At 38.1% G+C, this 72,089-nt stretch overlaps 1 protein-coding gene across 1 annotated transcript; it reads right to left on the minus strand.

Annotated features, from left to right (window-relative positions):
* Positions 1–28,803: 28,803 nt before the first annotated feature.
* Positions 28,804–51,657, minus strand: LOC139132576 (neuromedin-B receptor-like). Its single transcript, XM_070698871.1, has 4 exons — positions 49,963–51,657; positions 32,041–32,186; positions 30,654–30,754; positions 28,804–30,180 (listed from the first exon to the last, which is right to left on the minus strand). The coding sequence occupies exons 1-4, from the start codon at positions 50,057–50,059 to the stop codon at positions 29,442–29,444; spliced, it is 1,083 nt and encodes a 360-aa protein (XP_070554972.1). The 5' UTR covers positions 50,060–51,657; the 3' UTR covers positions 28,804–29,441.
* Positions 51,658–72,089: the final 20,432 nt, after the last annotated feature.

A 72,089-nucleotide genomic window follows, 5' to 3' on the forward strand; every position in this document is an offset into this window, starting at 1 on the left:
TCGTTGTCATACTTTTTGAATTTGCTCTTATGGTAGGTGTATGCTGAAGTCGAACACGTGATCACAATAGGGAAGCCAGAGAAAAAGAAACTAACTGTCATTTTATCAGTTGTTATGGAACCTAGCTGTCTTAGTATCAAATTGAATGGAAATTATATTATGTGAAATAAATGGCATTCACATACTGTCTAGATTTTATTCATTCGATTAAATGCGAAAGGATATCTTCTGGGAGTCATTTAAAATTGCTGACATGATAATTGCATGAAAAATGCTTCCGAATTATTTCTCTTCTCTACTTTCGTTCCTATTCCTGCTGAAGCAACTTTTCAAAATTCACCATTTGTCTCTCGCAGCTACCGCAATAGCTCGAATGCAGCGACAGAAAGTCGACGTGCTGCATAATACAACGATTCAGGATTTTAGGACGATCCCACCGCTGTGCAGTTGACTGTAATATCGTTTAACAGCACGGCTATTTTTGACTGGAAGCCCATGATTTAATCGGCAGTGTATGACTTAAATATAGGAATGTCGCGTGACCATTAACCCCATAAAGAATAGTTATCCTCGGAGACACATTTGTCATGTTTGTGAATAATTAATGACTGGAAGGTTCAATGATCATGAACAAACAAATGAAGTTGGCTACAGTTGGGTCGCATTGGGCGAGAGCCGAATGAAGGTGGCCACAGTTGGGTCGAATTGGGCGAGAGTTGAATGAAGTTTGGCTCAAAATGTAAGGTGTTTATTTTGGCATGGATTACGCGCCATACTATTAGTCTTAATTTCAATTTTAACACAATCAACCGAATGTAATGGGTTGAATAATGATATTCCAAAGCCTGCGTGCAACTTTCAATCTTCACCAAAGATCACCTTTAAAAGAATGTGCATTCTGATTAAATTTCTGATAATTCCATAGGAAAGAACAAAGTAATCTTTTCAATGTTTGACAGCGGTACCGTTGCATCTAACACAGACTTTGGATGTCGGAGTTACACTATGAATTCCGGTTACTTCAAGTTACAACCTTCCTCGTACGTGTTTAGTACGATTCTTTGATGTAGCAAACAAGACATTTTTAAAGTAATAATCAAAAGTAATTTTGCTAAAAGAATGCCTCTGTACATATCATTTTTAGAAATGTCTCATACTTTTAAAATAGGCCATTGGACATGCACGCGTCATGAAATGATTGGGTTTTTGTAAAGTTCTTCCATACTTAATATCTGCCTTTACCGCCATCATTTTTACGCGCGCGGTATCGTCATAATTATCTTGAAGTCGTGAGCGTTTTCGGTAAAAGATTCTTTTTCCTCTACATCTGTGATGGTCGTCCAAACTCCTACGTCAGCAAAGCATGCTCCATGGGAAATTACAGCAGCCTAGAAAACATCTCTTACTCGATTTCACGACATGCTTTTATGTATTCGTGCTAGAGACACGGCCAAGGTTTCTCTTTATTCATTTTGTATATAAACTTCAAATTTTATGCAATTTATACATGAGCAAAACAAGACTTTATTGTGCGGAGTTTGTGAATCGTGTAAAGAGTTCGTGTCGGTGGAAGAAATACATCATGCGAAGGACTAGGTCAACTGGTGTTTCGAAGAGCATGATACAAAATAACTATGATGTTTATCCGTGGGCGCATTCTTCCTACGCCCGTCAGATATAAAAACTTTTGACTTAATTGAATTTTAGAACCAAACTAAAATCTTAAACTCTTCATTTCATTTCTGATCGTGAAAATTTAGAAACAAATTGAAGCTGCTATCTGCGAGGTTATGAAACAGCACGTGTCATAGGTATATTGGCTGTTTGGCATGTAAATTTATTAGGGGCCCAGCCTATTGGCTGTTTACTATCCGTGTACAGTTCCCAAACTTGGCAGAGTGGTCAGGGCTGATGAGAAGTGGTGCACCTAACCCTTGAATTTTTAATTAGTCACATGATCTGGCGGCCATATTGGATTTCATAAAAATCTGTAAATCACTACTACTCAAAAACCACAGGGCAAATCATCTCCAAATTTGGTGTGTGGAATGCTTGCACTTTGCCCTTTAACCCTGATTGGATATTGGATTTTGCGAAAGTAGTGATTTAATCTTTAAAAATCTTCTTCTCAAGAACCAACACACCGATTCCACTGAAATTTCACATGTAACATCTTAAGTGTGATCTCTTTTAAGTTTGCGAAAGGCGTTTGGATCGGTCACGTGATTTGGCCGCCATCTTGGATTTTGCGAAAATCGTGATTTAATCTTTATAAATCTTCTTCTCCAGAACCAACACACTGTTTCAACTGAAATTTTACAGGTAACATGTTAAGGGCGATGTCTTTCAAGTTTGCGAAGGCATTTTGATCGGTCACGTGATTTGGCCGCCATATTGGATTTTGCGAAAATCATGATTTAATCTTTAAAAATCTTCTTCTCCAGAACCAACACACTGTTTCAACTGAAATTTTACAGGTAACATGTTAAGTACGATGTCTTTCAAGTTTGCGAAGGCATTTTGATCGGTCACGTGATTTGGCCGCCATATTGGATTTTGCGAAAATCATGATTTAATCTTTAAAAATCTTCTTCTCCAGAACCAACACACTGTTTCAACTGAAATTTTACAGGTAACATGTTAAGTACGATGTCTTTCACGTTTGCGAAAGGCGTTTTGATCGGTCACGTGGTTTGGCCGCCATATTGGATTTTGAGAAAATCGTGATTTAATCTTTAAAAATCTTCTTCTCCAGAACCAACACACTGATTTGACTGAAACTTTACATGTAACTTGTTTAGTCTGCTCTATTTCAAGTTTGTGAAAGGCGTTTTGATTGGTCAAGTGCTTTGGCCGCCATATTGGATTTTACAAAAATCTTGATTGAATCTTTAAAATCTTCTTCTCCAGAACAAACACACCGACTCGACTATAATTTCATTCATCTTTGACCCAATTCAGCATATTTTAGACCTTGCAACATAAAAACTCCAGGACTTGTCTGCATATCTACAGTTGATCAACTGGGCCCCGCCAAGGCTGCTTGCAGCTTTAATTTCTATTAACTCTCATTTAGCTAAATTCGTACCTTTTCCACTCGGAGCCACGACAATTAACTGCACTGATTACGGTCATCCTCCTCATAAGCTCCTGGCATGACGAATAATAGCGTAATGGGAGTATCGCTCAGTACGGGATGAAGATAAGAGGTGACGTCACATCGATAGAGGTATGTCTAGAGGGCAGGCGATATATTTATTGTGAATCGCCGTTGTACCTGTCATATAATTTCTGCTGTGCACATTCAAATCAAAATTAAAACATTTCCTCCAGAGGAGTGTTACGTAAATGATACGAATTGTCCAACATATGCCACGATATTAGAATTGGAGTACATTACGATAGTATAAGAGCGGTACAAAAACGTTATTAATATCTTGCCTTCCCTCACCTCATTAGTAGGTACACTAATCCCAGTCGCGTTGGTAAACACATCACTCTAACGCATGAATATAGGATACTTGATACAGAATGAGAAGAAGTATACATCTTCGCCATTTGCGAATTACCTACCAGCCGGTGGTGTAGGTACTGATTGCTTTTTACGTTGATACATTGTGTTCGACCATCTCGATAAAACTCTCGGTCGGTTTTATCTGTGACACCGCAGTCTTCGGAGGACAATGTGCGAAACTCGCGGATTGTGATAGCTTACTACATGCACAGCCTAATTGCGAAAATCAGAGGAAAAGAATGTAAACCGAAAGGATTCCGATGGTGAAACAATCTACATACAACTTACAGGTTTCGATATTGATATAGACTTCCCATTGGTCTTGTTCTCCCTTTCAGGCGTATATAACTTTCTTTTGATTTCGAAGGTGAAGTAATAGCCAGCATTGCGGTGCAACTACCCTATTGTGTTTGGTGAACACGGAGAGGGGTCTGAGAAACCGAAAATGGAGGTTTACGGGTATCCGTGTATATAGCCTTACATGATACGTTTGGTATCTTGCATGGAAACGTCATTCGAGCGTGAAGCAAGATTAGCGATAGAGTCATCCAAGAAATGAACAAGTTTAAAAGTCACATTTTGAATGATAGTTTTGCAGGTATAGGCGTATATAGACTTTTGACTTAATATTCGGGGTTTCCCTTTATCATGTCATGTCAGCTTGGTGTAATGATCACGCAAACTTTTCATGCACCGTCCCCGTGATAACATTGCCACTGCATATGAAAGGCTCACATACACATTCAAATAGCTCTATTCCTCTGAGACGGAGCTCAAATCAAGACAACGATTAGATTTCTAAAAGGTATTTGAGAAAATGTATGCAAAACATAACTTTTGTCTGTCAATGCATGCAACTGAAGTAACAGAATTCATTACCTTGTACTTGAAGTAATTTGTGTTATTATTTATAACGCTCTGCTTAGCATCGAGCACTGTAATTTCCCACGAGCAAATCTGTATACCTCTCTCCCCCCCTCTCTCTCTCTCTCTCTCTCTCTCTCTCTCTCTCTCTCTCTCACAGAGAACAGTTCTGAAATTTTCTCTCATGACGAAAATTTTCTTTGAAACACTTTGAAATACATAAATCACTTTTCTATTCACAGAACTCAACTAGAATTTTTTTTTCTAAAATATTAGGCGTGTTTTTGTGTTAAAGTGTGAATGGCGGCAACTAAGATGAAAGCTTACTTTATCATCAGTGACTTTACATTTTAACTTGTCAGTTTTATTTAAAGTATGTGAGTTGCATAGAAATTGTAAGGATGACATACAGAATACAGCATTGTGGACAATATAACAGTTATCTGAGTTAATGGGTGACCAATTAGGCAGTGACGTGCTTCACGTCCATCTCAATGACAGTTGATCGAAAACTGTTTTTCGCCCGTTCTCATGGGTCCTTTCAATTAAATAGAAAAATAAAATCGACCCAGTTGAATTGGCGCGTCGACTCGGTTTACCGGGCTGTCAGTTTGCTCGTTGGTTTGAGAACACTGCACCGCTCTATCAACATCTGCTCTACATTGAACTTTGTTCATGTTGGGACGATATCTCCAAAGACGTTGAAGGCAGCTGATTCTTTTGTACACTGTTCACGTTTTCAATCTAAGAATTTTGAAATACATGTATTCAAATGTTGAAAGTTACATTGAAAAGGAAATGGCACAAAGGAACACTTAAGGTCCATATTTACAGCAACGTTTAAAACTAAGCACTATAGAATGGGCAAACTATTATTACGAATTTACACCGACAGGTAGACAGACAGATAGACAGACAGACAGACAGACAGACAGACAGACAGACAGACAGACAGATAGATAGATAGATAGATAGATAGATAGATAGATAGATAGATAGATAGATAGATGGATAGATAGATACTAAAGCTAAATAAATACCCTCTGCTTACTTATCTAGCTAAAGCTACAGGCATGTATGCATCCAGACAGACAGACAGACAGACACAAACACACAGACAGACACACACACAGAGACACACACAGACACGTTATATTTTCAGTATTTCCATTCATACAAATACATTTTACACATATAATTTTCAATCTAAACGGTGTATTATTTGCCGAAAAATGGATGTCGGCTTTCTTTCATCCCATTAGGGGAAGGCTCCATTAACTTTGATGGTACCTGAAACCGAGTTGCTGCCTGCCAACTCGGGTGACAAACAGAAGACTTTTAATCCCCAAGGTGTTAATTTTCCATTGTTGCGATTATCTTATCGAGCTGGTGCTATGATAGGAACGTCAGGGCTGTACGACTCACTCAATACCACGGGCACACACATATGCTTGCACATGGAACTATGTTGACAGGAAAAAGTGAACTGCCTTTTTTCAATGCAAGTAATCTAGTTTATTCTTTAATTTAGGCTCTAAACTAAGTTTTAGAAATATGGTGAAACAAAATATCGTTCTTCGTTCATTTTCATTCAAGTTTCCTATTTTCGGACGCTTCACTTCAGTAACGCGCATTGATCATATATGCAAATGTGATCAGAACAGCATGGAACGTTCTTTCCACATGGCGAGATTTTTCTTGCACTTGCAAACAACGTAACTAGTGAGTAAGAACTCCAAGAGCTGCGCGTATCCTGTGACATTACATCTCCTATAGAGCGAATTTAAGTCAATGAATTGCTAGCCGAATCCGTCTGTAAACAGTATGGCCATTCGTACATATTATAAGAAAGGAGAAATAGCAGTTGACGAGGCCGGTTGGTGGACGGCACAATTTTCAGTGATTTAATTCACGGTATTAATTTCACAATAAAACTAATTCGCGAGCTTACTATTGATTTTTGGTGATGTTGAATATAATTGAGAAAGAGAGCTAAATTGCAGTGTTCATGTTTGATAACATTCCAAATTGACGACACCCTACGTCAACCTGTACGACACCGTATGTGTACAACACACCTGCAGTCGACTAGTCGATTGTGACACAGTAAGCTTACACACAATGCAATATCGGTCGACCCACAGTCCCTCTATCCATGCATTTCTGCAGTTGTCTTTCCTATTCTGCTCAGTTAACAGACATGATTTCACAGAATATTACACGGAAAACATAATTGGAGGCACTGAATACTAGCATTGCAAGAGAAAGGGACGACAAATTTTCCGTTGTGATTCCAGCCGTTGCTTGTGCTACGTCAACACACTCGCAGCGATCACCCCAGAAATTATCGCACACTATCATCATTTACGATGGGAGAAGGATCACGAAAAGCAAACATCGGTTTCAGGATATGATAATTTCTGTCTTCTTGTCGTCGATAGACGCAGAGAACACTTAAAAGAGCCAAAAACAGCGAAAATTCGAGAAAAGCGTACACACAATGGGGACTGTGGCATGCAGGACAAACCCAAGCTACGCATTATCACGTGACTGCCCCTCGTATCGCGGTTTGGCTGTGCGGTCTAGGTGATTGACACCTTTTACAATAGGCGTTTCCAGACCGGTGGATAGAGGGACTGTGGTCGACCTGAAATTTGACACTGTGATCGACGTAGCGTTTCAAAAGTACGAAAAATGAGAACAAGTAATTGTTTGTTTATTTAGATTCGATCTAAAACCTCCGGCAACCAACAGACAAAGTCCTACTCTTACGCAGAAAATCAAAGTTTTCAAGCGTAGACTCCCGCGTAGACTTTCCCTTCCGCTTAACCACGGCCCCTCCACAAAACGCGATGTCGATCTATGATCGACTATGGATGGATTGACGTGGCGTTTCAAAAGTATGAAAAATGAGACTCAGTAACTTTTGGTCGCTTTACATTTGATCAAAAACCTACCCATCAGACAAGGCCCTACTCTTACGCAGAAAACAAAAGCTCTGAAGCGTCGACTTTCTCTTCCGCGTTTGAGACTTTCTTCTCTTTCGCATTTGAGAGAAACAACGTCGGCTTTATTCGGAAATGGCCGGCTATTGGTGGGCGTAACGTCAGTCCAATGGTAAGCTGCACGCGATGTGAACGTCGGAATAATTCGGGCTGTAGTCGGGAAAGCAAGGATGACCTCGAGAGCGATTCCCAGTACAGTACACGTTCGCAAATCGCGGTACTACAGGCTGATACTAGATAGCAACAAGTTCACCGCGTAAATTGCTAGACTACATATAGCCACATAGGCAGTTCTGAAATGTTATCTCCGGCTTGCAAGACAACAAATATCAAACTATTATTATCAAAACCAGAATTTCGGGGCTAGAGAGCGAAACATTGCTGAAAACTAGCCGGCCAAAATACGGAAGTAGCCGGTCAATTTGGCCGGCATCCGGCTAAAAATGAACACGCGGATTCAAACAGAGAGGCTTGTTGCGATGGACAAGTAGCCTTTGGCTTTTGACCAGAAAAATAAGTGAGTGTTCATTGATAATTCAAAGACTGGCCATGGATCCGTTGACACCAAAGGTTGCTCGTGACTTTCATTGCATTGCATGCACCTTTCCGCAATGTGAGTCTGAACTGAAATAGAAAGAGTGCGTTTTTGTAAAAGTCCTGTTTTGTTGTGCTGATTTTCGCTACCGTACTTTCTTTTATAGGGGTATAAACATTCATACAAAAATAGCTTTTCGTATGCAAAATCAGCGTACGTTAATTAACTGCTAGTATTGTTTAAACAGCATTTTATTTGAAAGGGATTCTATAGTACCATCGTTTTTGTAAACTCTTCATGCAATTTTATGAACTAAATGATGACCTCAAAGTAACAGCAAGTGCTGGACGGCACTTTTAACGCTGGTCGGAAATCACGAGTGCCGGACAAGAGCCGTCACGGCGTGGGCCATGCTAAAAGTAGTTCCGGCAGTGCTAATGTTTTGTTTACACTAAAAGATAATCTGTTCGCATATGTTGACATAGAGATTAATCCTCTGATAACCAACTCGGGTTACTCGGGTACGTCCAAGTTAATGGAGCGTTCCCCTCATGCGTATATTCTCACCGTTGGTAATATTTTCTCCAGTGATATATAGATAACTCAGGGACATAAAAACCATGACTTTGCTTCAGAAACTGCTATTTAATTCTTAATTATTACTTAAATACTTATAAAGGAGAAAAGTCTAGAAAAAAAACCATTTAAGATACCTTGCTTCTTTTATTATCGTCCTTTGTAAGGTAATATTTGTTAGCCCCTCTTTTCACAAGGTTGGCGGCAGATTCATTTAAATTTACGTCTCGTTATTTTCTAATAGCCGAGACAAAGAGATAAATGTCAAAATTTAATCCAATTTACGTCGAAACCGGTTTTGTTGTCCCAGCAGATTTGTGTTGCCGAAATGAAATGTATTTTAAGCGGATTAGCTTAATCTCTGTTTTCCGCCGCCACAGCTGCTGGTGTGCCCGTCACAAACAACAGTCTTATTTGATTAATGATTCACACACCTGTCTTGGGGCTTGCATAACCAGATGAGGTGCCGCCATTTTACTTTCCGCACTTATTCCTTTCTTGTTGAATGTGTTGTAGCCAGTCAACGTTTGACAGGCTTTCTTCAGTAATCAGCGCTTAATTGCTTCGTTTTTAGATTTTCCAAAAATCATTGCTCTTTGAACTGTTTCAGGTTTCGAATTGTCTGACAGAAACGCGTTCATCTTTAACATTTCAAATGTATGCCTCTATACCATATAAATGTAAATCAGCATCAAATATTTAAATATTTAGAATACAAAATAGAAGTTTAATGTTATATTACTATTTTTCAAAATAATATCTGCATTCCAAGTTATTTTTAAAGTTACCGAATTCTAGGCGACACCCTTCTTAGGAACAGTACTCTTCTTTCTTAATCTGTTGTGATTAATTCAGAAGGAATGTCCGATTATATTATTTTCAGACACTTTGAATCTAGACATGGATTCCAGGTTAACACTATGGTATCTCGATACAACATGGCATCGGTGATTTGAAGTGCACTCAGATATATTGAATTGACTTTCCATTGATTAAGCTGTCTTTTTAAAGTAAGTTTGACATGTGCCATGTACGTGATAAAATTTCCAAAGTTCTAATTGCATGGTTAGCACCTTGAAATTCTTTCACTCATAAACTATGATAATTCATCCGGTACCTTGTATATATAGCTTGGCAAGAGTATTTATCAGAATAATTGACATTTTTTCTGTGCAGCCAAATTCAACTACTGAGGATAAATGAAAAATATACCCTCATTGCCAAAACTAATACCGCCCTTAACAAATAAATCTCTGGCCGGCATACTTTGGTAAGTTTGACTGCAGGAAAGTATGAGGTAGTGCCTCGACACATTTAAGAATAAGGATACCTACCGCAATCCTCTTAATCTAAATTTAATGAAGACAATGTTTCTAGCGTTGCATCATTATAATCCTTGATTAATAATCGTAAGCCGATTACACGAAATTACCTATATTTCACCAACATGACGTGCATTGCACAAGTGGGAGGGAGATAAGACAAAATCGAACTGCAAGCAAAATAATATTTTAATCACCTCTTTTAATCACTAAATGGATATTTTGATGCCAGCTTAGTTGAGAGGGAACTACCAACAATAGATTCTGATGGATTATTAGTTAAGGTAAGCTCCAGGTGAAAATCTTTCATATTTCTGGAAGATATTTTGATAGAATTAAGCCTCCATGTATACAGCCAAGCGGAAAATGAGCCTTGGTAAATCTGTACCATCCCTTGGTGATTATCAAAGGCAGTGTAAACATACAAATACTGTCGCAAAGCTCAACCTTCCAAATTACTGTCAGTTTTTATGCTATGTAAAAACCAACACACTATTCACTGAAGAGGAATTTGTATGTTTGCTCAGGATGTACTCTGCTTTTTATCATATGTGTGTACTTTCCATATAAGCAGCTGTGTTACTACTTCGTAACTTTTAGCAGACGATGTTTTATTGACCGTTATTTTCAATAGAGGAGTGAATTTTCATAAATGTTCGCGTGACTTAAATGAATATCTTGCGAAAGGACATTCACTACATAAACGGTGAATAAAGACAGATGTGAAATATACTTAATTGGATGTATTATTGGTTAAAGAACTGTACATTCGTAAATTAAGTGTACGTATTTGCAATATTTTGGCTGCAAGAACCGCGGTCATTCAAGAATGATTATGATGTGGTATTCTGGACGCAATGGTGGGGCAGGATGGTTTAGAAATTGTAGTTTGGTCCGTATACATTGGATCTATTATGTTATTTTAGGTGTTTTATTGCTTTGTTGATCAGAATGTAAGGCATGTATGGGCGGAAATATTAAGAATTGACCTGCTGACGAAAGATTCGAATGCGCTGGCGACACATGACAACGCCTATAATTTTGGTCAAATAGGATTGAATACAATTTCACTCAAAGAAAAGAAATCTAAGTCGGAAAATTAACAAGCTAGAAAGTGAGAACATTTTAAAGCAAATATAATGGGATTCTAAAAGTAACTTTCGGGCCGACAAGAATCATTTCCTAATTAGACGGTATTTGGAATGCTCTTTCCATACTTCTGCATCGATTATTTGAAGGACAGTACATCCCGGACATGAGGTCTTCGTCGTATATTATATCCGAAGGGGAAAAGCTTGCCGAAATAACCTACAGTGCCACCAAAGTGCTTGCCTGTAAGGATCCAACAGAATCTCCAGCATCAATATTATACCTACGTTTTTCGACAGTTTATTATAATGAACACTGTCAGTGCATACTAGGTCTCGCGGTTTAAGACACCAGCGTTTTACTCATGTAGATCTTCTCTAGGGGCTACCGGTTAAAAATGGGCCATGCTTGCTTTTTCATGGAAACTGAATGATTCATGCGAAGATATGTATATTTTCTCTTGGGATAATTCCACTCAGCTTTATATTCAGCTTCTTCTGCTTCATATCTACAAATTTTTCAATGGTCACCTTTCTACAAGACAAGAGAGATGATTTCAACTTTATTTTCATCAGTGTCCCTCAACAGGACAGCAACATTCCACTCTCACCGGCTTATTCGTTATGCGGGTGCATGTAGTTTATATAGTGATTTTGCAGAGAGATAGAACCAATTCTCTCGCAAACTTACAAATCAAGGTTACAGCAGACGAAGTCCACATTTCCTTCTTCTATGACTTTGTCTTATGTGTACCGGTGCTTTGTGCATAGTCTGTGCTGAACTGTGCTGTGTTGTGCTTTGATGTGTTGGTCATATACAATAACTACCTAATGTGACTTTTCAACTATGATTTTTGGATAACGGAGGGTATGGTAGCTATTAATTAACTTTCTGTATGAGATTTAACATTTTATAATTTTTTTGTCTGCTCCGTAGTGAAATAAGACGAAGCTTTACTTGTATATTTCAAGCATATATAATGAAAACATTCACCTCGGAGTAATGACCAAAAACTAATTTCGTGATTGGGAACATATATTTTGTTACGACAGAGAAAGCTGGAGACGTCAGTGATTTTCTTAAAAACAAACAAACCCATTCAGTTATTTTATTGAAAAACAAACCTATTACATCCAACATATTAAGCAGGCCAGGAGTTTAAATTTTTAATTGATAAAAACGTATAAAACTGCGTAAAGATTAGAGCACTCAATTGAAGTTAAATGTAGATTGTATCACTGCTCATCACAATTTTGAGAACGACTTGGCGAATTCAGAAATATGTTTAATTTTCTATGGCCAAATTTTAGTTTTGTGCTAGTAGTTGGATCCAATGGTCGATCGACATACTAGTAGTACCTTGAGGAAACATTTGTTATTTCACCAACAGAGCGGTAGTCGGATCTTCCATGGGTCCACGGCATTGTGAATATCCTTCCATAACCTATGGAGAAAACATTATATATTCGATAAGATCAGTTTCACGAGATTTCCTGGAATGATTTTCAACCACAAATGTTTCTCTTTTTCTGAATGTATTAATTAGTCATAACATTCTCATCGTGCTTGGACAAATCTTCACCGGCCGTTATAGCAATGATTCATTTATGGCTGTAATTCAGTTTGGTATTTAACTCACCTTGTCTTTGGCATTGAGGATATCCTTAAAGAAGTGTAACACCCGCCACTCCGATAGTAGATACAACAAAACCACGGAAACGGTACTTCGCGGTTGGAGGAGTGCAGCCGTCATCTGTGCTGTCTGTCGGCCATGAACTGTCGTCGTCAGGATATGCATCAAAGTCAAATCAGTTAAAGGGTCTACAGTCACCTGTACTCTAAATATGCCCATATATGGTCAAAGGGGCGTTCCTTGGTATTCAAAATGACCATGTGAGGGCGCTGTTTTTAAAAAGCGGCCACCCGCTTAAAATATGTGATTGGTCAGATTTTCTCTTTCCATGGTAACTGTGGCGAAATTGGAACAGGTGGCAGTATACATTTAATCAAAACAGAGAAGAATTCACTTCACTTAGGATAGCCAAGATCTTCAGAGGAGCAACCGTAGACGGGAGAAATTAATGACTCGTAAGGCTGTTCTTGCCTATTCCGCTTTGTTTTCATGTGACACTATCGAATTATCTTCAGGATTTCTGCTCCTCCCTCCTGTTTTAAGTCAGGAAATACGACACTGTTGACAGCGTAGTTATGCTTCCAATGCCGCTCAATATTACCATATAGATTTATACCTTACTCTCTACGGACCATTATCTTATTGAAACCTTCCATCTGAGTCTGGGTACAAGGGATTGGAAATAAAACGAAAACGTGTGTCGACTTTCCAACACATCTAACCAATGCATCAAATCACGTAATATCCATGATAAGTTTACGGTAAAGTAAGTGTAAATGTTTGAGTGGATCTTGATGGTAAACTCACAGTTCTGTTGCCTTATGTATAATCAAACAAACAGAGAGATTTGCAGTACGACTTTATACCAATTTGCAAAATATATACAATGATTGCATTTGAACTAGCTGCTATTATATTCTCACAACAGCCCTCATCTTCAAATAAAGTGACAAGCAAAAGCTTACACACACCCTGTCCGCTATGTTTAAATGCCAACAAAAAGAGCCTGAATTGAATCTTTTCGAGCAAGGGTGAGGTAAGGTCACTTATCGCATTGTTTATCATGCAGGAAAATCTGTAGTATAAAGCCTTCATTGCATATAAATGTTGGATGAGTAGGATGAGTACCATTCATTATGCTGTGAAGTACCATGGAATAAATAACTTGAAGATATTTTGAGATCCCATGACTATCCGTGAACTTTACAGTATGTGAAGAATTGGTTAAGGTTTAATTCTACGCTTCTGTTACAATGTACAATAGAGATGCAGTTATGACTGCCAATTTTTGCTGCTAAATGGGTGTCTCAAGGGCAATCAGGATGACATGCATCAATGTAATGCGGTGAAGACATTTCACCTTTCTGGTGACAACATGAACACTAAAGTCGACTATAAGCTTATAGTTTAAACGTCTGTTAACCCTTTTAGCGCTGAAATTTTCTCCCGCCAAAATTTTAGTGCAAAACTTTACCGATGTTTGTGAATTTTTCTGAAAGTTTTCATAATTTTGGACCAAATGGACATCACATTTCATTTGCTACAGTTTTTTTCTCAAAATTGACTGGGGTTTATTTTATAAAGGGGACAAAAAAGACTTTGGCGCTCAAAGGGTAACCAACATTTTATGGTCGGTTAATCTCTAGTCACTTTGGTGATCCAAGAATAGTAGGCATTCAAAACAAACATTCGAAGTTGCTATATCTTCACACTAGTCGAAGGTATTGTGGCGACTTAAATTACCTTGTCACCTTCATTTAGAGGCACGAATGTTGTGTTCCATCTTATGTGCTATCTGAACAAAAGGACAGACCGTATGGAATTTCTTGTTTGATGAAGTTTCTGCGTTTATAATTGGCCACTTTGTAAAACATGTGTTGTTTGCTAAAATACTTAGGTTTAAACACTATGTGTAGAAGATTATGACACTTATATGAACAATAAACCCCTTGGTGTTACACATTTCTTTTTTCCTGATGATGTGAAAGTAGCCCTTGCTCATTTCCCTGGAACTGTCACGTGTTTCGCATTGCTCCTGAAGTCTTGCAAAAGACAGTTGAAATGTGCCGTCGTTGAATAAAGCAACTAAAGTTGAGAACGCACATATGCATGAATTGTGGGCAAACGCCGATTTGTTCAGCTACTCGAGCTAGTTTTCTATCAAAGGCACTCCATTTCTCGTTTTCCCTAATCGAAAGCACCTCCTTTGTGAATTTGTCGAATAAAGAGCACTTAAGTGCCCTATATCACGAGTTCATATTCTAGGTTTATATGAGGTTTCAGCGTTATATTTTTGCGAGGAAATGAAGAAATAGAAATATATTGTAATCTTGAATTGACCATTTCGTTTAATATATATCATAAAATAAGGTTAATTTAAATATTGGTTGTTTTAGACAGAGTTTATTTGCCATGGAGACTGCTCAATTCTGCGAGCCTGTCGCAGACAACAGCTCCATTATGTTTCAGGTCGCCACGCAATTTTCTGTACGCATCTTGTTAGGTCGAAATTCAATTTTCCCAATTACGGCAGATAAGCGCTCGGAATGAGCTCATGGGGTTTCAAGCCGATGATATGTTGGCTGAGCAGATCGTATACTCCTCTCGTTTCGTCTTGAAAGTATGCTCCGTAAACATCCGCTCGTTAATGGAAACTACCTCTCTCAGGTTCTCAAGTTCCCATAGCTCAGAGTCATTTCTTGTTAACAACCATCATTTCTCTGACAGTACGGAAAGGACTGCTGTTGACGGCAGGGTCCAAATTTTGGTACGATCAACAGAGAGCCTGCCTTAAAATTAACACCTCGCTTGTTGTCGATATTTAACTAAATTGACAAGTATTAAATTTCAAGTAATGAGACACTATTGTACCTGATTACATTAAGGGTAAACTATATTTGTATCGATCGCATTTGCAATTTAGAACGGTACTAATGAAATTCGTCTGGGACAATTTATCGACTTCTTCACGTAACTATAGATTAATGGAGCCGCCGTGTATTTGAAAAGAAATCTAGAAGTGTCTGATGTACATCAAAGCTACAAATGGCGTCCGGATGTATGGCGTTCAATTTATGCAAATTTACCCTCCATAGCAACGTTTGCCTGAGGTAATGGCACGGTAGTTCAGAACTTCCCCTGTCATAAATTCCTACTTGCTTTGTGAAAATTTGTTTTTCACATGATAACTTTCAGTCGGGCAAGAAATGATGAAAACTGCAAAATGTATTAGCACTAGAAACAATAAACTTTGCAGTATGTTTCAACTCTTGCTCATTTAGATTAACGTCGACTGCGTCTCTTCTACAGACAGATAAGGAAATGTTCATCAGAGAAAGCGAAAAGGAAGTTTGCAATATCTTACATGTTGGCGTAAACATTTCGCATCTGCTATTACTTCAAACGACCATCTCGACATCCAAATGGTGATCTATTTGGCCAAGACGTTTTCCCTGTGATGTCTTCGCTAGGTTACTGGGTGCCGTACGTTGTGAGTTCGAATTAGATCGAAAATTTACTGTATTAAATAAGTTCACGATGCAGATAAACATTTCAATGGTAACTCAAGTTTTTTGTGATTTTGAAAGGAGGTCGTTCACCAAAAAGAGCTAGGTATCAACACAGACAAGTCTAAGATAAACTCTTCTTCTAATAAGATTCGAAAAATGAATTAAGTACCGAATAGAAATAAACTGTGTATACAGCTATATTTTGCCATCAAATCGAAAATATGAATGACTGTGACTACAGGAGGCCTTTTGTGCAGTCGAATGCAGTATTACCGTTCCAGTTTATTAACTGATCCATAGCCTGGAAAATCTGAGTGTCGTCCTTGCACTGTCGGTGCAAGGCAATGCCAACAGGATGACCTTTGCGCTGCGTGAGATAGATGTCCCTGAACAGTCAAGGATAAAATCCTTTATTATAGATGACAGGAAGGATTATCCTTGCAGGCAAATCATTAGTAGAATTTAACATCCGTCCTCAGTCTTATTATATGTGTAGAACACAACTCACTTCTTTGTTCATGTTTTTTAACAGAAATGCACAGCTCAGTTGCCGGAAGCGGGGTTTCAATAAGTGCTTATTAGCTTTCTTGTGATATTTTCCAAGACTCTGAATTAATTTATTTTACACAATTTTACTTATTTTTTCCTAATGAACACTTGCGTTGTCCTCGCTATCTCGTGATTGCCATATTCTTAAGCGATTTAGAATCCATTTTCCTTTCACATATACACTAGCCTTTGTCGCTACACAAGCTGAATCCGGGTGACCTAGGGCTTCTCAAAGAACCCCTTCCCTTTGCTTATACTCAATATGATTACATGGAAAGCAATTATCTGCATAATGATGTTAAAAACTTGCATATTCAAGGTATTCACATGTCACTGTTTCCCCCAAGCAGACTTAGATATATACTCGAGATCTTCGTTCTATCAATGCTGGTGACCTATAATCCAGAAAAAGACATTAGACAGAATAAAATGCATAACATATCTTTATACCACATTAATGGACCGGATTAAATTATATGGAGCCGTTGACTTGTTCAGCTGTCTGTAGATCAGTAATTACAGTTGTCTTGTCTGTGCAAATTAAAATGCCGATCAGCACTTGAAGTATAATATGGGTTCCTGAAACTGACAAAATCATGGTTAATTTTTATCTGATTTCAGCTGTTATGTTAACGACTGATCCTAGACTGAGATTTCATTTACATGCGATAAAAAGGCGATGAAATCAGATCATGTACTATATACATACATGTACGTACAGAGAGAGAGAGAGAGAGAGAGAGAGAGAGAGAGAGAGAGAGAGAGAGAGAGAGAGAGAGAGAGAGAGAGAGAGTGTGTGTGTGTGTGTGTGTGTGTGTGTGTTAGGCCTCATGTCAAAGCACACGTCGATATTTGATTGAATCGGATTATCCCAAATGTTCATTCCTGTGAGAAATCATGCACTCTGCAACAAGTAAACCAAAGCTTGTATGGCAGTATCAAAGAAATTACTTACATCAAAGGGCCTGAAAATATGTAAAATCACTTTGATCTTATAATTATATTTTTTCTGCCTATCTGTAATGATTCAGACAGTGTTTGTTAAATGTTATTGTGCAGTACAGTTGCATATCTATTGCAGGTAGTTGTCATAAAATTAGATAAGACAGCCGCTGATTTCCATCAGGGGCGCGTCAATAAAAGTTGATGAATTCAATAATAGTAGTTAGATGAACCCATTTGTTTTACATTTGTTATCACAATGTACCTATAGAAAATCTTATTTTGTATCACGATAATGTAATATCATTACTGATCGATAACTATGGCCTTCTCAGAGCTGTCTAATGCTTGAGATAATCCGCATGATCAGGAACACGATCCTGTCTTCGGTTTGTAGATTCACGGTACATTGTTACATGCGTCAGTTATTTGTTGTAGTGAAATTCCCACCCACACAATCTGGCCCGAATAAAACGTGCTCCTGTAGTACGTAAAACGGATTACCTGTTGCGAAGGAGACTCGAAAAACAATCGGGCATGTCTACTCAAATCAAAGCCGTATTATTCATAAAGAGTATACTCATCCTTCCCCACACGCATACATACATAGATAGTACATAGATAGATAGATAGATAGATAGATAGATAGATAGATAGATAGATAGATAGATAGATAGATAGATAGATAGATAGATAGATAGATACACACATACACACACATATACATACATACATACATACATACATACATACATACATACATACATACATACATACATACATACATACATACATACATACATACATACATACATACATACATACATACATACATACATACATACATACATAGTGAACCGTGTGCATTTGTGCAGAAGACAGACTGTTTTTATACTTCTAATTTTCTAGTTGACTGTGCAAAATTGCCAGACACTGAGTCTAGTTTTCTCGGAACATAAATTATTAACACCTGATCGCTTCAAGAAATAATCTACCGAATGTCTAAGTGAGTGGCTCCTGCAGTGTAGCGTTAAGATAATATGCGCCTCGAAAGTGAAAGACTTAAACCTTTGCTCAAACTTTCCTCAATGTAACCTTCGACCATATTCTTGCCAAAGCAAGAATAAAAATCAGGGTAACCTTGCAAACTTTGGTACTAGATAGGCAAATTAGCTAAGATTTCCCGATATTTGAAATTCAAAGTGGCCGCCATCTCTGTGTTATCTCTATGGGGTAAAATACAATTTTCGATTTACGAGAAACAAGACAATTAAAACTTTGTTTTTCATCAAGAGCTTTAAAATGAGTCCCAACAAGTGGTAGATCAGAAGAGAATTGATAAAATTTGAAAGCCCGAATTTCTGTCCCCGAGGTGCGTTCTACCTTAACTCGCACAAGCCAAACAAATAGACTCAATCGTCAAAAAAGAAAGACTCTGGAACCGTGTGGAAATTTGAAATATCCAGTTCGGTGCACCATTGATAACGTTTGATTTTTTCCTATCCTTTTATGCCCAGAGGTCTGTCTGTATCTTACAATTGCATAAGTTATGTGGCGAGACATTTTCTCATCAGGGAACACACAATATGGCTCTGTAGTGAGTGCGGGATTAGTTTACCGCTAGTGCTGAACGTCTCACTTATGCATGTCGGTCACAGCACAGAAACACATGCCATCGTTGGTTGTAAAAGTTTTATTTGAAGCTGCAGCATTCCGAAGTCATCGTTGAAATGATCAAATTGAATAAGTAAAACTATACAGGTGCAATATTAAACCGTAGTCTTGCATCAGTTGCATTACAACACACCCCACTCCTCGCTTGTGTGTCAGACCAGCCATAAAGTGGCTGTATTAGGGTTACACTGATACTTTGCGACAAAGCTTTCCGTCTACCGTATTGTCTGCAAGTGTGTCTGTCTTTCTATATGTAACCTGCAATCCTCGTCTCTCCGTCCACCCGGCCTCTTGTCTCTGTGTATGCATCCCTGTATGTCTCCCTGTGTATCTCCCCGTCTCAATCATACCATTACTTCTCCGACCCGTTCATCCAGTAAAGTGACTAGAGATCATCGACCTCACAAAGAAGGTAATACGGTGTGGCAAGTCGGCCGGATTACCTAGGTGATTGCTACACGAGGTTTACGTTCTCTAAACCTGCATGGAGCTTTGCCAATTATGTGTCCTGGATTTCCTACAGCATCGCGGGTCAGCAGGCCAAGAATAGCTTTGACCTCGTCAAACAAGATAGCTTCGACATTTTACGAAATAAATGTCACCTCGACATTCTGACCCCTATCGAATTTCTCGCAGAACTGTTATGCATCACAAGCTCGCAATTCCTGATTGCTTCTTGAGAATAATAAAAAGAATTGCAAATACTTATTGTGTGTCCAACGATTGGCAACGGTGCCAGGAATGGATGTCGATAACCACTATCGACATCCATTCCTGACACCGTTGCCAATCGTTGGACACACAATAAGTATTTGCAATTCTTTTTATTATTCTCAAGAAGCAATCAGGAATTGCGAGCTTGTGATGCAGAACAGTTCTGCAAGAAATTCGATAGGGGTCAGAATGTCGAGAAACTGAGAACTGTTTTTCACAAAATGTATTGCCATTGTTTGGTTGTCGAATACAGGGACTCAAACACTGATCATGCAACAAATGTAATAAAAATATTAATGTTCAATGTTTTGCCGTCACTTTAAATTTCATTTTGTTGTTTCACCGATGATGATTTAGCAGGGTACATCAACGTTGAAAGGTCTTTACTATTGCTTTATTTTTGTTATTTTACAAAGACATGTATTGGTATTCAAATTTTCTAAGTTTGGGGGGGGGGGGTTCAGTCAAAATATCTGAGTTAGAGAGTGGGTTACTCAAATTCATCATGGTTGGAGGGGGTTACACTAAATTTCGGAGTTTCCGAAGAAATTCCTTCGACCCCCGCACCCCAGTCCTAAAATAATGACGGCTCCCTAATCTGACAATACCCAATATGTCTGCCATCATGGAACATTCTTATCTCTTCGTGGTGGACAGTAGAGAAAGGTTTTATACAACTGAGTCATTATCACCCATCGCTATAGGTGTCAAAAACCAAGAACCTCACACTGAACTCATATAAAGCTTTTAAATTTGATATACACGTAACTTGTAGAAGGATGCATGACGCTTTCTGTGATACTTGATTTGGCTTGTCTGTCTGACATATCCACCTCTCTACCTGCCTACCATCTTCGCTCTTGTCACCCCAAACCTTCCCGTGTAGCTTCTCGTTACAGTGTTCCTCTATATGAGACATGTGAATCCAAGGCTAGCAATTTAAATCATCGACCTACACCGAGGAAACGACCACATAGGATTTCATACAGCGCACGTTTCTGTATTGAGAAGAAAAACTGTCAGTTTTAGCGTTGTTTTCAAAATATACCCTCCAATCTGTAACAATCAGACCATGGAGGCGTACCTCCATGTTCAGACGAAAACAAATAATACGTACACGCCAAATGAGTTTACTCGGCAAACACATGTAGAGTACGGGAGAAGGAAGCACGGTGGATATTCACTAGTGCACAAAAATCAATTGATCTGTCTGGGAGAAATCTCACGAAAAACGTGGCGAAGGAAATTGTAAGTGAAAAACGTGCTGACTTGACAAACGTTCTGGCTCTCAAACGGTGTTCTCAAGATTGTTTTTCTCGAAAGTAATGGCATTAGTGGAGCGCGTGACCTCGTTAACACCTATCTATTGTAGACAAATCGCCCACAATATCGATCGGGTTTTGACGAAACGACTGAAATTGACGGCTGTCCCATTTAGAACGAATGCCCTCGAATGTAGTCGGCTCCAGATTCGATCAAGAAGGGCTTTTAGTCAAACAAGTCTCATCTGAGACTGGTAAAACGGGGATTTTCTGTCATGCGATTACTTATCGAGATGCATTTGAAATGCTGGATATATCCACTACACTATATGCACAGTGCACTATTATCCACTTCCATAAATGAGTGCACCCAGATGGCGTCAGCGGCAGTTTCGGGAAACTCCCGGGTGATAGCGAAAACCGAAAACGTGATTGATAGCTTCGAAGGCAATTGCAATTCTCCCCTGCTGTACGATAATCCCACAAAATGACAACATGAAATTAGTACTGGGCAGTTTAGTCAATTTTCTGCGAGATTGCATCGGTAACAAACCAATTATCACAGTCCCAATATTCAATTTCTTATGTTATCATCTTATCGTTTACAAATACACTAACGAAGACACTCAATAGCACCCCCCCCCCACGTTGATTCGAGTATTCTGTGGCATCGCATAGCAACGATGTGTCGTCTTCTGTGTGAAGGTATTAACTTGGGGGCTGAGTGAGTGAGTCAGTAGCATTTTCAAATATTATCAGAATTATTCAACTCAGTCGTTTTTGCCAGGAAGCATGCGCGGTACGGTTTTGATTGAATTTTTCGAATCAATGAAAAAGCGCACAAATGGTCACTCGGATTCCTTAATATAAATATGAATTATGGGCCATGTAATCACCATTCGCGCCGTTTATATTTTCAGCAATACATTTTGTTTGAGAAAACATAGTAAAATCCAAAACTGATGATTTCTTTTCTTGTGATAATTTAAAAAATGACGCGATGGAGGAAAAGAAAATCAAGAGCGCCTGTGCTTTTTGGACGGCGGGAGAGATGATTGACAGATATAAAAATGTGGAGGTCAAAATATGAAACTAATAGGCAAAAGTATGGCCCATCCTTTTGTTAGGGACTGTAATAAAAAGAGAAAAAGAAATAGTTTTCCTGGTGTTCAATACAGATACGAGCGCAAGTAAATTTCAGAGATACAAAGCATGTAGTAGGAAGACGAATTAACACAAAATGTAAACACAAGCGACAAAAGCAAAAAATAAAAGTCTGAAATAAAATAAAAACATCACAAAGCAGATACTACCAGAGGATAAGAAGTCGGGCTTCAGAACGCGTCAAATCATTTTAATTCCCAGCTTGATTTATCCAGGTATTCGCCCTGGACAATTTCTTCTAGACTATTTAGAAATCTCAAGTGGGAGTCGATCTGGAATGTGAACTAGATTATCGGCAGCTGAAGGATTTCTATCTCATACTTTAATTTGAAAATAAAATCTTCTCTTGTTGTAAGTGAAGGTGACGACCACAAACTAATTTAATCATCTGATTTTCCTAACATCGTGGTGCATTTATAACATCTATGCAGGATTGAATCTCATACATCTTTCTCAAAAGCTGGCTATGAATGTAAAGCTGTGTATAAAGCCGAGTGTCAGAACCGAGCATTGACGAAGATAAATTGAGTCTCCGGAGAGAGGGAGTAGTATCCTATAATTTGAAGATTAGATGGAAGATAATATCATTAACGCAGACAAGAGAGACTACAAAGTACATTCTCCCATTCCCGGCTATGTTATTTACTGTTGACTTTCCCAATCGCTAATTTGACGACTCCTGCTGACGGCACGTCAAGCCATCCAGCCAGGGTTCAGCGAAAAGCAAGACTACTGCTTCGATGCTGAGGTTTTTATGAGAAAGGAAAGACGACAATGAATCTGGAAAACGGAAACTTTTAAGTGCAGACGAAAGTTTGTTGTAACAGTTCCCGGAAACTACATTACAGTTGAATATGGAATAAAGCTTTCCGAAATACATTCAGTGCCGCTGTTTTACGATGAAGTAAAAGCTATTTATCTTAAATTTGTTTTCTTATATTACCCCCTGGTAATAAATGCTTGATTTAACATCGCTTTACACTACTATATCATGTAAAATTACAAAACATAAATGTCAAGGTTTATTTAAAACGTGCAGAGGTCTGCCCATCATCTGCTCACATTTTTTTCTGGCCCAATTCGCTTTTACTCTGACGTGAAGGTAGTTCGCAAGGTTATTGTATTTTGTAAACACAAAATAACCGACTAACACTAAGATGCTACTATCAAAATCAAGGGACGAAAACTTATTCGAGTCTTGATTAATGCCGTAGTGGTAATAAATGGCACATTATTGGGTGAATCTTCTCTCATTATATTATTATATCTTATACAAATATATTGTTAGGCTTCAAGAAAGACAATGTTTCAAATAGGCTCGACTCTCATGGCGATAAAAGGTTAAAATGCATAGGGTACACATCCCCACATCCAGAAGACGCTGGCAAAGGTATGCTCTCATCACTAAAATGTTACTTCCTCTCACAGCGTCCACAGGAACACACAGGAATGATTCACAGAGTACGCCTGATATCTCGCCTTGATCGTCCATTATTCTATTTCCAAACTCATTCAGATCCTAGCAGATGCCTCCATAAAACTATGTTCCTTAAAAAGCACGACTTTCAGAAGGGAATTTAGGGAGCGGGGTCACGAGGTGTAACGTTCTTTGTCTGAGAGCATACTGAAATATTTCTCAGTAGCGATATGTTCAATATGTATGACACTTAATCATTTTCTGGTCGGCTTATAACATTCGTCTGCACTTTTTAACGTGTGACCGTGGTGCACTGCTATACGTATACCATATATCTTTTTCCTTTATGCAATGATAGCGTAACAGCAATGGCTAGATATATAAAGGTTACATTATAAGAAAATTAGTTTTATTCTGCAGAATGTTTGTATTTTTATTTACAGAAGCCAAATGACGATTTTAATTCTTCATCTAAGCTTATAAGGTGTTTTACTTCTTGGCTGATGTTATTAACCTTTTAAAAAATAAAGCATGATTTTAACGTCCAGTCTTGACTACCCTTCCCAAGATGCCTTGATCATGACTACATCTGACAACCACTTCAAATATTAGTCAGCGCTAATCCTGTCTTAAACACTAACCGTGACATTTTACCTGAGCAATACACTTATGTATCCAACTGTATAATGCCGGCGCTCACTTAGAAAGAATTCTCCCCTTGGCGTCACTGTGACATTATAACGGTCTGCTGCAGACACATATTTCGAACACCTCCGTAAAATTGACATTTTGAACTCATAACATGCATTCGTCTCTCTTCCCCGTCTATCGGCATGGTTGAGCAAAGACAACTTCATGGGGCGATAACTCATAAAAGGAGAAAGCCGGTATTCTGGTTCTTTGACTCCCATTAAAAGTCGGGTTCGTTTTAGAACGACACCGTGAATAAGTCTGTAACAAGGTTTGCTAGGATACTATTGGGCAGTATGTTCAGACGATGACAACAAAGTGAAACATGAGAGCAGGCCATTTAAGCCATTTTAGACCCCTTTAAAAGTAAGCAAAACGGTATTCCAGGTACAGTAGACCTATATTCCGAAATAAGAAGCATTTCTGGCCTTGACACAATTGCTTTAATGATTAGATGAACTTAGATTAAAAAGCGTAGGTTTAACAAAAATTAACAGGTTGATAAAAGTGTTATTTTACACATTAGTATTCGTAGCTAAGAGAAACAGGAATCTGCACTTTATTAAATTTAAGCGCATTTCTAATTTCCAATTCCGTATTGTCGAGCAAGTATTGTGATTTCCGGATGTGTACATGTCTTCGACTTTGTTTATCGCGGCTATGCTGTTCTGCTTTCGGCAGTAACGTAAAGGATAACAAAAATGACGAATATATTGTCCCTTTGCAATGCAACATTCGATTCACCTGATATAACACGGTTTCAATGAAATCAAATATCCAGATATTAGAGATAAAATTATGAGTTTGATGGTCTTAGAGCTGAATCCAATTTCAGAGCGTAAGGAAATCGTCAAAACCTGATTTATTTTTCTGTATTATCCAATGTGGTTTTATTAGATCATAAATCTAACGCAATTGCCTATATCGTGTCGCCATGTGGTGGCACAAAGCTTACGCCGCACATAAGGCGGCGGTGTTTTATAACTTTGCCCATGAGGTTAGTCGGTAAAGTGCGATTTTCTGTGACAATTTGGCGCCTTATTCTCCCATCAAAGACACTGAAAGACCGCAGATTACGATTTTAAACCCCGTGGAGTGTTACAGAAAGTGCGTTGGAAGATAGCAAAGTAATAGCCAACTCGTTTTACTATCATTGTGGTAAATGTCAAATAGCATTTTATTGAGTCACAGCGATTGGCTATTTCCGTCATTTCCGAGAGAACATTTCTCATGTTCTATCGTACTCTGTCTACCTTATTGGTGCTTACCACTTCTTCCCCCGCGTCCTAATTTCAGTGGCGCCAGATTTAGCCCGGATACACGCTGATTACAAATCATAGCTAACACATGTCTTGACCTGATGATTTTCCAGACAGTTGTTATCAGCAACTTGTATATACTAGGTTTATTCCATCTACTCGGAAAAGTGATCGTCGATTTAAGTAATTTGCAATTTCACGAAAGAAAAAAATAACTTCGACATAATCGCTGTACAAGATTATAAAGCTCACTGTAAACGACTTTTGACAATACCTTGGAGAGAGATTATCCGCTTCTCGCAAAATGGCGGAGCAATTATCCTTCGTGAGTGAAAGTGAAACCGGACAGGCACAGTGTTAGCATTTGTGGGCAGAAAGGAAACACTTCGGGCGAATCTAATTAACTTTTACGACTGAATTTACAGATGACGCTTGGGAACATAATTTTACTCCCTCGGGAGGTTTTTAATTTGCTGTTGGCAGCGATTTAACGAAAGCCTGGCGGAAAATCAGAAGGAGTCCCTATGAAACCTTTTCTGAAGAAGGTACGTCTGTTGGAAGTTTAACACGGTAGATACAGAAACGTGTACGTGTGATGTTGATTATCGTTATTCGCCCATTTACCAGTATTGCCTCTCTATTTGTCCCTGAGTTGCTTGGACTTCCCTAACTGGTAATTCATGTTAAGCAAGTCGTGAGGAATTCACTTGGTTCTATTTAATAGTTTATAGCATACGCAGTGCAACAATCAGCAGAATAGCACGAACGATCACAGCAATGATGAAAGTATATAGGTTTTGGAATTTCAACTTGAATAAATGTGAATGACAATATACTACAAATGATATATTAGTAGATGGGTAAATGGAATTATACTAGAATAATCGATGGATGATTCACTGTTTGAATAGACGGACGGATGGATAGATAGATAGATAGATAGATAGATAGATAGATAGATAGATAGATAGATAGATAGATAGAAAGATAAAAAAAAGATAGATAGATAGATAGATAGATAGATAGATAGATAGATAGATAGATAGATAGATAGATAGATAGATAGATAGATAGATAGATAGATAGATAGATAGATAGATAGATAGATAGATAGATAGATAGACAGATAGATAGATAGAAAGATAAAAAGATAGATAGATAGATAGATAGATAGATAGATAGATAGATAGATAGATAGATAGATAGATAAAAAGATAAATAGATAGATAGATAGATAGATAGATAAAAAGATAGATAGATAGATAGATAGATAGATAGATAGATAGATAGATAGATAGATAGATAGATAGATAGATAGATAGATAACGTATGCATACTTAGAGAACTGTAATAGCAAAAAAATAGATATATACATGTGCATATACATCATTCTTAGAAATTCAAAATGGGCAGCTGTTGGGTAAGTATTCTCTGTGACTGTTATTTTCACATGCTGCAGTGTTACTTATAGTGTGGTCTTTCACTTTGACGTCAACTTTGCTATTGTTACGTAATACCTACACTCGTCACCTTTCGCCTAGTGACCAATAAGTCAAGAAATCGTAAAATGGTAGTGATATTAGCGTAGCAATCTGAGAGGGTTTTGAGCCACGCATACATGTACAATGGATGATGTGACGAGTTTACATTTTAATGATATGTAATAAACCACTGTACAGATTGTATATCGGATGTCTTTACGAACAACATCAGAGAAGGGAAACAAATGGCAATTAGGAATATCTATGTTCAAGAAATAAACGGTTTTATTTTGAAGACTTTAAACCACTGCTCTGTTTCTGTATCCCGATGTCCTCTCGCTAGCTGTTGCCCGAAGGGAGACGGTGAGCAGTAATACATGGTGGAGAATCCGGGCGTAGAGAGCACGCTCAAGTTGCGTGTAGCACGATCGATGCAGCCCAGAGCGAAGATATAAATGTCCTGCAATGGCAGCAACATGTCACGTCCAAGGTTGCAGAACTACAGGACATCCCCTCTGTAACAATATTATTGTATGAATTGCAATATTCTTGGCGTTAAAGGTTTCACAAACACAATCAGATTGTATAAGACACGTGGAAGCAAAACGCTCGTTCACACCAAAGTTTTCGAAGATTGCTGCTATTTGATATTCACAGAGTCTGTCCATAGACAATGTATTTGCACAATATGAACCGAATTACTATAGTGGTTGTCAACTGAAAATCATTTTGCCTGAAAGGTTGCTGAAAAAAGTTGAAGACTATATGTTAAAGGGCCATTATTTGTAACTTTTGACCATTTTTTACCTTGGAAAATTCCATGTTGGAAGCTCATATTTGTTGCAAAATGTTGTTTTACGAAGAAACAAACATGATTAGTGATGTTATAGCCACATAAAACTGCTAATTTTTGTTCAAACGTGTTGCCCTTCCGAGCTCGTTTGTTGACGTCTGGCATGTACAAGTTCACGCTTATTGCGGGATCAAAACAACATTGCGTCGTGGATTGCCAGACATCTGGCTACGCAACGTGCTCGGACAATGGACTACGACGTAAGTACCGGGCATAAGTAATGAATATTTATTTTGAAATTGCTGTAAATGGCTCGCACAGGTGCAGAAGAATGCCTACGTTGCAATTCGCGTGTCAACAGTTTGTATTTCTGTCCGGACAAAAATTGAAATTTTCGTTGTAAAATCACATGTTATTTAGTTGTAGGGCACGTAATGTTTCCGAATAATATGCGATTCGCTGTTATTTGACAGGCTATTCAACATGAGCCAGTGATCATTTCAATCAAAACTAACGGAAAAATCGCCAGAAGATACAGCTAATGGAACTTTAATAAAAACTTGTAGTATCCCAAATGCAGTTCACTAACCTTGCTTGGGTCCACCTTGCTTCCGCAAAGACGTGCAAGATAAAACATTCTCAGCATGTAAAAGTTAGTGTATCGTGAAGTGTATTTGTAACTTCAAATCATCTCAGCGGCTCGTCTTTCTTTGAGAGATATCTTACCTTTTGGAAAGTAAGGATATAGAACAAGCAGAGTGAATCGAATTACCCAACCGGCACAAGCAATGAATCAAGCAGTTACACTCAAGGCTATTCAAATTATTTATTCCAACGCATCACATACGTCCATTCAAGAGAGACTCAAACTGTACTGAGCAGTTCCTACAGGAATATATTATTTACATGCTACAGGCTCTGTTAGGGAGGATGGTGCATGCTGAATCGCCGAACACTTAAGGATAACGTTTGTATTTTTGTTTGGTAGTACATTGCAGCTGTTTTGTAAACTAGGCTGCATTGCTATTTCCTCAAACACGGCGCTCGCCAAAGAGAGCTTTGGTATCATTGATATATTTAATTTTTCGTCGACGGACATTTAAACATATACTTATATCAAAGAATTAGCTTGGTTTTTAACGTTTTGGCAAAAGGGCTGCAGGAGACTAGTCGTCTCACATTCTGTTCAGTTTCAGATCGCAGTCCGTTCGCAATTTAAATGTGAGAGGCTAAAACAAGTGTCTTCTCTAATTTCCAAGGGATTTCTCAAACTTCTGCATATTAACGCCCTTTCGAGAAATGGCATAAGACATGCTAAGCCTATTTAAATAGTAGGCATCGTAGAAAAAGAAAGATAGAAAATAGGGACGAAGCCAGAAGTTAAACCGTAAGTTTGATACCGTTTATATCTTAAATATAATGTGTTGTACTCATTTTGTTGCGTGTATTTTACAATCGATCTCCGACGTTGTCGTATTCTATGCTGTCGGCGCCGCTGTAGTAGGACCACAGCGAACTCGCCTCCACCGTCGACGAATCGTCACTCGGACTGACGATGCTCTCCTTGTTAGGGTTGTTACGGAGACAGCAGATAAGGTTTCGGTAGCCGCGCCGGAAGTTAACACTCAACAGCGAGTACACGAATGGTTTGTAGACGCTGATTGAGTAAAAGAAGGTGTCGGCGAGAAATTCGCAGAGGGAGTACCATTTGTTGTAGGTGGAGAAACCATTGCGGACGAACACAGAGACAATGCTGTCGATGGTCGCTGGCAGAAAAAGCACTGAGTAAATGGTGATTAGAGTTAACAGGAGTTTTAGCGCCCTTTTACAGGCAGTCATGATCTTGTAATTGGCGGAGAGTAGTACCTTGGCTTCGATGGACCGCAGAAAAGCATTTATTCTCGTGAAAGCGATTGTTATGATAATGAGAGGGATGACGTAGAACACGAATATTCGTGCGAGAGAAAGCTTCAACGAAGCCGATGGTGAGAGACCTAGCCGACATAGCGTTCCCTCAGACTCATTATTGGAGGTGCCCGGAAGTGCAGACATGTTGATGACGTCACTGAAATAACTTTTCGGGATGGCGGCAGACACAGCCAATACTTGGACGAAGAACGCCACTGTGATAAACTTCTTGGCCGACCGGATGCTGTATGCCCTCATGGGTCGAGATAGGGTCAGGAACCTGTCATGAGAAAGCGTTGAATTGAGTCAATAATGTCGAAACGATTTACTTAAGTTGTTTCTATTGGAACTCGCGACACAGTATCCAATAAACCATAAACTGTTAACATATTATGACAGAAATTTAGGTAACCGATTCCTTTAAAAAATGAAAGAAACAAATGTTTTGTTCATAATGTAAGCAAGGAAACTCTGAAGTAACATGTTTTTTGGCAATTGCCAGAAAGAAGTAGTTGAACAATCGATTTTTCTAAAATTAGAGAACTGCAGTACCTCAAAGGGGTCCAAGTGGTCCATATTTTGATGTCAAAATGGCAGTAATTCTCACAGTATTACCTACCTTGGAAAGTAGAAATGTTCTATTTTTTCTCGAAAAAAAATTGAATATTTAAATCTCTTCGGCTCTGAAAATACATTACATATCAAAAGTTGTGGTACAGCGAGGAACGGCAAACTTTGGAATTGTTTACGTACCTGTCAATAGTCATTGCCGTCAATGTGAAAACAGTCACTCCGATCGCGTAATCTTGGAAGAAATAGACCACACTGCAGAATTTGTCGCCGAAGTACCATTTCTTTAATATAAACAAATACATACATGTTTTGTGTTATCTTCAGTTTTACAGCCAAATAAATGATCACAACACTTAAGAAATTAAATATCCTTCGGAAAGTGCCAGAAACTGACTCGGTACTTAGTTACATTGTATTTGACTTTTCAAACTCAAAAATCACATGATCGAAGGAATTAATTCGTAAAGAGAGTTCTGCCAACTGTACAGTAAAATATCGACAATATCTTTTATGCACCAATAATTTCAAATATTGTGACTATCAACACTTGTCATACCGACACAAACATATAGCAATTATTTAATTCTTAAAAACTATCAGATTCCAATTGACCAATCATACTACTACATTAGAGAACTTTCATCATTTCATTATGTCCTAAATGGCGATTCAAATTACAATAAGAACGGCGCTGAAACATACGGAAATTGTGTGGTAAAAAATTTTGAATTTCTTTCATTTCTGAAGTACTTTACTATACATAAAAAATACGACTTTTACACAAAGATCCTCGGATTTTTACATCAAAGTCCTGGAACTTTTGTGTTCTCAGTAACTTTAGTAAAGATTCAAATGTTTATATCAAGTAAAAGTATTGAAGTGTTTACGTAAACATATAATGAGAATCTAAACAAAAATGTTGATTTATAAACATTCACAAGTGTGTAACAAATAATCATTCCAACGTGTTTAAGGTCTTTTTACACTTAATGAATACAAAATATGATTACATGCCAATTTCGGGAACTGCGATCAATTGCACAACACAGTTTTTTACTAATATGTATAAATATTTACAAACTCTATCATGTGTTAGTACTAAAATCATCTTGTTTCCTTTTGTCATATTTACAGCTCATACAGAGTTTTACACTTTACTTAATGCTATTTCCTTTATTATTTAGGGTACATCATTGAAGATTACAACCTCATTAGGCCATTTTCCCGATTTGTGATTGTAAATTGGAAATCCTTCATTTTGAATAAATAAAGAAATAAAAATATAAATAAATAAAGGAACAAACTCTATCATTGAATATTGCATGGACAACTTTATTAAACGTTCTTAATGAGATCAATAAAATCATCGTTCCTTTGAATGTATGTGCCACAACTCCATCATGATAGGGGCGTTTCACTCTTTTACCTGTGCAGTATATCAGTATGATAGTACTCCAATGACGATATGAATCCAACTGCTCACGGAAGCTCAGACAGACGACAGCTTTCAAACATTGAAATGAGTGAACCCCCAGGAAGGAAACTTCAAAAACAATGTACAACTCACCTGGAAAACATACTGGCTTATGACGTCAGAGGGCATCGCTAGGATCAACAAGGTCAAATCCCCCACCGCCATTTGCAAGATGAATAGATTGGTCGCCGTTCTGAGGTGAGCGTTGAGGGCAACAACTGACACGGTCAGAGCATTTCCTGTGATGTTCAGCGAAAAACAAAGGGGTTAAAAAACTGAATTAAGTCAGACTTAATGAGAACACACTGTTAATATGAATATTAACAATCGTGCAGACAACACAAAGTATATAATATCTCTTGCTCGGTCAGTAACCCTTTCTCTGATCAACCATGCCAGAACATTCATTATTTTATTGCTCAACGCGTTGTACATCTCTCACCGAAGGGCTGATGTTTGATGCAGTCGGCGTATTGCATTCAATCACGTCGTAATCAGCATTTCATCGGCTTTGAAACTCACTCTAGCGGAATATTGCGATTTTATGATCTGCTAGTTAGAGCCCTATGGCGTTCAAGTGAACGAGACCAGTGGAAATTGTCAGGGTCACGTCGGTGATAGACGAGAAAATGTTGATGAGTAAAAGTGGGAAGGCATTTTTCTTAAGGAGTGAGGCACTGTACGAGTGCGAAGATCACGAAGATCTTAGCTCGAAAGTTAAAATTTTCTTTACTTTGTACACGAACGGGCTATACTTACGCGTAGCGCGACGTGCCAGTGTCAATAAATGTGGCATGGAAATTATATCACGTTTCCCCACTTGCATGACGCAAACGAGCACAGTGGCGTACTTGTACATTAAATTTGTTAAAGAAAAGCAAAAATGATGTAGCTTGCGCACCGTATTAGTTTTTTTTCTGGAAATAGGGACGAATCGTTGGAGCTTGAGAAGAGAGGGCGCAAACTGGGTACATTATTTTTTCGCCTTTCAAGGTTGACTTACATTTTTCGGAGTTTTTAGAGCATGCGCACCTTCTTCGAAGGATTTCACTTACAGTTTCTTCTCTGTGAACATTTTACTCATTGGACAATCTAGTCTCCTTTTTACGGGAATTCGGCTTTATTTCCATCATCTTTTCGGTTTCAATTAGAATGGCCCGTCCCTCATCAGACTTCATGGATATTCACACACACACATACACTGGTTCAAAATATCAGTAGTAGTACAACATGCATCACGCATGCTCATTGTAAAATGTCGGTAACTTTACACGAATGTTTCTGCGATTTGATAATAGCAGGAATATCTTTATCAACCAAATATGTGTGGCACTCGTCTATGTGAGCTGTATAGAGGGTACACTGATGCCCAGAATAGCGATGTCTTCATTGCTTTCATTTAAGTTTTTACGCAAACTGTGATAGCGAGTATGTGTATGCGAGTGCTTCATGAACTCTATAGCGTATTGAGGGGTCGCGTGCGGCCAGAATAATTATAACAACTTAGCTCGGTTATTGAACCACTCTTCTTTGAGGGTTGGGATTTCGACGAATGGTTTTGACTGTGATGTCTTCGCTCAGTGGATAGATGCTGTACGTTGTGAGTTCGAATCCGATCGAGAATTTACTGAATTGTTTCAATCTGCTAATTTTTCAATTTGTGGGTTATTAAAATTATTGCAATCTCAGAAGTATCTATGTATGATGCTTAGAATCATTAGTGACTATTTTTCTATTAACATTAGAATGCTATTGGAAAATATAAAAAAAACTATGTTCTACAATGTTGTATTTAAGAATTATTCATTGTAAACAAACTTGACGCTGTCTGCATAGTAGAAATCCGTCATATTCTCGTCATCATGATATCAGTAGTGTAACCAGCGAATGGCGCCATGGCCGACCAAATACTTAGCTAATTTCAATGAAAAGAAAAGTGATTCGGTCACAACGTTATGCTTTCCATGTACAAGAATATAAAATCTAAAGTGGTCGATATATTTGCATTTGTATCGCCTCCAAGAACGCGGGGAACTCTTCGTAGTCATAATACCCAATGATGTAATTAAATTAATTCATCGAAATCTAAAATTAACTTCGCTATAACGAGAAATTGCGACTGACGGCGTTTGGTACGATATAAGTGTACCGCTATGATCTGATCACAAACTTCTGTTTACTTTGCATACATCACCAATATGCCTATTCTCTCCCTTGTGCAATTACGTGCCGATGGAATACATGTTTTGTGGATAGTTGTGACGAGCGAGTTAATTGCCATTTGCAATAGTGTGTGCAAGAGCTGCATAGGAACTGTAAGTAGGTGTGAAGTACTGTGCCACTTCCTAATGTCCACGGTAACTCTTGCGCAGCATCTGTCGCAAACTCTATTTTATGGTAAAAACAGCCGAATTGGCAACATTTTAGATGCTGTATAATGGCACATGAATATAACATCTAGAGTGATCGATATACAAAGATGATTAAAGCAGTGATTTGGCTGAGAAGCATTACTTTTGGACTTCACATTACGGGTTTTTCCTATTTTTACTTCCTAAAACATTTTAAGCTGGACAAATCATGCATTATTAATAAACGTGATGGACGGGTCAAATTTTGCTTAAGATACCTACGCACCACGGCAAATAAGTATGCAATGAAAGTAAGAATGAAAGAAAAAGTTAACTAAACCGTATCATGAAGTAAGCAGACTAGAATGTCTCTTGAAGAACAAATCATGAACGCAAAGGCCAAATAAAAACGGGAAGATAAAGGTATGATTAAGCTTTAACAAATAAAAGTTGAAAGATTTAGAAAATGAATGATCGAATATAAAGACGTAACATGTTATGATTGACCTATGCATGTGTTGTACAACTTTGAGACGATTTAAGTAATGGAATTGAATAACTCTCTTTAAATCTGATACCTTATAAGGTTAGATCAGCGCATGTTAATGGATGAAATGTAAATGTAGTTGTCCGTTTGACCTCATGCAAATGGCCGAAAGGCAACCGGTGTAAATAAATGGTTAGTGGACGTGTTTGCTTCTGGGCATGTTCTAACGTCTTTGCAAGACGGGGAAATGATTGCTATACCTGCAAATTGTTCCAAAGATAGTGTGGAGTTAACAAGCAGTGCAAATTGCTCCAAAGATAGTGTGCAGTTAACAAGCAGTGCAAATTGCTCGCTTATTTGTTCAGCGAAAAGAGTAAGCGAGAGTATTTGCGAAAAGCGTTTCCCTCAGCTATCGTTATCAGAAAATTTATTTCGTTACTCGGAAAACCCAGATTGAGCTGGGAATTGGATGAGAGGAGAGTAGAGTCGACATATGGCTGTGCTACGGGCTCAGTGGCGGGATTTGGCGTTGTCATGGAGAAAAGATGAAACAATTACTCTCGAAAAAGTTCTTTATGTTTGTAAAGGACTTGCATGAGAGCCATAAATTATGTTACCTTTAGAACCACTAAAGGCACAGTTGGCGATTCCTGGAATCGCCTTTGTTCTAGTATGTAAGAGGATTATGGAGGTGTAATAGCCTTTTGTTTTCCATTTAAATTGTTATCTTATGGGTAAAGTTTCTGATGAGACGATTCGGAGCCAACACAGGCCTTTAAGCATAGAGTATATAGCTTGCTGTAGGAGAATGTTTAGAAGTGCACTGATAGCAACAATACTTTACTATCTTATGCACTCTGATGTCACTAAGGAAGCACTAGAGAACAAGTACACCATAATCGTACATGTCTTCATGTTTCACACATTCCGAGTTCAGAGAGCATTTGAAGGAAAGACGCTGAGCATTAACCCCTGATGTAATTCAAATGTTTAAAATTACATCTAGCGTCACAGTACGGCATGATTTGCAAATGACCATTAAAATCCTCAATTATTTCTTGTATAATATTTTCCAGGTGGCAATGGTGAGAGTACGCTCTGAAATACTTAAGATTGGATCTGAATACGTGACAATATCTTGGGATTGTAAGGTCCTTTCTAAATAACGAAAGTCAATTTCTGCTTTCCATATATGGCACTTCTCTTCTGCGTAAGAGCAGCTACTTAGCAGTGTTTTATACCTTTACAAACTAAAACATGTATTTTAGAAGAGTCAAACGCTTACTGTACAGTGTTAACTCGGGATTACTTGTATGTACTTTGCCTTTTATATTACCATAGCTACTTTTCGAGTGCGGACTGACTGTGGGAAGATATGTAGGGTTGAACAGCAACAAACTTACGTATAGTCAGAATCAAAGAGAAAAGACTGAGAAAGAGTCAAACAAGACTATAACCAACATTAAGGCACAAAAACCTACGCGTATGTAGTTAAAGAGTTCAAGCAACCTGAACAAAGAGCGTCCGTGAGAGAAATCTAGGATGTGTGTCAAATTTCAGTTTTCACTTCTAAAACGTTCTGGCAAGAAATCAGGGTTGACATTCTTCAGTCAGAACAATCTGCATTTTCGAATCGATCTCTGTTTAACTATTTTTAGCCGTAACAAATGTGACTAAATCGAAGTACACGGTACAGCGTGTACAAACATCGACTGTTCAGCGTGAAATGTCTGTTAGAAGTAGTGGTTAGAATTTTGAAAGTTTACAAAATTCATTAGTTGCTATCAAGCCTTTTTAAATGAGGCTGTAAAAAGTAATTGAAAGAACCGTCGACAAGGTGTTGGCAGTTTTACGATCATGTATGTTTGATCTTTTTAGCTTGACTTTGTGAACTTTACCCGAGACGCTTTTCCCAAAGGTTAACATAAAACGGTAGGCAGGGCCTTTGTACTTCTTAGTTGAGATATAACTCAGCGTGTTGCTTGACAATTCTAGGGCCATTCATACAACCTGTTCCGACATGCTCTTATGGCTTGTAAATAAGTAATCTTTATGGAAATTTGACATTAATGAGATATAAAGTACGTTTATCGCGACACTTCGTTCGTGAAGAGAGGCATTAATCAGACAGCTTTTGCTCACATTATCTCGGTAATGTGAAAATGTAAGAAGTTGACCCTATTACAAGACATTTGTCAATTACCAAACGTCGCGCCCGAGAAGGTTCTGTCTTAAGCTCGTTAACTGGCGCCACACATTCAAATCTTGACACTTTTACTGTATTGCTTATCATGCACTTTTAATAATTTAGATATTTAAACAATACTGCGATAAGTCACTTTCCAAGTCCACTGTTACACCAAAGATACGTAAGACGTTTTCCGTAATTAGAAAAATTGCTCAAGGGTTTGAGTGAAAGGTCCACAGAAGATAAGATTTTACAGTTTGTCTTTCATCCTACTGAACGTTCATCAGTCAACATCGATCAGTGTCAGCAGCAGTAGCATGATAAGATTATTTGACAGCAGCCTGTCTTGAACCTATCGCTATCTTTGTCCATTGTCGTAGGACGTGTATTTTGCAGTGTCATGGTTGCCGTGCATTGTAACATTGAACTACAGTCATGTGATGGCTATACATAAAAAAATTAGATTTCCTCCGGTTTTTTTAAATGAAAAAGTGATTAACCATACAAAAAAACTCAAAGGCAGAACAAAGCAAACATAATAACAAATAATCTAAAAACTAATAAAGAAAGGAACCTAGAGCATGATTACTGACTTACGTTGTAATTTCTTATTTCCGATCCATTTAACAAAGAGCTATCTACCGGAGTACATTGTAAAAATAAACTTGTTTTAGAGGATAAAACTTACGGACTTGATTTTGACATTACTCTGAAACTCTAAGTTCTAAAACGCTCGACTCTTGGCGGGATACTACACGTCAATGCTTTCCTTGGGTAGATGAAAAGCATCAGAATGGAGTCTTCTCGTTGAATTTCACTCTCCTGTACTTTGACGTCTCCTCTCGCGAAATGCCCATGGTCCCGTATGAACTTTTTTAAGCGTAGGAATTTGAGCAAGAACGACATTTGCAGCTTACAATCAAGCCCGAACAGCAGCCGAAGGAAGGATTTTCGGTTAGGACGTTGCAACATTGAACTTTTCCTCGTTATTTGATAACATCGTCTGATTTGACATGAAAAAGGAAACTTGCAATAATCCATAGGGTATATTTTCTTTAAAACTTAAATCTTCTTTCGTCCATATATATAAATGAGAAGAAACATCTGTAAATCGCTTTGAATGGCAGTGTATTATAGTCATTTTTATTGTCTGTGTTTTGATAATTTTGATACCTATTGCCTACCTTGTTCCCTTCCCAGTGAAACCGTACATTTCTTAATTATGCAAAATTTATTCCATCTGTTATCGCAGATACAATCAGTGTATGCGCAAAGAGTGGTATCTTTCGCACACGGGTAGTTGTTTTTTCTTTCTTCAACCGCACGAAAATTATCGCTTGCAAACGGTTTGCCAGACGCTCGTTTATATTCATACTCGTTCAAAGCGCACGTTTCGACGTAGGAACCGAGCATTTCAAGCCAGATTGACGCAAGACGCGTTTCAGATCAAACAATCGTGTCGATTACGGGATTCGATCGACAAAAACATTGTTAAGGAGTAATTAGGGAAAGGTGACGTCACTCGTCACTTTGAAATCGCTCACTCCCACGGTTATCGGGTGTTTGCGACACCTCGTTAACTTGACAGGTCGAAAAGTTCACTGAATAATTACGTAGTGTGAGCAACAAGTGCCTCAATCAGGAAGTGATAAAATGGTATCTACTTGAATCAGCGACTGCGATGGTTTGTAATTGCTGTCGTTTTCTGATCATCATCCCCGGAGACTTTCTTATCTTTCAATAACACTCGGAGTTGAAAGGTCATTTTGCCCGTCCAGTGGAATAAATTCAGCCATCGTTTCCTAGCCGTGAATGAAACCTGACCTGGCGCTCTTTTTGCATTGCATGTCCCCATTGAAGTCTATGCCTATTACCCACGCACGTGTGCATATGTAGCAAATTATCGATAAACATGATGATTATTTTATCAGTCAACTGGGAATCTTTGGTCGTACTCTATGGATTTAAATCATTCTGTCTTGTGCATGAAATTTCTATGCTGTCAAGAATTCATTAATACAGAAGAAGGGCACAAGCATACTTTAAATTCCTATAGTATGGTGGATGGGATAATTGAACAAGGGAATATGCCAAAAATATTCCGCATATTTCCCATGGGAAGTAATTTTTAAAAAAATCATGAATTTTCTCAAAATTATCACACATGTGTATTGCAAAATTTATACTTAGAGACCTGAAGAAATTCCTATGGGGAGTGAAAATACGTGCGTAATATATGATTGACTGCGATATGTCGTTTAATTTTAGTTTTTGCCGTAGCTGTCACGACACAGTATTGGTACGCTATGACAACTTATCGGTATTCGAACGGATATGACAAATTTGGTGTTTAAAAAGAAATGAAGAGACGGAAAATCTTGTTTTGCAACTTTTTCTGTACAGACAAACGTATAAGTTTTTGCCATCATTCTGATTGGCCGCTTGATCTCATGTGACTTGTGTGCTACTATGACGTTGTAAGGACAAAACTTACTGGCTGTTACCCGTCATGTGGTTTCCAATGGTAAATTGTGTTTTTGTATTGATATGATAATATTGCTCATATGAATACATTGCCCAGGGGAGCTGGGGGACATCTTGATTTGATACCTTAATGAGCCCGTAATGAGTGACAAATGGCCTGATTTATTCGAAATTAATTCCGGAGTCAATCTGACTAGTATCTCGTTATGCCTTCATGCGTGATAAGCGACATGGCAAGACATCGAGCACCTTAAGCTTACGATATTCAACTATCTAAACAGTTGTCGTAATAGTAACAAGGAAGGGTGTCACGTCATTACACAGTTCCCAAAATGCACTTCCTGATGAACGTAGGATTTGAAAAAAGTCGAAACACGAAGCTTTACACCCTTTCAGCTATCGAGATAAGGTGCGGCATCTCAGTGGCGAAGTAAGCTTGGTTTAAAATTCAAATTTTAGCAAAGTTAATATGGCCAACAGCATCCGTATTAAGATTCCTGGTATTTATGTTGAATATAGTTGAGTGCGACAACAGAAAAATCGGCGAGTTGTCCTATGGTGCGACAAAATGATTTGGAATGTTCAGGACCATCGCAACGCTCAAAATGCTGACGGCTAACTCCGGCTGCAAGCCGTTGTGAAAACGTCGCACGACCATTAATTCACTACCATCAAGAAAGGTCATTCCTTGCAAAGTGATTTGGAACGTTGAAAAATTAATGAATAATTTCTTAGTCATGAACGAACCAAGAGAAAACACTTCTACACCAAATTTTAAAACCCTTACCCATGCTTGATAGTTGAGATATACAGCTTCTAAATTGTTCGGATGTAACCATTTCCGAAAAACTACATTTCATACGGTTGACGAGAGTAAGATTTTGGATATAAAGTTGAAAGGCCCGTTATATAGGGCGCCATAGCCACCGTTGACTTTACAATACAATTCCCGTGTCTACATGGAGCTTGCAAACTTTGAACAAGAACACAGGTGATGCAACCATGTTTACTATAAAATAATGTTTAGCTGTTTCGAAGGAAATATATTTTTAATGATTGACAGCGGTACCATTGATCTGGTATAAGCTTTGGTGTCAGCTTTTGTGTACGACTGAGTTTCGGATGACATTCTTTGTAGCTGCGCATAAGCAATTGAAACAGAAATCAATTATGAATATGACTCTTCGGAGAGACTAGCGCTAACTTCGCCATGTGATTTGGGTAAAGTAAGCTTCTAAATATATGAATGACCGTGAAATGGTCATATTTCTGCTATCTTATTCTATCTTTAAGTAACATGATCCAACACAGTTAATAGCAAGCGTCTGCCGTTCTTAAGTGCAGCTGCATAAGGTCTGAAACTCAGATGCTCCAACTTTAAAAGGGTAGTTTTCCTGCAGATTTGTGATGTTCGTTTGAAATGCTACGCCGCCAAAGCATGGTCCCTCGGAAATTACACATCGCCGCAGGAAACGTATCTGCCTCGATTTAACGACAGGCTTTTATCTACTTTACTCACAGAATGTGAACAATGAAGACATATTTTGCACAGAGAGTATCTGCATCAAATTTCAAAATGGGATATGCGTCGTGAATAAAGAGAAACCTTAGTCGTGCCAAGGCGGCGGTAAAATATTTCCATAGGGACCCAGTTAACTGGTGATTCAGTTAACTCGATATTCAAACAGCCATCACTACAATGCGTGTGTGTGTGCGCACGGGGCTCATTTTGTCGACGACACGTCTTCAGGTTAGATTTTGCTCAAACTTTCCAAAGGAAACTTCAACCCATTTTCTATCAAAATTAAGAATACAAATCAGGGGTCATAGTCCTTGCAACTGTTAGTACTGGAGAAAGAAATTACCAGAAACATTTGCAATATTCGAAATTTAAAATGGCAGTTGTCCTTCAGTTGTGTTAACTCTATTGACACACATTAAATTATCGATTTTCACACGATGATGATAACTTGGTTTACTGTCTTACCTGCACAATTAGTCTACATATATGTAGGCAGAATACCAGCGAAGTCTGGTTAAAATTAGAGGGTTCGAATGTCAGTCTCCAGTCGCATATTCATTGAATAGTATTTCGTGTGAATTTAAATGTGCCTGAAACCTTAGATTTTCATTTGAGACTTAAAGGTACGAAACGGGTAATAAATTTAAACTTGAATTTGTGGCTTTGCATGGGATAACAGCTGTTTGCTAAGAAACTGAATTTAATGAATTTCCTCACAGGTAAATCAATCTTCTTCAAAGTCAACCAAGTTAATTAACTCTACTAATTGAGGTCACCGACCCCAGAAGCCTGGGCCCTTGGCATATGAAAGGAGCAATCTTTCATCACGTGATGAAAAGCGGATATGACGTCACGTTGAGTAGATTGCTGTATACAGAACGGATGTCGAATTCCTTCTTTTGATCGCCACTCGTTTTTTAAGGAAGAGCATCCATGTACAATCACGATTCAGATTAAAATATGAACTAGAGAATATGCCTGTAAATGATTAAAGTCTTCGATTTAATGATACTCTTCTAGTACTGCACAGTATATTATAATAGAGTAGAGAAGAGTAGAGTAGAGTACAGTATAGTACAGTGCAGTGCAGTGTTTTACCAGTACACTTCAGTACACTCCACTACACTACACTACACTACACTACACTACACTACACTACACTACACTACACTACACTACACTACTGTGCAGTACAGTGCAATGAAGTATAGTACAGTTAACTACAGAAGGATAATGTTATGTTGGTGTCGCAGAAAAGTTAATAGCACTTGGAATCCCAAAAATCTCATTGATAGGCCCGCTAATTCTATCGTCGTATAGGTGGGAGTAAATATAGCACTTCCATTATGTGACACTGAGTGGGAGGTGTGATACAGGAAAGTCACACATGCCCACAATATGATCCAGTGGATGGGATAGCAGCTAATTGTGTTTGCATATATGATGAATGCATTGCTAGGACAGTTCTCGGTACCTCAAATACAATTTTTCCACCTAAATTAGTCATAAAAGTCTACTGCAGTCGACCGTATTTTCAATATGACAGACTTCTACAGGTAAAACACGTAAGATTACAGAAGCAAAAGTAAAATTTCAGGTTACATTGGAATTAAATGCCAGAAATACCAAAAAAATATGATACAGGTGAATGAGTTTATCTAGTTTCACGGGCAAACAGAACTGTTTGCCGCGGCAGCGATTACCTTGCGTGAAACGTATTTATGAGAGAAGTTTTTCAAACTCTCACTGTGGTGAGAAGTCGACTCTTACCCACGATGCATTTCAATATTATGTAGTTTGACGCCTTCCCACAGCAGAAGACAAAAGCCATCAGGTAGTGAGAATTGAAACTCGACAATCAACTCGGCCAGTTTTGCAGCGCGGTCTTCGGAGGCATGGTGAAAACTGCGAAACTAATGATCGTCATACATTAATTTCAGACCTTCGTAAAAGGTCATTCAGATATTTAGTTTCACATCATTAACTTCAAACGACAGTTCGTGACATTGAAGAGCCTGTGTTTGCCTTCAGAATTCGTACAGCCAAATGTCGTGGTCTAGTTTGAAAAGGTCAACATGTGAAAGTTGACGTTTACATCAATTTGATAAATGCCCGAATCGGCCACTTAAATGTAAAGAATCACATCATTAAACCGTTGTCGAAATGTCATTCCCAGTTCATACACATCTATACTATCGTATATTCGGTACCCTGTACTCTCGACGAACAGTGATTTAACTCAATTATATAATTATTTTCTTTTTTGCTCTCATTGATATCATGGGTAGTCAGTAATGTTAGATAATTTGCGCACGTTTTCCTTCAAATTTGTCAGTATAAATGAAAAAAAAACCCGCTTTCATTCCCCCGTTAAATGCATCAGCACACTCACCAAAGGCTCACAAACTGACTTTCTTCGGGCACATTTCAGCTTGTATCACTTTTAAAGCGGGACATTAAATCTAAGACAAGTTCGTTTAGCGATGAATCAGTCGTTCGGACAATACCTCCGACAGAATCCGCCATATATAAACTGTAATTAAAAGTCGTACTTTGGCATTTTAGCACTACTGTCGACATTCTACCTACATTTACTATCTATCTTTCTATCTTTTCTATCTATCCATCTGTCTGTTTGTCTCTCTGATTGTAAATGCATTTTGCCTTTTTTGTTATTTAATATTGGTCTGTTAGTGTGTCTAACACACTATCATGGATATGAACATCGCTTAAATTCCGTGTGCATCTATTTTAATATCTTATTCCATTAGAAAATGAAGCAAAAGAAATATTTTTGAATTATTGTCATTAAGATGACTTTCTTTTAAGTAATACTGCAAACCATAAGCTTAAATCACATGTCCAATGTGTAGAACTCAAAAAGACACGACATTAGATAAAACGTTGTTCATGTGTATGAGTAAAAGTATTATGGCATATTAAATGGCAGCTTAGTATATCGTCAGTGACATCTTCATGAATTTACATTGCACTTATCAGTTGGTTTTAGATATATGTTGTGACACGACTATGGGGATGACATTTTAGTATTGTAAATGGTTGTACAGGGTGTCTAAGTGTCTCTTTCAAATTTCACATCGACGGATAATATAGTAGTTCCCTGAAATTACAGTTTGCAAACCCGGTGACAATGTGCTTCCCGTCCATTTTACTGGCAGCGGATACAAGCTTGTTTCCGCCTGTTCCTCTGACACCTATCAGTTACAGCGAATATATGGACCTGTAAGTATTGGCGCACCATTACCTTGTACTGTCCAAATTGTTCATGACACTGGCTTCTTTTTGCACACCGATCACGACTCATATATGTAAAGAATATTTCAGTCTTCCACATTTAAAGTCACGTTGAAGAAAATGTAAAAAATGATGTTGTTGATCACTACAGGTGGGTGTGTCAAACCGCTGCATTTAAATCCATCGAAGGCTTTATCATTGTTCAAAGCCTTATCAAGGATCCATATCACATCTGCGTGCATTTACACTATACGTTTCTTATTCTTCATGATCGATCATTATACAAATGAAAAAAGTGACATTATCTTTCCTCTCCCACGACTGACGTCTGCATTGGTCTGTCAATACTTGGGAGTAAGGATTACCGATTCATCATCAACCAAAATTGAGATGAAAGTAAAATTATTTTTCACCATGCAGAAAATGAAGGAATGAATAGCAGTATATATGTAGCTGGGCAGGAAATGAACGAAGATCGCCGTAAGTGTATCCAGAGTCAAATATCTGATACATGCCATTAGTTGTCACGACGGAAGTTTACTCTTTGTTCATTTGCACGAATCGTTGCAAAGGTGGCCTGATCGATGATTTCATTAGTCCTCGGGTAATACCTCTGAATTTTATCTTATTTGCAAATCTATTTTTGAGTAAAACATCCGTCTTTATTACATTTCAAGGTATCTCGTTTTGTTGCCTGTATGTCATGCTGTAAACGTTAATATGTATCCGCTAATTACACTTATGCAATGTCCACGTCCAATGTCAGAATTGTTAATGCTAGTTTATAAAATGCGAGAATGAATGTAAAGTAATATTTCGTATATGAAAATATATGCGTACGTACACACATATCCACCTAGAGACGTACATGCATAGATAGATAGATAGATAGATAGATAGATAGATAGATAGATAGATAGATAGATAGATAGATAGATAGATAGATACATACATACATACATACATACATACATACATACATACATACATACATACATACATACATACATACATACATACATACATACATACATACATACATACATACATACATACATACATACATACATACATACATACATACATACATACATACATACATACATACATACATACATACAATAACGCACAGGTATACAGACAGAGAGACAGCGGCACAGATATACATTTTAAGAAAGCAAAATAGATGCACCGGACGATAGATAGATAGACGGAGAGCAGACATATTTCTGCGTTGATTATTCTAATAACCACAAAGACCAGGTATATCTAGCAATCTGCCAAGTCTTGAAATCGGCTTTCTTGCTGCTGTATGTTCTCGCCATAAGTGATAACTTCGACCGGAAAACAATAATACACCCCAAAATATTTATCATATTGTAAACCCGGTCTTCCCGCAATGTCGACAACAAATGCACTTTAAATTTACGTCTCGAATTTTGTAATATCGCACAAAAAGTGAAAAGGGACAAATTTGATCCCATTTCACATCTAAGCCGACGTTGTTGTCTGAGCACATATGTGTCACTGAAATTAAATGTTAATTTAAGCGCATTATCTACCTGACCCGAAGTCACAGCTGCTCTTGTTCTTTACTGTTACGGACGAAAATCTTAAATTTTTACCTTTTAATGAGATAAATGACCGAAAAGGAGTCAAAAGGACTCGTGTAACTAGAAGATGTGGCGCCATTTTAATGGTGGAAAATCATTGGGACAAGGTATTCGTGCACATAGCCATATACATTCTCGTACCTTCTTGGTTAATAGTGCGAAGTAGCTAATTACGTCATTGCAGTAAAAAGGACCGTTTTACAGCATTTATCAGGAAAGTGTTAGGAACCACAGGTGGAAGTGCATATGATTGATCAATCGAAGTTACACCCTTCAGCTGTGATTTACCTTCCGCAGGGAACATCGACACCAATTTAGTTAACAGATTGTTGAATACGTTGTACTCGGTCGATGTGAAAAGTTTACCAGGCGATAGTATCCTTGCAGAGACAGTGCTAGATTCAGTGATGTTAGTGGTAACTGATTGGTGACCACAATTACTTAACTTTGAAATTAATGTTTGAACAACTTTAGTAAACCATTTACCGACACAGGTGTACTGCCTTTGCCATTTGACATGATATTATATTCATCTGTCTCATTTCATCCCTCCTCTCATTTCACATTAACACAAGTCAAAATATGTAAAAAGTTTCGGTGGAGGTTTAATTTAATTTTACTTTTTTCCAACCGGGCTTTATTTCACATCGTTACCACATTGTACGCGAAGCCATTAAGAAGACGATTAGTCTCTCGTATATAGTCGTTGCTTCTTCACAAAAGTCCGAAAACATAAATCGTTTTCGGACTTGTTGAGTCTTGAAATGTTAAAAAACCTATGCTACGACATTTGGTATATAAAACGGTATTCATGATTCGAATGATGTCAGTGGTAGTTTAATGAATTTTTAACTTAAATGGGATACCAACTTTAAAATAAAGTGTCTTTTTACACTTTATTTTGATATATATAGTCTTGTGAAAAAACACCGGATTCATCGTATATGCCAAGTAACTTGGAATACTGTGAAATATAAAGGTAGTTTGCCCTATTGTGCATTCTTTCTTAATAATAAAAACATCCTGGCATTTTATACAGATTGATTTATGCTAATATTCAAAATTTCATGAGAGATCGGTATGTGTGTTGCAAATCTTAATACTACAACATTGAAAAGAAAACTCTTCGCCTAATCAAGAACAAAAAAATTGGTGGCATATACTTTGGCAAGCTCGTGAATATTGGATGGCGCCTCGACGCGTTCAGAATAAGATCACTGTACATTTATCCACTAGACCTTGATATTCTAGAATACAACATTACTGGTGATTCAGCATCACAACCCTGAACCAATGACCTAAAGCAGATCACACGACAGTGCTAATATGACTGCAACATAAAATGTAAGACATGTATATGAAGAAGGCAGACAACTCGGAATCATACCTTAAGCAATATCAATATTTGATCACTAAATACATTTTTCTCATCCCGGATTAGTTGCGGGGGTATTAACAATTATTAGTTATATGTTGGATTATTTTAATACGGTCATCTTCTAAAGAAAATTTTGCATTTGCAAATATTTCTCGAAGCAGTCTCTTATAGTATTAAACCTACATGCAAGCAGGGCGAAAGAGCGAACCGAACCTTTGTATTGCGTAGATCCTTTCATTGTTTCGGAAATGATCAACGCTAATGTAAACATGCAAATACTGTAGCACAGTAAAAATTTTAAAAGTTACTCTCAATTTTGGGCCTTGAAAACATACATACGCTAGATACAGACAACGAAAGCGTAAAATGTTGGCTGAATATGTACTTAATTCTTGACGATGTTACGAAAATTGTGGAGATAAGTCGGTCGTAACACTTTACATTGGAGCACAGGGTGTTGTCTAAATGTCCGTCCCCAGGGGTGGGTAGGTGTTTCGTTGTATTGCTAATAAAGATATATTCTACCAACCTTTGGCGTTTGGTCTTAAACTTAGCACTGCCCTTGACAATCTTGCGTTAAACGTTTTATCAACATGCTGTATCTATTATCTGATGAGTTTGAGTGCCTAATTGGCCAAAGTAAGCAAGGGTAAATTACTAAGCTGAGGACGCTGTCACCAGATTATCACCGGATTAAATTTGACAAAGTCAACAACGAACGCGCCAGTAAGGTATAACTGTTATACCTTGCTGGTGCGTTCGTTGTTGACTTTGTCAAATTTAATCCGGTGATAATCTGGTGAGAGCGTCCACAGATTAGTAATTTACCCTTGATTACTTTGGCTAATTAGGCACTCAAACTCATCAGATAATAGACGCAGCATGTTGATAAAACGTATACGCAAGATTGTCAAGGGTAGTGCTAAGACCGAAACACCAAAGGCTGGTAGAATATATCTTTATTAGCGATACAACGAAACACCTACCCACCCCAGGGGACGGACATGTAGACAACGCCCTGTGATTGGAGGTGGAGTTTATGAATAACACATTTTATCTATTAGATGCTATAAGTCGTCATGTGTTTGCTTTACTGGAATGAATAATGTTCGACAGGACATTCATTCCGTAGAATGTGCGGACGAAGATACACCTGACAAAATATTTAGTTGGGTGTGTTGTTATTATTCATATACCGTACTGTAAATGTATGTGTTTTTGCGGGACGAATCACTTTCTGTCTGTTAGCCTGGGAACATGATGTGGACAGGACGATATTGAAATGATCGACTGGACAGGATGTTCTGAACACAGTTGTCTAGTCACAGTAATTGTGCACATTATTATCTTGATAGGTCATTTTAATGCATGGATAGTGGGGATTTAATCTTTACGAGCACTGTTGTGTAGAAATTAAGCAATTGGTGAAACAGGTACTCAAAGTATTCTTCTCCCTAGGCCCTGTCGTCATTACCATATTTGAACTAATACAATTTCGCTTAGTGGTAAAAATATGATAAACAAAAACAGTTCGAAGATTTTTTTCTGTTTTGCTACTCTGAAATTTGGAAGTTTAAAAGAGAAACAAATTTAAATCATTGTGCGTTTAAGACACTTTTTGTCTGTAAGAGTCAATCGTGTTTAGCTAGCATTTGGAACGCTCTGTTGATGAATCGGGCAATGCTCTCACAGATCGGCTAAAACCTACAACGGGAAGTCCTCATTGTTCATTTGCCGCCGCATAGACGACATTTCCGAAAAGGTGATATGATTAGCAAAATAGCATTAATTGCCACCAAAGGACTAGCATCACCGAAACATATACTTTCCTGTTCTATTGTAACAACTACTAGTTTATTTATTCAACTAGCTTATCTTAACATGCTTTTCAGAGCATATTGCTTTTTAAGACACCCTTGTCTACATATTACAGTAGTTTTCCCCTAGGGGACTTAATTTTCAAAGGTGACAAGGTTTGCTCTTTCATGCGACCTCTACGATGCAAATGGGGAAAATATACATCTTCTCCCGAGACATTTTCCACTCAGCGTTCGTATATCAGGCGTAAAATCTTATTACGCTTTCTTTGGTCTGCCCGGTAGTAAATAAAATGAAGTTACTTGAATGTATACTGCAAGCATATAGATTGAACAAACAGTCAGCTCTGAATAATGGTTTCAAAATTACACTACCTTTAGGAACAAATATTTTAGGGGCGACTTTAATTTGTCAGAAAAATGGTAAATTTTGGCTACATCTTCTTTTTTGTGTTTTCAACGTCATATCCAGTGACGGTCGAGGGATAGTGAATTTTGAAAAGGTATCTGCTTTCGGTGACAAAAGTACTTTTCAGTTCCTAAGCCTTAAGCTGATTTTCGTCAACTCGTCTTTTTGTTAGATGTCTTTCTATAACTTACAGAACAATATACTACCGAAGTGATATATCGAGTAAACTATATGAGAAGTTTGCAAAAACTACAATTATTTTCTCAAATACAATGCATGTATGATTTCAATCCTTACCTCCGTATGACGAGTTTGATATTTTTTGTCATCATCTAACATACCTTGTCGTAGTCGAAACTATCCTTGTGCGTTAGCGCAGATTTTCATCCATGGCGTTAGCATATTTCTATTTTATGGATTGCTTTAAGTCTGTAATGCTTTTATATGGGGATTTGTAACGCATATTCTTCGACAAAAAGATACGCAATGGGGAAGGTGTACATGTACATACCTGCCACTCCGATCACGAATACTACGAGATACAGCAGAACTACGGAAACCGTTTTCGCACTCGGCGTGTAACCATCATCGTGCTGTCTATCGACCATGAGCTGTCGTCGTCTGGATACGCATCCGGGTCGAGCTCCGCCATCGTGGATACTTTTCCTTTCCCCAAAGTAGTCCAAGGAAATGAGATCAGAAAACGTGATCCGCGCAAGGCTTTCTCATTCGGATATCCGATGTATGCAAATGAGCAACCAGAATGCAAAATATCAACCGAAGCGCGGATGCTCTTAAAAATCAAATGATAGCAAGAGTCTCGCGAGTGCTGATTTGCCTTAAAGTGGCACTATTGGAACACCTTCATGATTTCGTCTCCATCTCTAAAGCCTGCTGCGTAGAGTGAAGAAATACGGCACCGTTGACAGAATCTCTATACTTTCACTGCCAGTCAATATTATCACACAGATTTATACATCATTCCCGTGGGCTTTTGTTTCATTGGAACATTCCATCTGAGACTGGGTGAAGTCGATTAGAAATGAAACGAAAACGTGCGTCGACTCCGCAACACACCCTTTCAAAGTATCCAATCATAGATCCAAATTACGTTTCAGTTAAACTAAGTGTAAGTGATTTAAGGGATCATGGTAGGGTGAATTCACGATGTGGTTACACTACACAGCGCGTCTAATCAAGCAGACACTCTCTGATAATAGCGTGTCTAGCCAGAGATCCGCTGCGCGACTTTTTGTGCCCCCGTCAAAAACAAAGTATAGTAACGGCGTTTCCCGCGCAGTTATTACAATCTCAAGGCAAACCCGTTCTTACTAAACGAAGGGCAGACACCAATATTCACCAAAATACCAGTTTGAAGATGCAAAAAGCAAGAAGCACAACGGAAAATATACGTACGACAATCAAGTAAGATATTGATATTAACAAAGAACACTGGTTAATCCTATATTCTTAAGGGTATTAAATGACTTTGTATTCTCAATATTGAATCGTTTGGGCATACATTTTTGACGAACCACATCTTGAAATCCTCATAGAAGCACAAACCATAACTTTCCCCGACCTGAAGGGTCATCTAAGGTCGCTCATCGGATTGTTTATCACAATAGAAGAGCTGCGGTACAAAGCTTTCAGTGCAGTCGAAACGCTGCATGGCTATTACACAATTTTCGTCATAATGTTCCGAGACCGAGGCAGATTAATAAAATGGAGATGTCTTGTGACTCCCAGGGCTGTCGGTGATCTGTCAAATGTACGGATCTATGGGAGAACCATGATAGGGTAATTTCGAATTTATACTCGGTTACAGAGATAAATGCAACGTTGCCCATCCCTGGACCCTGCTTAAGGTCTCCTTATGCCGTACTGATGGGCGTCTCCCAGGTAACAATAGCGGCATCCGTCCGTGTAACAAAGTGAGGATATTGTACATTTCTGGTGACAAAAAATGCACTGAAGTCAATATGTGTTTAAATTGCTTAAACGTCTACAGATGCCCTGACGCGAACGTGAATTGCATGGCCGATTAAACCCACATTTTGTGGTCCAAGAATAGCCTTGTGATGCATTTCCATCTGAATGGGTTCATTTTACAGTTACTCCTCCAATAAAAGTAAATCAATTAACTTGGCTCCATTGAGTTCCACCAGGGAATCCATGTTCCGCAGTTCCGCACAAAAATACTAATAAAGTATGGGTCAACATGTGTCAAAGGTATCGAGGCAATTTACATCCCCAGTTTTCATCAGAAAAATTGATAAGAGAAACCAGGAAACAAAGCTCTCCGCGTAAGGCAAAGAGAGTTACGAAACTTCTAACTCCTTGTAAATTTTTATATGTTTATATTGGCGTAAACACACACAAAACAAGACTTTACATCTTTCAATACAATGTGTAGACACTCGTTCTTTCGTGGAAAGCTAATAAATATGAATTGCAAAGCCCCAGTTGATACAGATTTGTGGAACAAGTATGAGCAAGTAGCGTTTTATTATTTCCTACAAACTGCCTCGTCGCTTTATCAAATGTCTTCCGAAAGTATTTGGAATGTGAAGTCCGGTAAATATAACAAACACTGTCGAACAGAGCGTGTATGTTTTCTGAATTGATGACACGTGGTTTCTCGCTCACCCACTCACAAGTATTCAATCCAAATCACTCAACTGCTCGTTTTACCTAATCGAAAACATCTCTCTTGGGAGCAGGTCCAATCAAGAGCACTTAAGTGTCCACAATCAATTCGTTCGTACTCTTGGCCGGAATGGGTTTCGGTAGTTTGTTATTTCAATTTTCTGGCGGAAATGAAAACATAGAATTATCCTGTTTTCTTGAATAAAAGATTTCGTTAAATGACTTCTAGAAAACAAGGTTAAGTTATATGTTGGCGATTTAGACACAGCGTATATACACTGCTAAGTTATGCTAGACTTTTATCGTCGAAACAATTCACCTATGATATAGGCCTGCAAAGTAATTTTCCATACATATCTTGTCACACCGAACGTCAGTTTTTTTTTCAATTACCGCCAGTAAGTGTTCGAAATGAGCTCATGACATTTGAATCTAATGGCGGATTTGCTAAGCTGATTGAATGCTTGTATTGTTTCGCCTTGCAAGTGTGTTCCGTGAAAACCTGAGAACTCACCAGCTGTCCGTTAATGGACAGGACCATAGACAAGTTCTCAAGTTCCAATAGATAACAGTTATTTCCTGTTATCAGCATATGATCATGCAGAAATTGGTTACGATGAACGGATAACCTGCGTTAAACTCGATACTTATCCTGTTGTCCACATTTCCCCCAAATGACAAACACTGACTTTCAAGAAACAGAAAGCGACTGGCGGAGTACATTGCAACTGTTATAATTGTTGTTTGTATTAACCGTAGTGTGCGCAAGTGCAAGTTACGATTGTAGCGATGAAATCCCTCAGTGATAACGATCGACTACTCCTCTTAAATATAGACTACTAGTGTCGTTTTGTGGTTGTAATGAAATCTAGACGTGTGTATCCTGCCGGATATAAACGTAGCGACATATGGCGCTCGGAAGATTTATACAAATTTGCTCTCTCTAGCAACATGATTCACTGTACCTTAGGTTATGACACAACTATTGCAGATTTTCTCCGGTCATTATTTCTCGAATTCTTATGAAAGGTTACATTTTCCTTGTTATTTGTCGTTAGACAAGATAGAGTTTAGGAGCATGTTACAGGGTTTTATATAGAAACTTATCAAATATGTAGTTTCCATTCTTGCTCCTCTAGGTTAACTTGCTATTGTTTTGAAAGAGAAAGTTCAGTTTGGAAACGAAAAGGCGTTCGCAATAATAATGGCTTGGTGCAAATCAACGATATATAATGCCTTAATGTCAAAGTATCGTTCACTTTTTCAAATGGAGATATTTTTCCGATAGTTTAATTCTTGACACAAATCCACAATATGCAAGGGAAAATATCAGCAAAACCTTGCGTTTAACTTCAATGCAGACATTTCTTTTACGAAATTGAGATATTAAACGATACGCTACATTTTGTCAAATTGGAATTTTGAGGGCCATGACAGCATAAACCCTATTTTGTACATCTGAACGCCACATTATCCTCTTAATTCACCAGCTTACCAAATCCCACACAACTTGGCATTTCATGCACAAATCCACGGTAAATTAGGATATCTGCTCGCTTGTAGGAAGTAGCTGACGGTGCACGGCAGTGTCAACAGACTGACCTTTCTGCTACATGGGATACATGCACATCAACAGTCAAAGGAATTGAGCCTTATTCTCCATGCCTGTCAGAGCTTTCCTGACAGGGGAATCACCAGTAGATATTAACATCCTTCCTAAGTCGTATTATTAGATAGACTATGACTCTTTTCTTTGTTAACGTATTTGAACAGATGTCATGTTGCCGGAAGCGGGGTTTGAATAAGTGCTCATTAGTGTCTTTGTGATTTTCGAGAGATTTATCCATGAGTTTTTTTTTTGTATTCCATAGACTATTGTTCGACAAGATGTCGACAAAATTTGAATCTATGTTATTAATTCTCCTTTCATACAGACTCTATAGCTTGTGTCGTTCAACACGTTGAGGCCATCCAAACTGTGACTTAGAAAAACACTGTTTCCCTTGCTTGTGTACGTAATTTGATCATGACAATATAACCAACAATTATTGGCATAATAGTGTTAAAACCTTGACTCTTCCAATGACTGACATTTCAAGATTGCCTTCAAGGCAGGTTGACGATACAGCCCATGGGTCCTGCCTGCACAGCCCAGAAAACTACATTAAAAAGTATTTAAAAAATGCATAATATTTCCCAAGGCCACATGAATTGATTAAATAATGTACATAAATTGAGATTCAGATTCCCCCTGTCATGTTTCTTTCAATTTCATTACAGTTGTCTGTCTTATGCACTAAAGCAGCTAAGAGCATTTGCATACGTGTCTGGTCCTGAAACCGACATTACTTTCAGGTAAACGTGTGTGTAAAATTCATGAGTGACTCATCCTAGAAAGTCGACATCGCTCTTGTTGAAAATCAACTCATCATGTATAATATTTACACCCCATAATAATTACACCAAAATAAACTGAACATACCAGTTGTCAACACTCCAATGATTTCAAAAAAAAGTATTCCACATTTTATTTAATCTGGCGCCTTGTCAATCGACAATTTTTATTGAAAGTGAGTACACCTATTACGTATATGTAATATCTCTAAGTGGCATATGACAAGTACATAGGAAATCTTGTTGACTTGTCTCCATGCCTAAAGTGTCGCGATGGAAAAGGGGTTAACTATACACTCTACGTCGGTAGACTCAATGGCTCTGTGCTCTCGCACTTTGATTGAATGAGAATGAAATAAATTTAATCCAAACATACATCTCTGTGAAAAACTTAAAAAGCTTTTTGAAATTTGTGAGTTAATATCCGAAGAAACTACCTGTTAAAGAAAGTCCACTATTCTGAATGTTATGAAACGCAACTTTGTAACTTTTTTGTGATCTCAAATAATAGTCTCGGCTAAATGGTTATTTGAAAGTACTTTATGTTGAGCGCAGGCGCACATTGATGGAGTAGAACAGGAACATGGTAGGTCTACAAGCAGTTTGTTATGAACAAATCTGATAAAATAATCCCTATCTTCAATCAGCGACACATCAGTAAAAAGTTGGTGAATTCAATAATGGTCGATAGGTGAACCTATTTGTTGTACATTTGCATCTGTATATTGGCAGACAACGATCTAGTTTGCATCAACATACTGTAATATGAGAGTACGGGTCGATAATTAGGGCTTGCTTGGAACTGTCGTACGGCTGAAGTAATGTTACAGGTGATCAGATGTGAGCTTCCCTTTCCGAAATGCAGATCATGATGAATTATAATCGTGTATCTCTATGTCAATTGTTGTCTGCACCGAACACGAGAGAGAGAGAGAGAGAGAGAGAGAGAGAGAGAGAGAGAGAGAGGAGAGAGAGAGAGAGAGAGAGAGAGAGAGAGAGAGAGAGAGAGAGAGAGAGAGAGACAGACAGAGAGGAAGACAGACAGACAGACAGACAGGCAGACTAAGGCAAACATACACGCATTAAAAACATACATACATACATACATACATACTTGCATACATACATACATACATACATACATACATACATACATACATACATACATACATACATACATACATACATACATACATACATACATACATACATACATACATACATACATACATACATACATACACACAATGCCTCGTTTCCCTTTTGTCCCCAGGTGTAAATGACGTCATCAGTCAATTTTCCTATTGTATCCAGACCCATACTATACTCTTGTGTATGCAAGACAAGTTTACCGTGAAAGCGTACTTCCTATCAGTGTATCTGATCACACTTTAGAAACACATAGTTGTAAAGTTTTATCGGAAGCTAAAGCAATCTACTTTATCGTTAATGTGATAAAATTGAATGAGGTCAAAATAAAGAAAAATGGAGTCGTTGTCCGTTGACCTAGTTTGTGCCATATCATTGCAAAGTGTAAACTTTTATGACTTGTTTATGTGTCTTTAATTTTTACTCTTCTCTGCCTGTAATTCCCACTTTCTTTCTGACAGGTATGCATGTTAGTCTGTCTCTACCTTTTGTCTTCCCTTACCCCTTCCCACCCTAGTGTATCTGTCTGTCTGTCTGTCTGTCCGTCCGTCCGTCCGTCCGTTTGTCTGTCTTTCTGTCCATCTGTGTTTCTGTCTGTCCAGGGCCGTAGCCCGCCGGGCAGGAATTATGCCCACTCTGTCAACATGTAAATTTATGTGCCTTATCCGAATTCTAGTTAACGTAGGTTCTGCCCCCTCCCCCTGGCAATATGGTCAAATAACGGGTCTGCTGTCACACACACAGACAGACAAGCGAACAAACAGATAATTTACAAACTGCTGTTTTGCTCTGAACTTTAATCTCTGTCATCATTATCACTTTCTCTCCGTCCAACTTGTCCATCTTTTCACTCGATTAGAGATAACCGACCCCGCAGTCTTAAATCAAGAAAGCTACATGTAATACACTGTGTTTAGTCAACCGTATTATCTAGGTAATTGCTACACAAGGTTTGCGTACTCTAAACCACCACTGAGCTTTCAAAGTAATGTATTTATGTATCGAGTCAGCAGATAAATAATCATGTTAACCTCTGTACGGTGCGATGTAGCGCTTTTTGCGAAATAAATATTATATCGGCTTCAGAAGTCTATCCAAATTTCTTCTACAATTGTAATTACCTCCGAGACCTACGCAATTCCCGACTGCTTCTTTAGAAAGAAATGGAGAATATGTTACACACGTTTGATCTCAGACGACGAGCAAAAGTAGTAGTCGTCTGATATTCGTTGCATGCCAAACAAACACATAAGGAGTCTTCAGTTATTATGACGCGGTGGGCGGGAGTACTTGGGGGAGGGTCACTTTGTACAAACTTAACCTGGAGGGAGGGTCACATTTTACATTGGTAAGTTCTTGATGGATGCAAAGTCCGAATGAGTTGTGCATAGAAACTTTAAAACAATATAGCCAAATAAGGTGAATCAACATTTTCGGTGAAATTCCAGAATGAATTTTTTTCTACACATATACACTTGTAACCACCCTATTTTATTCAAGTACATTTATATCTATTATCCAAAGTCTATAAACGCACAGATATTGCTAGACCACAGAATCCTAATTTGAAGACCCTTGTAAGCTACAAATCTCTCATGAAATAGTTTCAAGTGGTGTCACCATGACAATCTCGAAGACAAAATTGACTGGTATCGCATTTCCTCAGCCAGTGGAAATCTCTCAACTGTTATAGGGTTGTAAAACGACTGGCTCGTCTTCAAAGCCTAAAGCCTAATATCAGCGCGTAGCGTTTAATTACAGGAAGTTTCTTCACATACAAAATTTTACCTTTAGAATGACTAAGACAAAATGGGCGGTATGCGAAATTAGATTAATATATACTCCGGTGACAGCGACGACCACGGTCAGCCTCAAATGCATAACTTGGCCCATGGCAGAAGTAAATGCGAACAGCTGCTCACACAAATAATACCCCTTCACAAAGACCTATGCAGGTGGATTCCGTCAAACGGGAATTTTAGTCTAAAAGGAAGCAATTCGCTAAATTTACCTTGCAGTCTAATTGACCTTGGTAATCATTCTATTTATCGGCTGATTAATCCAGTGCCAGATCCGAGATTTGGATTCGCAGTGAAACAATACCTCTGAAGGCACTGTCTGTCGTCCGACGACAATTCTAAACTTGTTTGCAAACATGTCTTTTTAAATCATCGATATCGTTTAACTCTTGCCAGTGTGTGATCGGACATTTTGACTACGGCTGTCAGATGATTGACTCGTTCATATGGCACCTATCGGAGTAACAGAACCTGCAAATTATGTTAACTAACATCAATCAAACGCAAATTTGTATAAGATTGAGATATTATTTGCATATTATATCGGCGAGCATCATCATATCGGTATAAGCTATGTTTTTTCAGGGTTATGAATCTTATGACGTCAGAAGCTATTAGTATTCATTTATGCAACTTGTCGGAAAGTACATCAATGATAATAATTGTTAAGCTGCTGTCCTAATGCGGAGTAAGCTTCATTACAATATAGAATGTCCATTTAAGTATGATCGTGATCAAGTTTCAAACATTTCTCATGTAAACAAGATTTTCCATCTTTTAGGATTATGGTGTTCAATGATCTAGATCGCAAATTATGTTTCATACCAAAAGAGAACGAGAAGAGAACAGGTATTTGTGGTGAAACTACTTGCAAATATTTTGGCAAGCATGTACCTTTTTATAATGTGTACTCACTTAAGTCACCGTGAAATAAATATGCCAAGACGATCGACAAGCTTAGTACCACGATGCTGAAGCGCGAAGGGAAGAAAGCGACGAGACAAAGGTACACACATGCGCAGTAAGTGCCCAAAATATGTCGGCCTTGTCGTCTTCAGCTTGCTTGACAAATCATAATCATGTCATCACGAAGATTCATGCAGTACAGAAATAACAACAATCTAAATATCATGGCGAGCACGTCAAATAGAAATGTTATTTTGGTACTGAAATCCAAGAAATCTAACATGTAAGGTTTTGACACTACAAACATACGCTACAACATCTAACGACGTGACATCAATTTTGCCATGTGCAGTAATATTAGAAATGTGATATGAATATTTTTTGATCACATGACTCTTGGTTTTTATTCAAGTTCAATACTGTGTACTTGGAATCGAAAACCCCGCTGGGGCTCGTTGTCGATTATTAAACGAATTATCTCTGGGATAACGTCTTCAATATTGTGCGCCGGATTTACTAAGCTCTCAGACGTACAACGGATGTATAGCATTGCCTACATCCGCTGAAAGACGCTTTGGAGAGCTTCGGCAGCTCAAATTACACTACTTTGAAAAAATATACTATCGGTTTGAGCGTTTAATATGAGGGCATATCCTCTAATCCGGGATACCTGGACGAAAACAAATAAGATAGCCATAAAATGTATGCCGCAAATAGATGTACATGCAGACGAGAAGAGTGGCACGCACCGAGGAGAGTCGCAAGAAAAATCAATAATCTATCTTTACGCGAGATCTCACGAATTACGCGTGAAGGGAATTATTAAGTGATCATACGCGTGGGCTTGATCAGCAACGTATTTGCTCACAAACGGTGTTCTCTGAATTGATTGCCACGGAAACTGGGGGCTGAAAGTAATGGCATCAGTTCTCCGTTACCTCGTTAACGCCTATCCATTTTGGAAGAATTGCCCATAATATCGACCGGGTTTTTTGCGAAACGAGTAAATTTGACAACAATCTCATTTGACCAACACAGCCAGAGCCTGTTTTAACCACCGCAGACTTGTGCTAGCAATTTTGAAAGCTGGGGAAACAAGGATTCTTTTCTCCAAATAATTTTCAGTGGATTTTTGAATGCTAGTTATCTCCTGTCCAAATACACATCCTACGTGATCATCCACTTCATAGTATGAAAGCCCGTAAGGGACAATCTGTAAAGCCAAAAAATATAATTTATCTCGTGCGCACGGTATGATACATCGTGAGCACAAGAAAGTTTCCTGTGCTCGTGAGATGTAATTCATGCGCTCGAGAAACTTTTTCGTGCTCACGAGATGTTATTTCGTGCTCACGAGATGTTATTTCGTGCTTACGAGAAATTATTACGTGAGCACGGAATACTTTAGACTAATATTTCAGCGCAAACGTAAAAAGTCAGAATTACTAACCCGACAGTTCATTGGTGGCCACATCACTTACCTATTATGTATCTCATCTAGTAAATCGAGATGTTTTTATACAGTGACAACTTTTCTTCATCATATCTATTTAGAAATGGTATTTACACGGCATAAACATCAATGAAGTTTTAAATATGCCAGCTGTCTGAAATTGCCGGACAAGTTATAACTGTACAACATTTCAGAATATAATACAATACCGAGGTAAACAAAGTTCACATAATCTTTCTCGTGAGTATAACTTAGGTATACATTGCATATTTCGTGCGCACGACTTATTATTCCGTGCGCACGAGAAACTTATATATTTTTTGCTTTACAGAATATCCATTACGGGTTTTCATATTCATGGATATATTTGAACTGGTAGCGTCAGTAGCAGAATAGAGCTAATCCTAAGGGAATTTGACCGAAAAGAGGAGGTTGGCAACATGGGATGAAACTGCTGTGCTCCCCTACTGTACTGTAATGACAATATGAAATTAGTATTTGGCTGTTTAGTGAATGTGTCATCCAGCTGGCCAGATTGCGGCAAGCCAGTAATCCATTATCGCGTACTATATTAGTATTCGATTTCCTATTTCATTCTCTTATCATCAACAATTTATGTAAGGCGCTTTAAATAAAATTCTTTGTTTGCCGTCCGCGTGAAGATAGGTTTTCTAAGAAAATTAAGAAACAACACAATCTTAACACTATTACAAATAAAAATATTATATTTTTAAAGAAACCAAATAAAGATTGAGCTAATGTTAATACAGTGGTGTTTCTTGTCTGTGTTTGCTTTTTCCCTGGCTGGTGAGTTTTTCAAAAATCCAAGGACGGCAAACAAAGAATTTTCTTCAAATGGCCTAATGAAGAAATTCAATTGTTTTCTCTTAATATGATGACAAGAACGCATTGCTGAGCAACAATGTGTATGTATTGAGGCACAGTTTGTAAAATGTGACCCCCCCCCCCCTAGAGTAAGTTTGTAAAATGTGACCCTACCCCTAATCCCTCCGGCCATCCCCTCAGGGCCTGATAATGACTGGCAGTTCCCCCAAGCCAAAATGGAAAACGCAAACAAATAGCCATCATAAAAACATACGTAGTGGGAAGATGATGAAAGGTGAGCGGCCAATCTTCAGCACACGCCAAATGACTTTAATTTCGAGGCCAGTTTATGCGGGTAAAATTATTCCCAATAATTTGCCCTGGATAATTTATGGTACCCTACCTGCATGTTTGCAAGGTACATGTAAAGTGAAAGGGGTCAGTGCTTCCATCTCATGTATCAATTTGAAGACTTTCCGCGAAGTATGTAGTGATTAAAGATGACAACCATAAACTACTTTCATTATTTAATTTCCCGAACATCGTAATGCATTTATTGAAAACTATCAGAGACATTTGTCTTTCTGAGAAGCCATCGATGAATGTAAACCGGCGTATTAGCAGACTATGAGAACAGAAATAGCCTGAGAAATAAGGTTTCCGGAGAATAGAGACCCATGATTTGAAGACTCTTTTTCAGACAGGAGATAAACCGAATAACATAGTGAGTATTAAGAAATGAAACGTATAGGCTTAAATTACCGACTATTTTAGCAGAAGCCGTGCTAAGAAGGTTTCACATTCTAAATAGTTTATAACTAAGTTTCATATTCTTATTCGCTTATTTCAGGGACTCAAGGCATCTGTAAGGTGTCACTTTAGACAGGTACAGTCTGCCGTGATTCAGCAAATAGTGTGGTTCAGGATCCGTTTGGTGTTGAGGTTTTACAGAAGCAAGCTGGAATATGGAAACGTCCAAGCAGAGATGAAAGCTCGTCAGAAAAACAGTTTGGAAATATGGCATACATGTAAACTTACTTTGTAAGTAACCTTGAAATACATATAGGTGCCACTGTTTCAAAGGTAGAATTAAAATTTTTCGCTCAAAAATGTTTCTGATATCGAGCCCGCATGGTAATGAATGCTTGATTTCACATTGCTCAATGCATTTTGAGAAAAGCGCAGACATGCATGTTGTGATTTATAAATAGCTAGGGAGTCTTTCATCAACGGCCCATGTTTTCCCGCAATCTCACGGCCATGTGGAGGCGATACGTACGCTTTCAGTACGTCCGTACGATATCGGAAAACACGCCTTGTGGCATCAGAGGTTGCTCTCAGAGTCTCAGGAAAACAAAAATTTATTCAATGTCTCATGGATTCGAATATTGATTTATTGGCAATAAATGCCAGAAGACTTATCCCAGGAGACTTTGCAGTGTCGTTCTTGTTTTGGAAAGTGTCAATGCAACGACATTTAAGGAAAGTGCTCGAAATTGGCTTGACACTCACGGCAACAAGCAATGATCATGAACAAATCGGCGCGCTTTAAAAGCAACTCGTAAAAGAACCTCAAGGAACCAATCAACTTGCGTAGCACTTATCCCGAGGCGCGAAAACAGAATTGTTTGAGAAAGGCGGGCAAGATACAGCTTTTTATTCAGCCTGGGTCGTCAGCCAGAAACGTTGGCAACAGCATGTTTGAGTCACAAAAATTATGTGAACGGCGGCGATATCCTCAAACGTATACAATCACACTTTATTCTGCATTCACTGAAAATCGTCAAAAAATGATTCACGGTACGACCTGAAATCTCGCCTTGATCGCCCGGTAAAGAAGCGAAAATTGATTCAAACCCACGCAGGCGCCTTCACGAAAATATGACACGCATTCCGCAGGAAGGCACGACTTTCTGCAGAGAATTTACAGAGACGAGGTCACAAGGTGTAACGGCCTAATTCAGTCCGGGAGGCGAGCTTTCAATTTACCGGAGTTTTTTTTCTTTCAAGCGACATATCCAATATCTAGTTCCTTTGATCATTTTCTGGTCGACTGATAGCATTCGTTCACACGTCTTAAATTACGTGACCCACAGGGACTGCATTTTGCCATACATCTTTTTCATCATTCGGCGATATACCATTGAAGCGAAGGGAAGGTGGTGAAGATGCAAACATAATTCACCTTATTTATATCTCGGGTATTCGTACCTTGTTATTCATAGACAGCTAACTATGAACTACCTTAAATTCCTCATTAAGTTTACAAGTTGGTTTAGTTCGTTGGTGACACGGTGTAACTTTTAAAAGCCCCTGCATAATTTTAAACCTGATCAACCCTAGTGAGTTTTTTTCTGAGCCATCCTTTCAACTAAAAAGGACTTCATGCAGTATGTGGTTCCTTCGCAGCAATCTTTCTTAAACTTCAACAGTTTTTTACCGGAGAATTGTGCTTGTCTATCCGGCTGTGTAATGCTAGCGCAGACAATTTTGCCTCCAGGCAAGAGTGTGAAAATTGTTACGGTCGACCGCAGAAACATATTTTGAACACCTCGGTAGAAGAGGCATTTGGAACCTTTAAAACGCGTACATTCGACTTTCTTTCCACTTCACAGTCATGGCTGAGCAAACACACCTTCAAGGGGTCAAGAATATCACACAGTGGGAATGTCGCTATTCTAATTTTCTCACTCTTCATACGTCAGGTTCTTTTAGGGAGAGGGCCGTGGACGAGGTTGTTACAGATTTTGCCCGGATATTGGTAAGTAGCATTCGGACGAGGACAGCAACAAAGTCAGGGCAGACGGCGTCATCCCCGTTACACCATTCCAATCCCTAACCAAGACTAAAGCCCAATAAGCTGTATCTTTTTGCATAGTTTACGATAATATGGTTTGAAATCAAATGCAACCTATGTACAAATGTTTTCTGAAGTGTGCACAAGGCGTTTTTAAAACATTGACGACGAACTTACAACTTAGATTTTAACATCTAAATAAAACATGACTTGTAAGTATACATGACTGTGTTCTGTGAACAATCGACCCAATTAATCGCGAACAATTTAAACAGTGAAATTTTAAAGATAATATGGCTTTACAATGAGATCAAAAACATAAACGGTCAGCACATTGCAACCGTATATTTGCATAAATGAAACACCTTAAAAGCATGTTAATCTTGCTGAATCGACGTCTTGATGGCTCATCTTTCTGCACGACCAATCGGTTAGAAATCAACGTTAGGCTACTTTAAACAAATGTGACTAATTTCAATATACCCCAAATGTGAATGGGTTATTCGGGGAGAGGAGATACTATACCCAGAATGAACCTGAGCAGAGAAGTGCTTGTTTATCTGTCGTTACAAGCTGTCATTAAGGTAGAACGCACCTCAGGGACAGATAGTCGGACCCTTAAATTTCTACAATTCTTTTTTGATCTAAGACTTGTGGGGACTCATTTCAAAACCCTTAGAGAAAGAAAAACTTTCACCGTCTCAGCTTTTCGAAAATCAAAAATTTAATTTTCCCCATAGGGTAAACACAGGAATGGCGGCCATTTTGAATTTCAAATATCGCAAAATGTTGGGTAATTTGTTTCGCCAGTTCCAAACTTTACACGGTGATCCCCCGCTTTTTATTGTTGATTTAGTAAGAGAATGGTTGAAAGTTTCATTCAGGAAAGTTACCCAAAAGTTTAAGTCTTTCACTTTCGAGGCATTTACTACCTTGGGTAAATATACATGTTAATTGTAATCAGGCATTTAACTTCAATTTGCAAAGAGTCGTTATTACAAAAGAGACGTAGAGTCGGATCTGATATTGATTAAGTTGACATTTAAGTTCTAAAAACAAACGTCGAATGAATCAGTTATTGAATCGCCATTCTAACTTCACTGGAACATGTAGAATGAAAAAAATAACACATAAATTAACTCACAGCAAGTTTAATAACTAGCATTTTTACATATCAAATATATTCACTTCAGAGAAATACGTATTTGTTCATTGTGAACAAATGTCCAGTTTGAAGTCATGTTAGCATGCCAATTATTATATGCCTGTTATTCAATAAAGATTGTAATGCCCAGGTGTATACAGTCATGGTTTGACTGGGATGGGATATAGGCTATATTCCCCTGCAATCAGCGACTAAACCACTGTCTTGTTCATCGTTTTCGCACATGATCTTCACAAAATAATTGAAATATTTACAATAGCTGTAATTTGAAAACAAAAATTAATCACAACAATGCGAGTATATCACGCAGTTTGAACGAAATCAAATTAGTACGACACAGAAATAAAATTCCCAGTTCAATGACCATTCCCCAAAATCCAATGCCACGATGTAGGAAATCCTTCAATCCGATTTCCTTTCCCATATTTTTATTAGCCAATTTAGTTTTTATTGGACCATGACTCTAGCGTGATTTCCGATCTCGTAATTTGATGGCACAAAGCTTATGCCACGTGTAAGGTGCCGGTGCTTCTTAAACTTGTGCTTTTTTCGGGGGTTAGTCGGTACACCGCGATTTTCTTTGACAATTTTACAACCGATTCGGCGATAAAAGACACCGAGGGATCACCGTAAAAAGTAGATTATACCTTTTACTTCCCCTTGGAGTGTTTTGGAAGTGCCGCGGAAGATAGCAAACTAATGGCGAGGTCGCTTAAATGTCGTCGTGGTAAATATTTCCTACCGTTTTACTGAAATACAGAAATGGTCAGTTTCCGTCACATCCAAGACATTATATCTGTCCAAGTCTCACATCATTCTTTATTAATCTTGCCGATGTTTGACGGAAAGCAATAGCGTTGCTTCTCTCCGCGCGCTCAGGCTTGAATTCTCTGTGTCACCGTACGTTGGGGTGGACGGCGGACGTAACGGCTAAATCCTGTGCGACTCTCTAACGTTACATGATATTATTACAATTTCGAAATACATAATTATTTTGTTCGCTAAGTTTTTAAACATTTTTCAGATCAGAAATACTGTATTTTTGGATTTTGGAAGTAGTTTTTCACGATTTTTCCTCCCAACACACCCTGATAAGTCTTTGAATCATGTCAAATGCAATAATGGTAATTTACTCCTTTGTTATGTAGAGGAAGTACACAATTCCTTAATTTTTTCGCAGGCGGGCGAATAAGTTAGAATTCTCCTCGGGGACAGATATTTGGACTCTCAAATTTGTACAATTCTTTTGTGATCCACCACTTGCGGGGGCTTATTTTAAATCTCTTGGTGTAAGAAAAACCTTCACTGTCTTAGTTTTTCGAAAATCGAAAATTTTATTTTTCCCCACTGAGTTAACAGGGATGGCGGCCATTTTGAATTTCAAACATTGTGAAATGTTAGGTAATTTGTTTCTTTGGTACCAAAGTTTGCATGGTGACCCCTGGTTTTTATTCTTGATTTCGAAAGAGAATGGTCGAAAGATTCCTCAAAAAAGTGCTCATTGAGGAAAGTTTAAGCAAAAGTGTAAGTCTTTCACTTTTGAGGCGAATACTACCTTGTGGTTTATACTTCATTTTCAGGGCATATCCAATATAAAGGTATTCATTTCAAAAATAGTTGAACACGCACTTTATGCACTCAGACATGATGCCTTATGGGACATCCACGATGGGCCTCAGGAAAGAATATCCAGATTCTCAAATTGTTCTAATACTTTCCTGGTCTGCCACACGTGGGGGCTCACCTTAAAGAAATGCAACAACTTTTACCGTCTTCGTTTTTCGAAAATCAGTTGTTTTACTTCTTCCATAGATTTAACACAGGGATGCCGGAAATTTTGAATTTCTAATAGCGATAAATTGTAGGTAATATGTTTATCTGGCACCAATTTGCACGTATTTATTTTGATTTTTGATCTAGTAAGAGAATGGTTGAAAGTTTCATTAAGGGAAATTTGAAGAAAAGTTTCAGTCTTTCACTTTCGAGGCACATACTACCTCAAACACAGCCAATAAGAACAATTTTCACAATAACTCTGAGCAATCGAATCCATCTCTGGCACAATTGGGACACTGCAATGCAAATGACAAACACATTGAGTAAAAAGTACGCTTGAACTCTAAGCCTGTAACAGCATGGAGAGTGGTCGGTTTTCCGTACCAATACCCCTCAAAGTTGGTTACTGAAATTAAAACTGATGCGGACTCGGCGAGCAACCTACTTGGGCAAATCTAATAAAAACCGCGACTAAAATTACAGAATAGTTTTTTCAACAACACGTACTCCACTCCCTCTAGTGAGTTTAATATTGTCTTGCTAAACCGCAATCACTGAATCTTGGCAGATAATTAAAAACGGTCGGGTTGAATGTAATTTGGAGAAGGTACGTGCTATAGTACTCGAAGTTGAATGTTTATCCACGACACAGAACGTATGCACACTATATTTGAGACTTGAGTATTGTGATTACGACTTAAATTACTATTAGCTCGTTAACTAATATTGCATCATAAGGGCTTGGTGAGTTTTCTGAAACTCCCTGACGCGTTATTTTGAAAGGCAGGAAGCATACCGCGCTTTGCAATTTTCGATTAGCGATTGTTTTAAATTTTACTTTTTCTCCTACTACTTAAAATTTTACTGATGTCTTGGAGTATAATTTTACAAACTGTCCACAATAATAGAGGCATTACATATATACGGCCGGAACACAACAAAAATGCCCCAAATGTTGCAGTACGGAAGTATATGTTTGCCGCGCTAAAAATCAAAAAGGGCTAAAGTTGAAGCTGCGATTCCGAGGAACAATTTGGACTTACACAGCAATAGAATATACTATGAGCCGTTAACTCTTTGAGCACTGTAATTTTCTCCCTCCAAAATTTTAGCGCAAAATTTTACCAATTTTTATGAATTTTTCTGTAATTAGTGACAATTTTGGACCAAATGGACATCACACGTCATTGGCTACATTTTTTCTCAAAATTTTGGCTAAAATCTGAGAAAAATTGACTCGGGGTTTATAATCTAAAGAGGACAAAAAATAGACTTTGGCGCACAAAGAGTAAATGAAAGCTATGTGAAATGTAAAGTGATACTGAAGACTGAAAATTCTGTGACACTGAATGTGTACACTGAAACTAGTTGATATACATAGATTGCAAACAGTACGTGCTTCTTGCACTGGCTACAAATTACATTTGCGTGTACTTAAGTGTTTAGAGTGATTTCGAAGACGTGGTGAAGACAGACTTAGGACCAAGTGTTTCGCTTCCCTTGCTAACCATCGCTACCTTGAAATGCATTAGCATGATCGAATCGACCATTTGTAGTTTTGGGGAACCAGAGTACATGAAATGAATTTGAGATCATCGCACTATGAAACTACAAATTCTTTACGAAATTTAAAACTACAGATAGCAATAAGGCGACACTTCTTCAGAAACCACTTTGGTTGGTGAAACGAAACCATTTATATTTATAACTTCAAGGTTTACTCATGGTAATATGATTCATTAAAATTAATGAAAATCCAACACTGGGCAGGTATTTACTCCAACAACGTTGACTATAGAATGGCTAGATTTACTTGGAAGACGACAGACTCAATACTTCACACAGTACAAATAGTAATCTACTTCAGATCTTGTAATGCGAGTTTTGAATTCCCGCTGAATTAGAATACAGAGCTTCGTGCTCAGCAAGACAACCTTTTTCTGCATTTTAGCGTAATAGAAATTGCTTAGTAAAGTTTATCATACAGAGTTTCCGCCAATTCAGATCATATTGATCGTGGCGGTATAATTAGCCTATCATGTAGAAATAGAACACAGCTCGTTCATTTTTGCTCAAATTGATGACGAGTCACCGTTTTCTCCGACTGTCTTCGGTCAATTCAGTGTGTCATAGAATAGCGAGCCCGAAAGTACTTATAGACTAGATTCATTATATATATCCCACCACACCGTTAACCAATCTATCCAGCAGGCGAGGTTTCATATTGCGTGTGTGTTTGAGTGGAGGAATAAATATTGACGATAGCTGTTTCGGATTTTAAGTTTCAATAACCATTTCCCTGCATTGAGGTCCATCTTCACCTTGGTAAACGATAAGGTTTTAACCATTTGAGCGCCAAAGTCTAATTATGTCCCCCTTATTAATAAACCCAAGTCAATTTTTCTAAGATTTTTTGCCAAAATTTTGAGGAAAAAACTGTAGCGAAAGAAATGAAATGTCCACTTGGTCCAAAATTATCAAAAAATCACAAAAAAATTCATATTGGTAATATTTTGCAATAAAATTTTGGCGGGAGAAAATTACAGCACTCAAAGGGTTAAAGTGAAGTTGGAAACGCGGGCGAACCCTTTCACCACCACACTTTGGTGTGTACTCACTTTTTCCATTCCAATTTGCTGGTTGGGCAAACCTGTACGGAAACGAAATGAAAATGCAGACAAATTACAGCGACATGTCAAATGTGTTTTCAAAAGATAGTTTCAACGTGTGTTAAGTTCGTAATTGCTATTTTAATGAAATGCTGATCTTGTACTGATTACGAAAACAATTTAACAGTCAGGAATCGATGCACACTGTAAAACCGCTTTCCAAGAAGTTATGGACAAAATCTCGTACAATTAATACCAACTACCGCCTTTGGCTCGGACATCATCAATATTGGAGTCGTGAGCGATAGCGTCATACTTAGGGCAGGCAACAAATCATGGTATGGTCTTTGTCATCGTAACATGTTATTATAGATATATAATGAAATTCCTACCGAAATCTAAGGTTACACAAATCATTCTTATATAGCAGAACCGAGTTGTCCATTTTCAGAAACAGACACATTAGTTATAGATAGACATGTCATTTTTGACTGCTTTTAAAAGGACGTGCATGCGCAACCAATTTTTTCACCCACTTTAGCATCCGGAGTAATCAAACTGATCCATTTGAGTAAAACCAGGGTGGTGAAAAGATTATATGCTATTGTATCTACATATTGATATTTAATCTACCAAATGCTTTCTCGTGTATATTTTGTAAAATGACACATGCTTCCTGAATGAGCACATAATAGCAAGACAACATACAAAAGAACATTCTCACCTGCTGAAACTTTAGGGCGTCCTAAATGGTAGCTTAACATTAAGTCTAATAAAAGGTAAGGTGTGGCCTAATTTCTACATGCCATGGATTTTCAACAACATGCAGACCGTTCTAATGCAATGCAAGGTGAAACGTTCACCAACCTTGACGTGGTTGAATTCTGTTCTTGCGAGATAATTTTGGACGAAAATAGTTGTGTTATTAGAATATTGTAATACATAGGAATGCCTCTCTGCAGTTTGAAATATAATTTGTCGCAATTTTTAAAGGCATGATAAATTCGGCTGAAGTATCAATCAAGTAATATTGACCATAAATGTAGTAGACCTGACGATGATGCAATCGATTCAAATAAGAAAATTAATGCCTTTCATTTAAAGAGGAACAACGCTGTTTGGCTTACGTTGATTAGTTTGAACAGTCGTTCTAACGTGAAATTAAAAGTCAACGGGTGTGACCATGACGGCAGTAGATTTATTACGGTGAAGCATACATCACATTGAGATGAACAATGCGGAAAAAATGAAAAAAAAAACTTTAGAAGGAGTAGACAAAACAAAGACTACGATGAATGATAGATAGATACTTAAGATAAATAAATACATTCTACTTACTTACGAATCTATAGCTACAGGCATGTTTACACCTAGACGTACATACATACATACATACATACATACATACATACATACATACATACATACATACATACATACATACATACATACATACATACATACATACATACATACATACATACATACATACATACATACATACATACATACATACAGACAGACATACATACATACATACCTACATACATACCTACATACATACATACATACATACATACATACATACATACATACATACATACATACATACATACATACATACATACATACATACATACATACATACATACATACATACATACATACATACATACATACATACATACATACATACATACATACATACATACATACATACCACTACACTCTCTATTTCACTAGGATTCAATCGTTATTGCAATCAAGAATCGAACTGACCTCCTTTAGCATACATATGCGACAGGTGTTCCGAAGTCACGAATGTTTTGTCATGTACATTTCACTGCCTTACACCATCTTTATCCTGAAGTTTCTGCACAGCTGTTCAATGTCATCAAATACGTTGAATCAAATACGTTGCACTGGGTGTGTCTGATTTTAGTATTCTACTTCTGGCGCGTTTATCACAACTTACTCAACAGATGGTTCCTGATCATGGAGTTTCAATCAACTCATGAATATCCAGAGATACAATAACGAAGTAATCTGTATTCGAATCTCGTGCGCACACGTTTCAGTATCACGAATTCCACATCCTAGTCAACGTATCTTCTTCAAATAAGATTTCCAATTCTACATGTACCTTTTTCAATTATCCGCCTAGTTTTTATGATGTTTGTGTAAAGGACAATATGAAACCCTCTTGAGGGATTACATATTATTCCGAAACCTACTGTGTAAATTCAGCTCTGGATTTTAATTAGTTTAGCCTGAAAACCCTGCTCACCGAGTAAGCGAATGTCAACACTACACCAGTTTCAATTTCAATAACGAAGTAAGATTGCTCTCAAAAAGACGAGTCTTCACGCAAATTCAGCCTTGGAGTGTGGGATTGTTGTTCAATTAATGTGTAAGCCTAGAACTGCTGTTATATTCCCGCTTTAGGTAGTTTGCGGAAAGCTTTTGTGGACTTGATCGTCCTGAGGTATTGTCAAAAGTTGTTCAGGGAGCTGTATAAATCTTCGACCATGGTGAACGTTATTATCATTTGTCTCTATTTCCATCATTTACTACAAATGTCTTCTTTTCCCGGTGACGTGGAATATACCATCATTTACTGGGCAGACTCTCCTATCGAAACACCGGCTTGACAAAACATCTAAGACCTGGATGTGATTTTAATTGGCATGTTAACGCATTGAGAAGACTAAGAAGGCGATTTAAAGCCACACTCAAGACTAAATTTCTTTTCACGTCTAGTGGAACTTCGAACCTCCATTCTAACAAAATAACCGAATTGTAAAATTTGTACAGCAAGTTAGGCGGTGACGTTCCACAGAACACATTTGAAACAATCAGATAATGCTCTCCAAATGCTGAGATTAATTTGCCAGTGCACTTCTATTTCACAAAAAGTTCATTTGCCAACGGCCTCGAGAGTCAGCTATAATGATCATCGATCATTAACATGGATATTTGCATACGGCCGTTCACTCGTGTCGATGCAGTGCAATCGAACGAGACCCTTGCACATCAGTTTCGCTGTTGTTCCGGAATGCTGACAGTCTGTCAGATGAGTAAGGTAAATGCAGTAAGAGGTCGCATAAAAACACTTT

Source organism: Ptychodera flava, chromosome 5, assembly GCF_041260155.1.
Source record: "Ptychodera flava strain L36383 chromosome 5, AS_Pfla_20210202, whole genome shotgun sequence".
Lineage (NCBI taxonomy): Eukaryota > Metazoa > Hemichordata > Enteropneusta > Ptychoderidae > Ptychodera > Ptychodera flava.

Coding starts and splice junctions, on each gene's coding strand:
- LOC139132576 (XM_070698871.1), bottom strand. CDS start 50,059: ATGGTCGATAGACAGCACGATGATGGTTACACGCCGAGTGCGAAAACG. Junction 30,755..32,040: donor TAAGCCAGTATGTTTTCCAG/GTGAGTTGTACA, acceptor TTTATATTAAAG/AAATGGTACTTCGGCGACAA. Junction 30,181..30,653: donor ACGGCAATGACTATTGACAG/GTACGTAAACAA, acceptor TTCTCATGACAG/GTTCCTGACCCTATCTCGAC.